This window comes from Physella acuta, unplaced genomic scaffold, assembly GCF_028476545.2.
Source record: "Physella acuta isolate Inbredline_101_S28 unplaced genomic scaffold, ASM2847654v3 ptg000662l, whole genome shotgun sequence".
Classification (NCBI taxonomy): Eukaryota; Metazoa; Mollusca; class Gastropoda; family Physidae; genus Physella; species Physella acuta.
Window position 1 is genome coordinate 52,631 of NW_026732181.1, and position 72,089 is coordinate 124,719.

The 72,089-nt window shown below is 35.2% G+C and overlaps 3 protein-coding genes across 5 annotated transcripts in view; 2 read left to right on the forward strand and 1 right to left on the reverse strand.

The window, feature by feature from the left end:
* Positions 1–4,012: 4,012 nt before the first annotated feature.
* On the forward strand, positions 4,013–26,661 carry LOC131948851 (mediator of RNA polymerase II transcription subunit 18). Of its 3 annotated transcripts, none has more exons than XM_059310545.1 (8): positions 4,013–4,120; positions 9,344–9,440; positions 11,131–11,245; positions 11,943–12,021; positions 16,752–16,874; positions 18,253–18,331; positions 24,101–24,240; positions 24,357–26,661. In XM_059310545.1, the coding sequence occupies exons 2-8, from the start codon at positions 9,375–9,377 to the stop codon at positions 24,397–24,399; spliced, it is 645 nt and encodes a 214-aa protein (XP_059166528.1). In that variant the 5' UTR covers positions 4,013–4,120; positions 9,344–9,374; the 3' UTR covers positions 24,400–26,661. The 3 variants fall into 3 exon arrangements, with proteins under 3 accessions (XP_059166528.1, XP_059166527.1, XP_059166526.1); XM_059310544.1 differs by lacking the exon at positions 4,013–4,120 and adding an exon at positions 7,728–7,837; XM_059310543.1 differs by lacking the exon at positions 4,013–4,120 and adding an exon at positions 8,727–8,801.
* Positions 26,662–26,734: 73 nt separating this feature from the next.
* LOC131948850 (zinc finger protein 385B) lies at positions 26,735–32,069 on the reverse strand. The gene is made up of 6 exons (XM_059310542.1): positions 31,932–32,069; positions 30,596–30,760; positions 29,045–29,210; positions 28,660–28,703; positions 27,895–27,973; positions 26,735–27,748 (listed from the first exon to the last, which is right to left on the reverse strand). Exons 2-6 carry the CDS (start codon positions 30,725–30,727, stop codon positions 27,081–27,083), a joined length of 1,089 nt encoding a protein of 362 aa, XP_059166525.1. The 5' UTR covers positions 30,728–30,760; positions 31,932–32,069; the 3' UTR covers positions 26,735–27,080.
* A 10,143-nt stretch (positions 32,070–42,212) lies between these two features.
* LOC131948857 (uncharacterized) overlaps positions 42,213–72,089 on the forward strand; it is a 36,312-nt gene continuing 6,435 nt past the window's right edge. The window contains exons 1-9 of the mRNA XM_059310558.1: positions 42,213–42,483; positions 43,974–44,007; positions 49,948–50,069; positions 62,260–62,401; positions 62,826–64,420; positions 66,882–67,052; positions 67,190–67,286; positions 69,329–69,417; positions 69,871–70,078. Of these exons, the coding sequence (XP_059166541.1) occupies positions 49,968–50,069; positions 62,260–62,401; positions 62,826–64,420; positions 66,882–67,052; positions 67,190–67,286; positions 69,329–69,417; positions 69,871–70,078 (2,404 nt within the window). The 5' untranslated portion in view covers positions 42,213–42,483; positions 43,974–44,007; positions 49,948–49,967. The remainder of the gene's footprint in view (positions 42,484–43,973; positions 44,008–49,947; positions 50,070–62,259; positions 62,402–62,825; positions 64,421–66,881; positions 67,053–67,189; positions 67,287–69,328; positions 69,418–69,870; positions 70,079–72,089) is intronic.

Here is a 72,089-nt window from a genome sequence, read left to right on the forward strand (position 1 = left end):
GTCTAAGACCACTCGAAGCAGCACTGGATGCGGATCATGATGTATGGGAACGCCATCCAAGGTAAGTTCTAACCCAGTGGTTCCCAACCTTTTTCGAGTGGCGACCCCCTTTTATAAAATGTAAGTGACCCGCGACCCCCATAGAATTAAAAAGCCGAAATTAGTATGGGAATTAATAAGCACTAAAAGATTTTCTAGTAGACTTTCAATATGAACTACTCTTGATAACTATTTTAATAGCATGAGTAAAATTGCATACTATTCACTAAACCTTCGTGGTTAAGTTTTTAATTTTAAAAAATTTTTGTTAACGCCAACCTATGTCATTATAATTATCTTAATTTTGCTTTTAATCGAAGAATAGTGTTGAAAATATATTCTCGAAAAGTCAATCAATTTTACGTTTGGGTATGAATGGTGAATACTACACCAAAATTGTGTCTGCAGTTTTTCATCTTACTCGGAATCATTCTGCAAATGAAAGAATTAATCTTGTAATTCATCGGGAATGCTGGCAACATCAAGGGAAGAAGAGAATGGGCAATGCGTAAATACAGATTCTTCTTTTTTCAGCTCAGAGAAATAGCGCTGCAGTTTGTTTTCAAGAGATTCAAGATGCCCAGAAATCGCTTCTTTCAAAATTTTAATTATCTCACAATCAGATTCATCTACCACACCGCAGAGTTTCTCAAATTTACAATATTTCCAAGATTTATTTTCTTTACCGATTTTGCAGCTTTGATAAAAATGTCCCGAGATTATCATGGAAAGTTGTAATATTCGTTCTTTTTCCCTGAAGCTTCAGGTTAAGCTTGTCTTGATGTTCGAACACATCTGCTAGGTATGATACTCTCTCCAACCACTCTATGTCGTTTTGAGTATACCAAAAAGTCTTGTTTCCTTTGCACTTCCAAGAACAATTTGATTTCAGATTTAAATTAAAAAACACAATTTACAACATTTCGTTTGACAGCCAGCGTACTGTAGTGTAGAAGAGCAGAACCTCGTGTTCTATATTAATGTCTTTGCTCAGTTCTTTGAAGGCTCCAGATTTTATATAATTTACGACTTATACTAGCAATGGACTCTTGATGTCGATTGGTTAGGGCAGTGGTTAGGGAGTTAAATCTTTTCTGTTTACTGAAAGCCCGATTTTGAGCTAAACATAGATGGCGCACCATCCGTACAAACGCCCACAGCCGTTCTAACCCATTTTAATCATCCAATTTCAAAAAAAAGTATTTATTTTCTCCATGCTTTCTTCACAAAAGAGCAACTCTTCTTTGCTATAATCCGCATGAATATAGACACAGACCAGCAACTGCGAACACGAACTCACGTCTGTTGATTTATCAACTTGAAAAGCAAACAATGGTGAAAGCTTGATTTCAATAAAAATGTGTTATTTAACATTTACGTACATGCAGCGTTTGATGAGATTTTCTCCCATTGTTTTTTTTTGTTTTTGCTTGGTATTGTCTATCGCGACTTCATTTGATGCTTGCACTAATGCTGGTGAAAACTTCCTGTTCGATCAAGTCTCGGGCGTTTGCAACTAGCTTCTTACCGACGAAAGAACATATATTTTTTGTGTGTTCCGAATGACTCGTCTTAAATTGGGTTTTTTTTTTTTTTAAGATTTCATAGATTCGTTACTGAGAACAACTTTCTACAGTGCGCTTTGTTTCTTCTCTATTACATTTCCAGTGATGTTAATGAAGCCGAATTTCAAAATTTCTTCTAAATATTTACGTTTTGTTTCAAATTACTAAGGTTTAGTATACCAGTTGGCGACCCCCCAGAAAGACCTTCGCGACCCCCAGGTTGGGAACCCGTGTTCTAACCCGTCTAACTGGCCAGTTAAAGACAACGAGAAAAGATAGTAAGTACTTTTCTCAGCATTCATTTTTAGTTGCCATGTCCGACAGAAATTTGAAATGATATCTAGAGTCCCTTCTGGATTTCCAGTAAAGTAGAGGGCATGTCTAGATCATCCGCATACATGGACGATGAAGACTACAGCTCAGTAAGTCATTTTAAAAAATACATGAAAGTGAGGAGCCCTGAGGGAATCCCTGGTCCACGTGAAGGAAATTCGAATAGGTCGAATTGACTTTGGTACGTACCGGTCGTCCGAGAAGAAAGTCCTTTAACCAGAAGTAGATTCTAACGGTTATGCCCAACCGCTGCATTTTCACTATTATGAGGGTGGGGTTCGCCCGGTCATAGGCTTTCTCCGCGTCGAAGAAAACGGCCCCGATGACTTACTTCCAGATGCACCCCTCGCGTGCTTACTGGAGAAACCGGACAACTAAATCCATTGCACGGTGTCCGGGACGGGATCCAAATTGATGGGCATGTAAGAGAGACCGCGTTTCCAAGTAGTATGACAGCCGGGAATAGAATCATACGCCTCACGATCTTCCCAAACCAGGAGGTTAGTGAAATAGGCCGGCAAGACCTAAGGTCAGAAGGATCCTTACCTTTCTTGGGTACAGTAGCGTAGCGAGGGGGGGGGGGCGGGGGGGGGACATATGTCCCCGGGCGCCGACCTTAGGGGGCGCCAAAATGGGTTGGAAAAATAAATTGAAAGGTTGAGGGGGGTGCAAATCGAAAAGTTTGTCCCCGGGCGCCGGGAAGGGTCGCTACGCCTCTGCTTGGGTATAAGGTTCAAAGTAGCACGCTTCCAAATTTTCGGGAGCCGGCCATCCCGCAGCGTCCGATTTCATAAGAAATACAGTCCTCGTCCGGAATCCGCCGGACACCACTTTTTGCAATGGCCGCCATCAACTCGAACAAAAGGTTGGAGACTCGGGTAAGGAAGTTTCATTAGCAACTCTTTCATGGCGAAGGTCAATATGGCATAGCAAACGCTTCACTTTCCCCAAGTCATTGTAAAAACCATTGAGGGTCTGGGCGCGAACGAATTCAGAGTAGATAAGGCCTCGTTTGGTCTTTTATGGGCAGGGCCGGCGCTACCTATAAGGTGAACTAGGCGGTCGCTTCGGGCGCTGTCCGTAGGAGGGCGCAAAAATGTGAAATCGCAATTATTACAAAGTACCTAATAATTTATAACTTTGATTAGATTACATTAACTATATACAAAGGCGTAGCGATCTATTCGGTGCCCAGGATGAACTATCAATTTTGCGCCCCGTCTTCAAATTAAACCTATATATAAGTTTTCACGTTGGTGAAAATGCGATTGTTTCTACAGTAACTAAAACACACTGACGCGTAGAGAAAAAAAACTACATAAGTTGTAGTATGAAAGATAGGCAAATCTTTAAACCGCTACCATGGCTTATTCTCTCCTTTAAATAGTCGAATCGGGGTGGCGATAAAACTAATTAAAATAGTTTTTTACCAAGCGAATTAAAACTAAAAAGTCTTCTCTTAAGAATAATTAAAATTAAGCATCCTGACGAATGACTAAGCTATAAAAAGGAATTAATTCCAAATTAATAGTATAAATCCAAAAAAAAAAAAAAAAAAAAGAAAAAAAAAAAAGAAACGCCAAAAAAGGACACGGGAAACCATTACATTCCTTGATTCATAGTCTTTGACCGACTTGCCAAATAAGAAGGAACACTATTCATAATTTTCGTTGGGCGTAAATCGTAAATAAGAAATTTTAAAACTTGATTATTCCAAGCCGAAATGAGTTCGAGCCTATCTGTGTGTGATTTGTAGTCTCATGATGAATATACTTTGCAATGGATTGATTTAATTTAGAATTTAGGGGACCCGAAAAAAAAATTGCGGGGGGAGGGGGGGGGGGGCGTTTTAATAAGTTTTGCCTAGGGCGCTAAATAACCTGGCGCCGGCACTGTTAATGGGGTATTGAGCTGTCGAGCTCCATCTATCCCGCTCATCTTCCGTAGCACAGAGTAAAAGTTATGTTATAAATTTAAGGGTCATCTAGCTATGACTTCCATAAATGAGTCGGTTGTCAGCTGTTCCAACTCAGTGTTTGGGGAGAGAGGTCTATGCTGTACATTGACAAAATTTTAAAATTGGTGGAGTTTAGCTGTTAAGGGCTCGATTTGTTTGTGAAGTGCTGTTGTTTCATGAAAAAAAATCATTCAGGCATTTAAAAGAGGTTATAATGGTAGTGGAGGTAGGATAAATGATTACTTTAATGCCAATAGTGGACACACGATTCATTTATCTGGAGCCAATATGTCAGGAGTCATTTTGTCGGGAGCCAATATGTCGTGAACCCATTAGTCGGGAGCCGATTTGTCGGGAGCCAATATGTCCGGAGCCTAAATGTCAGGAGCCCATTTGTTGGGAGCCTATATGTCGCGAGTCAATATGACAGGAGCTCATTTGACGGGAGCCAATATGTCCGGGACCTTTTGACGCGACTATTTTGACTGGGCGATTTTGTCGGGGTTCGATTTGACGGTGCCATTTTGACGGTGCCATTTTGTCCCGGGCCTGTTTGACGGTGCACCGTTTGCTGACGCAGTGCGCAATTTAAGTAATTAAAAATTGATTAAAAAACATGTCTATACCCCAAGTTTCCATTCCCAGTAGTGTTATATAAGTACTAGCTGCATACCCGTGCTCCGCCACGGTAAATCTTTTTTAAATGTACCAACTTGGGAACAGAACAAAAGAAAGAAAAACACAACAAAAATACAACCACAACACAACACAACCACAACACAACCACATCACAATCACAACACAATCACAACACAACCATAACATTAGAATCAACACCGAACAACACGCTTTCCTAGGCGCCCGCGCCCAAATAGAGCCTTTCCAATATAAAAAACAAACAAAAAACACAAACAAAACACAACCACAACACAACCACAATACAACCACAACACAACCACAACACAAACACAACACAACCACAACACAATCACAACACAACCACAACACAATCACAACACAATCACAACACAACCACAACACAACCACAACACAACCACAACACAACCACAACACAACCACAACATTAGAATCACCACCGAACAACACGCTTTCCTAGGCGCCACCGCCCAAAGAGAGCCTTTCCAGCATAAAAAACAAACAAAAACACAACACAAACACAAAAAAAACACAACCACAACACAACCACAACACAACGACAACACAACTACAACACAGCCACAGCCACAACACAACCACAACACAACCACAATACAACCAAAACCCAATCACAACACAGCCACAACCACAATACAACCACAACATTAGAATCACCACCGAAAAACACGCTTTTCCAGGCGTCCTCGCCCAGAGAGAGCCTTTCCAGCATTCTCTATATTATAATTCTAAAATTTCACCATCTGTTAACACCGAAAAACAAAAACAAAAAATAGTTATTGAGAGTGAGTTGAATATTAAAAACACGTTTTCCAAACGTCCGTCCACAGAGAGAGCATTTCCAGCATTCTCTAAAAGTCTAATTTCACCATCTGTTTTAATAACAAAAACAAAAAATTGTGATTTTGAGAAATCATAGACTAATTAGAAAATAAATATAAATAACCTTAAAATGTTTCTATTTTAATTATGAACCTTAACATATAGTAATCAATGCGGTATTAAATTTAAAAAAATAACTTCAATTATTGATGAGTTAATTTTTTTAAATTACCTCCCTTGCAAAAATTACAAAAAAAAAAAGTTGAATTAATTAGTTTTTTTCGAACTACTGTAATCAAAATGTTTCCACCTTTTCTGGGAATATAAACGAAAATGATATTTGACATTGATCCTTTTAATATGTTTCAGCAATGTGCGTGTATTTAATATTTTCTTTATGTTATGCAAAAGAGTTAAAAACAGTGGCAACTATAAAATAACTTTATGTCGTTATATAAACAAACCCTACTCTATTTTATAGAAGACGCTGCAATGCACTACTTTTATGGTGCCAACATCTATAGCGATGACAGAAGGACTGACATACTACTTGGCCGCTTATATTATAGATAATAATCAAGAAAGGTTAGGAGAGATCACTGCCGCTTTATTGCAAGCTTTTATTTAACTCACTTCCTCTGTCGTCAGTCTGTCTGTCTAGATCGAAACGCCGGAGCGAAAATTCGGACACTTCTAACTGACAGATACGGTTTGTAATTGGTACGTGGGACAATGCAGTATGACATTAAATTTGACTTAATTGGATGCCTAATTAATTTTTTATGAATTAATTAAAATTTGGACCGAATTAGTAGGCAGTTCTATCCGCGTCTTGACGGCCGTGTTGGGCGTCATGACGGTCGTGTTCTAGTCTAGTTCTTTACCACTAGACTACGCCATCCCATAATATTTTTCTGAAACTTTACAACCTGACAATGTTTTTAGTCATGTAACTATTGTATATAAAACATGTATAGTACTGAAAAAAAATTCATAAAAAAACGTTTTAATAACAAGCTTTTATGTAATAATGCACTAAAAAGTAGAAAATAAATTATACACTACTATTTAAATAACTATTTTAAAAAGCGTGGGGGGGGGGGGGTGCAGGAGTGGAGGGGAGGCGGGGCGGTGGGATAGTGTCGAATTCACAAATTATGAATTGTTAAGTAGAAAATAAAACAACTTGATAGCGGCGTATGCTACGTCGCGGGTCAGCTCGTTTGCTTTAAAACGCCATCAGTAGCTCGCGATATCTGAAAGACGATTATCTGCCCCGTGAAAGCAGCCGTCCGTGATCATAGTATACAGACGACATTAAGATCGTAATCTTGTTACCTCCCCTTAGTTTCAAATCGTTTAAAAACTTTATTATCTGATCCTAACCTTCACTAGATCAACCGGCTCTACTAGATCAACCAGGCATCTCTTCGGAGGGCACTAACCCCCCCCCCCCCCCCCCCCGAAGAAAGTCTACCGCCCCCTCCCCAAACGAAATGGAATTTATATAGAAAATATATACTTTTGACAGTGTCCCCCCCCCCCGAAAATTTCAAGTGCACTCCCGGAGAAAAAAGTCTGGAAGAAACACTGCACCAGGTTGTTAGGGTGATCGCGTCTAGCTAGTTATCTCCCCTTCTGCATTCTATAGAATGATATATTTTTATCCCCCCCCCCCCCCTTAGTTTCGGAACCGTTCATGACCAATTAAACATCTAATTAAATTTAAAACAAGTTAATAAAAAGTCTAGTGGCAATTTAAGCGCAATTTCCTTAATTATTTTTTTGTGACCGAACGAAAGGATATTTTTGAAAACTTTCTTCGGCAATATTGTTCTAAATTATGGCAGGGATCGATTGGTAAACGTTTCAAGTCGCTAAGTGGTCTGGTTGCCGAGATATGGGCCAAAAACTGCATTTTTTCGAGGTTTTTTGGCTTTTCCGGGAAATCCAGGAAGGAATTCCGGGAATTTGTTTAACACACAATCATCCTCGGAACTTGCTTAACATATTTGCTTTTGGAACTAGTCCTCGATATTGCTTCGTTGAGGAGGAGATACGACTTAAAGCTGCGGACACACATCCATCCAGAACGAATTAATAATCGCAATTGTCAGTATGGAAATTGCGCTAAAAATAGAAAATAGACTTGTATTGTCATCGAAGTGGAACATTTCGGAACATATCTGGAAAGTTTGAACAAAATCGCTGCATTAGAAGTAGGTCAAAATTGAGTTACAAAAGTTGCCACAAACCCACAAACAAGAAGCAAACAGTCAGACGTTGCGAACTAAATAAAATCTTGTAAAAGGAGCGTGTTTTTGTGTCCAGCGTAACATGTGTACATATAAGTAGGTCAAATCCTTCATACATGTCACAAGTGTAAACGAAGTGCAAGGGAAACTACTCTTACTACTTTTCTTAAAATCCATAAAACTCGAAATCTGTGAGTTGAATATCACGATATTAGAATCAAGATCTAGAATCTAGATATTCGATCTAGATCTAGACTCCTAGACTCCTAGATCTAGATCTAAATTCTACTATAAGGTTCTAGATCTAGAAAATCTATTTCTAGATCTGGAAACGATTATTATTTGTCCCTTATACTTATAGAGATGTCTAGGGTTACTACTTAAATTTGGCAATCAATCCTTTTTTTAGTGATTAACTTTTAGTATTTAACTTTTTAGTTCTAGATCTAGATCTAGATTTAGTTTTAGTACTTACTACTAACTACTAGATTCTAGATCTAGCTAGAGTAGAGATAGATCTATTTCTATTAGCCTCTTAGGCCCTAGTACTTAGTACTTACTACTTATTTAGTTTGGTAATCTATCGTTTTGGGTACGTAAAATCGCCCGCGGCTATTAATGTACGAAAACGTTACCTCATTGTCAATGTGATCTGTTTGTGTCAAATATTATAGATAAATGAATAATAAACCTAAATCAATGGCTAAATATACCGATATATAGGCCAGAAATTAACTTTATTCAGCAGTGTCTGAGAGCAAGAGAGCAACTCTACTCTACTAAGTAAACTAAGGGTAATCTATCGTTTTGGGTACGTAAAATCGCCCGCGACTAGTAATGTGAAAAACAGGTGACTCCTTAAATTTTAATAATTATTTCACATTTTGAGGAGGATTTATGTTTTTTAAAATATAAAAATGTTTCCTTGTTTCATTTATGTACCCGTTTTTAAACAATTGAATTAAAACTTTTCCGTAATAAATGAAGACTAGCGATGTTTCCAACAGATGCAACCATGCTCATTTACTATAGCAGCCATCTTGTTTAAGTTTTATTTTTATAAGCTTATAGCGCAGATTCAGGGGGAAGCCACTCTAACTTACAGATGGCGGCTTTTTATATAGCAAATCCTGCTTGCAAACACTGCTGTTTAAAGTTAATTTCTTGCCTATATTGATATATTTAGCCATTGATTTAGGTTTATTATTCATTTATCTATAATATTTGACACAAATATATCACAATATACTTCTATTAAAACCTTGACAATGAGGTAACTTTTTCGTACATTACTAGTCTTAACTTATAGACAAGAACTCTTTGCTCTTTATACTATGCTATGTATTTATACTATAAATATAAAACCTCAACCCCTGACAACCAAACGGTATAGATAGTTTTGTCAGAAAAATACAGCTAAAAGAGTCATTGATCCTATTGCACAGCTATAAAATAATAAATTGCGTCCATTTACCAGCTATAAATAGTATTAAATTTGAGCCCATTGTGCACTTGAGGGAAAAAAGTTTTTCTGAGCAGTCACTTCATAAATTATGTGCTGTGTAATTAATATTAAAATGGTTATAAAATCCTGACTGTTTGGTATCTTTTTGGATAGTTTTTATAACTTTTTAAAGTAAAAATATGAATTATTACTTAAGATTGCAGTTTTTGTGTTTATTACTTATTTTTGACAGGCAAATAAATGCTCATTATTGGATTTATGAAATGGAAACAGCCTCACTAGCACCTTCTCTAAAAAATATAGCTCCTCAACAGGAGTATTTGTTACAGGTAATTTTAATACTTTGTGCCTACTTTTATTGATTGACACAAAGCCTACAACCGAAAGGCCAGAAAATTTTATAGGGAGACACATAAGTATTTTGGCACAGCCATTTTGTCATTATTTTAAAAGAAAAATTAGAAACGGCTTAGCTAAACTGTTACTACTACTATCCATAAATGTTTTCTTGGTCATGATAATAATTTTTGAAACTGAGAAACATACATTTGTGATACATTAAAATTATTAAAGCTAAAACACTTCCTTCACAAAATCATATTTGCAAAAGTCATTGAAGCTTAAGAAAACATTCAGATGCTACTTATTAAATTATTACAGTATTTGCAAACATTATTGTGCTAGATCAGTGGTTCTTAACATTATGGAGGTACTGAACTCCCACCAGCTTCATAATGTCACCGGACCCCTCTTACTAGGTATATATTGTACTGGTGCACAAAATGAACCGTGCATCAACATCACTGTGTTAAAAGAACAAAACCATTACAGTATGATTTTCACGCAAATTAAAAAACATAACATGTTTACAGCAAATTATTGTGACTTCTTTTTTTGCCTTGCAGACACCAGTCAGGTCCATCTTGTATTCAGTGAGCGTTATGCTCTTGTATTTACCATCTGCATGCAGCTTAAGAAATGATTCTCTTAGTTTTGTTGGTCCTAACTTGAACTTCTCAACATGGCATTGCAAGTCAGTTAGGGTGCTTCTTCTTCTTCTTCTTCTTCTTCGTTCTTAATTATTAGTGTTGAAGGGGATCGAGATTTATCTGCCAGTGGGTTTGAACTCGAGACTTTGTTCGAATTTATCAACCATGAGCTTTTTGCCGACTCGACCACGCCTCCAACACAATTAAACGTTACATGTCAACTGGTTATGCGCCATTGAGGCCATTGACTCCGATTTCAGCCTGCTTTTCTTTTTGGATTTGCTTCCATAGCCTTTGTCCAACCAAGAACAAACTACAAGGCAGCAGTTGTTTAATTTTGGAGTGGTCTCTCCTAGAAGAGCGGCTGTCCCCAGCTAACGAGCCTCATCTGCCCGAGGGTTCGAACTCGAGACTTTTCGGTTTAGCAACCATGAGCTTTACCGACTCGACCACGCCGACCCCAGTTAGGGTGCTGACTCTCAAGTTCTGTTATACATGTGAATCCATTTTGAAACCACTTTCTTTGTTTGCCCGACAAGTATAAAGGGATTAAAATGTTAAGAAAGAAATCAAACTATGTACCGTCACAAAGGTCACAATTCAACTTCGCATTCATGTTATAGAAGTATAAAGTATATTCCTCACAGCTTGTATAAACTCAATTGACATGTGCCAGTCATGATGTTAAGGGTTCCACAATACCAATACTTTTTACCTCGACCAGGCTCACTCAATTACTTTTTTTAAGTAAAAACATTTAAAGTACCTTAAAATGTATGACACAATGTGATTGTATACATTTCCCCTATCCAAAAATCTTCAAACTTTAAGGGTTGGGTGTTGGACTGTTATTTGTTCTTGCAATTTTAATATTAACATTCATCACAAAACATTTGTTTATGTAAATAAGCTGAAATAAATTATTTTAATTCTAGATAGCCAAGAGCTGTCAATTTAACAGTTTGTAAACTTTTATATTTTGTATTTGCATTTATTAATGTTTTATCAAAATTTACTTCTTTAAAATCAGGGCAGTATTTTTGACAACCACAGAGATGTATTACTTCATAGATTAAGGGGACTTTGTGACAATGCTGAGAGCAATTTTGAACATTTCCATGATTATGAGGCTGTTTACATGTTGAGTAAGAACTAATGTTTATTTTTTCAAACTTTTAAGACAATAATGTTCAAATTTTTATTAACTTCTAGTTCAAATAGACAGAGGCATAGCCAAAGGAGGGCAGGTGGGGACGTTCATTTTAATCTTAGGTATTGAATTATACAAAGTCGAAGTTAAGAAAGTAAATATCTACAAAGCTTTAGGCATTGATTTAACTGTTTTCTACATCAATTGTGTGGCACCAAAAATACAAAAACAATACAGGATAGTGATAGGGAGAAACCAGCATTTTCCACCGGGAAGTGGGGGGGGGGGGGGGGGGGCTTATTCATCAGCATGAATAACTACAGTCTATATTTAAATGGGAAGGGTGGGGGGGGGGGTGTAAAATAGATAGTTTGCCCCGGGGCGCCAAAATGGGTTGCTACGCCTCTGCAAATAGAGATCACTATTTCTTGTTTTTCAACAGTGGTGTTTATTAAATTATCGAAATTACTGTTTTTAATTTTATTTCACTAGTTGTTTTAAAAAAGTTGTATGCTTTGGTTTGGCTACACATAGTTACACGTAATCAAATCAATGTAGGCATTTGTGTTTAAGTCTTATTCAAAAAAATATATTTATGTGGCCTTAAGAAACTTAAATTCTAACTTGTGCACAGTTCTAGTTTTTAGAGAAAATCATTATACCTGTGTTTACAATAAACAATCAATTTTCAGGAAATTCTACCACTACCCAACAGAATCAGTTTGTATTGTTTCGTGTGCGTCATGCACTTGATCATCCTGATGCTCCTGAGTAAGTTTTATTTGTGTTCCATTAATTAGACCAAGATTGAATATAATTATGATTAACAGTCTTTTATGTATGTTGTGGGTAGATTCTACCAGTATATTGGCATAAATATTTTACCTTTATTGGCATTGGTAGTTTTGACAATCACCATTAACTGACTATCACTCAATGCAGTAACTTTGTTCTTTGAAAAGACTCACAAAAAAAAGTGAAGAAAACGGGATGATCCTTGAATGTGGATTATGACAAATAATGTTAGCCTACACCTCACTTGGACAATTATTTTGGACTTTCCTTCATGCTCTTTTTTTTTTCGTTGTGTAACCAGGGTTTTTGGATGTAGATTATGTGAATTAATTTGTGACTAGTTTTGTATCTAATTTTTAATTCTGTTTTTACTTTCTCGTATACAAAGTATAGAGGAAGTATTGTAATTGTGCACAAAAATCACATGAAATTTTGACAGTTTTCATCATTCTACACCTCAGTACTTCATCTTATACGAAGTAAAGGGGACTAATTTTAATCAGGCAGAAATTCTAAATCCAGATTTATCAAAATTTTGGCGTTATACGCATTATTGAGTAGGAAAAACTGGGCTTTGCAATTCTGTCTGTGTGTGTGTCTGTGAACACAATAACTTGAGTACCGTTACAGCTAGGTTGATAAGATTTTCCTATATGTGTTATATCAAATTTGAAGATCTGTATCAACTTTTCAGCAATTTCTGATAACCGGAAGTAAAATTCATTCTACTTTCAATTACTTTCGAGTACTGTTTCAGATACATAAACAAAATTTCTCATAAGCAAAAGGTCTAATTATTTGCCTTCTGTAACTTAAATTTGAGTAATTTCATTTGACCGGATGTAGTAATTTACACTATTTCCGGTTTCTCATAAAACGAATATGAATTTATAAATAAAGTACTACATTCCGCACTATTTTACACAATTTGTTTGCTGTTCACTTATAGAGTCCTTGCAAACACATGACCTAAATCATGTGATATCTACAATTGCCGCCACTGCGGTGAACACCGTCAGAAAACAATCAGCTGTTCCACAGCACTGCACCCGCAGAACAGGAACAATACGTAAAAAAAATTTAAGGGAATTGAAGATTGTTATATTTGTGTTGACATAAAATGGAGGAATATTGACGATACTACCCCCACCCTTCTTTCCCCCAACCTCTACCCTACACCCCCCCCCCTGTGAAAGCAGCCTCCTCTTAGTTACCTCCCCTAAGGTAAATCATTTCAAAACTAAATTATCTGCCCCTAATAGTCATCACTAAACCTGGCTCTACGATTGTAAACATTTAGCGTGAACCATAGCTCACCAGACCATGTGGGGGTGGTAGGGTTATGCCTAGAGAGGAAGCGGCTAGGCCCGCTTACAGCTTGGTGTTTTCTAGGGTATCCAAGAAGAGAATCTAATATATAAAGCTCAGTTCTGTATGTAATGCATATGTTTGTCGTTGGAATTGTATGAATTTAAGTGTTAGAAAATTATCGTGCGCATTTGTCTAAATTTATGAGCTAAAAAATTACTATTGAAAGTGTTGGGAAATAATTTTCATTTTTCAAATTATAGTAATAATTGTCGGCATGTTCATTAAACACAAGTTTTAAAAAAATATCATCTTTTACAAAAATTCTAATTATGTCTTTATTTAGTCCTATAGCATTTACTTCCCTTTGATAAATTAGGAAAACACAATTACTTCCCTTTATAAAACCATTGCATTAGTGGAAAATTTTATTACTTTGTTTTGGTGTTGGGAAAAAAAATAATTACATAATTAGCGGGGATTGATCAAGTGCAAATGTTGTAGGTATTTTACGGATAAGCTTGGAGTATTAAAATTGTTCATTAAATTGAAACAGGTGCGTTCGTTTAAGTGAGTGCAAAAGACTGTGAATAAGTTGGGGTACGATAGTCGTTCATTAAGCTAAAACAGGTGATTCCGCCCCGGGCGTTTATGTTCGCGTTAGTGTTTTCTTTGTGTTTAGGTGGGTTTGCGTTAGTGGTTGCGTTTTGATTTGGTTCGTTTTTGTTCTTTCTTTTTTCGTTTTTGTTTGTGTTTTTTTGTTTGGGTTTGTATTTGTGTTTTTGGTTGGTTTTGCGTTTGGATTTGGTTTGTTTTCGTTTGCTTTTTCGTTGTTTTTTTGTGTTGGTATTGGTGTTTGTGGTTGGGTTTGTTGTTAGGTTTTTGTTTTCGTTTGCTTTTTTGTTTGTTTTTTCTTTGTGTTTATATTGGTGTTTGTGGTTGTGGTTGGGTTTGTTGTTAGGTTTTTGTTTTCGTTTGTATTTGTAATTGTGTTAGCGTTATGTTTGCGTTTTGTTGTTTTGGTTGGTTGTGGTTTGGGTGGGCAATGCCGGGTTTATGATGATTACTAAACACACAGGTAATGGTCTTTAACAGAAAGGTTTTTCACAGAAGCCAGAGCAGGGCCTGGCCGGGACGGCTAGTTATATATATAGATTAAATCTAAATCTAGCTAGTATTAATTCTATATTCTCTACTTAAGTACAAGCTTCAGTAGCAATAAATCTAGTAGATCTACACTACAGTAACAAACTTGAGACCACTTAACCCCTACAAAAAACCCCATAAAACTGCTAATGTACCTCATGTAATCATTCATGGACTGCTAATGTACCTCATGTAATCATTCATGGACGACCCCATGGTCTAATGCAAATTCTAAGAAATAAAGAAATAAAGCAATTAAAAGCTAAAAATTGCAATCCCAATGTAACGAGAGAATAATTTAGGCAACCAACATAGAATTTTTAAAAAGAAGACCAATGGTTGAAGAGTATCTCCTGGCCTTACTATGTCTATCAAGAACATTAACTGCCCAGATAGCATAATATCAACAAGTCAATAATAAACACATGCTAACAATTTTAAACTACATTTTATTTTATAGGTAAAACAGGAAAACATTGTAAAATTCTGACAGCTAGTTCACAGCCAAAGTTGCTGATTTATTCAAACACACTAACATGCAAATTATTAATACAAATATGTTAGCATTATTAGGCAACCCATGCAATAAGAAAAGCAGTAGCAAAAGATATATATACAGTGGCCAATAATGCATTAATAAAGTGCAAACCGCTACCCAATGGGGGAACTAACTACACATGACAGTGAGCTGTGGTCTTTTTTTTATTATTAAAGACGCTTGCCTTTACCATCCACAAATACCTATACTGCCTATTTCAAATAGTTTCATTACAAAAGTGTAACAACCACTGCTGTTCCTAGATCTTAGCCAATCTGGGTAGCATGTTGTGTAATTTATGACCCTCGTGGTCCAGCAGGGAAGTGATCAGACACATACTGATGCTTCCCCCTCAAAATTTCTTACCTACATGATGATACCTCTTTGTAGGTAAATGGATTACTGATCTTAGATCTCAGCCCAGCAGATGTTATGTAATTTATGACCACCATGGTCCACAGGGTGGAGACCAAAGAGAAATCAGTACCAGTGCCCTCACCTCCATGATAGCCAGACCCCACCTGTATCTAACCCACCATAAAACTTCATCTCCTTGTAGGTAACATGGACTGCTGCTCTTATATCTCAGCCAGCCAGAGATAGCATCTCTTATGTAATTGATTACCCTCGGGGCCCAGCTTTGAGGGGAAATCAGTACCACTGATCTGCTTCTAAACTTAACTAAACAGTCCAGTATCAGATACACATAGTAGGCAGGCCTAAGTAGTTTATTAAAGCCTTCAACAAAAATATCAACTACTTGTTAGTATAAACTTTTAAAATTTAATATAAGTACCAGATTGTAGATCTAAGTCTGTCATACAATCTATTTAATTTCATTTGCTAAATAAAATGATTAGAATCTAGAGCTTGATACTAGATTTTAGGGGCAATAACATTTTTTATTATAAGACTTTTTTTTTAAATTTATTATTGGTGTATTTTTAATCTAATATAGATCTAAATTTTGTAATTAAATTAAATAATTAGATTCTTGATTCTATGTCTACTTAACGGAGCCGGTCATTCTAAATCTAGATCTAAATTCATTTACAACATGATTAGATTTAGAGCTAAATTTTAGATCTAAATATTAAATATTCCAATTAAATTTTATTATTACTTTTGACTTTGGTCTATTGTCTATTGCTATTAGCATTTGTCAAGGCCGAGCATATTTATTTTATTAACAGATGTCTTTTGTTAATTAAAATGAAGTTTATTGTTTACTGTCCTGACCAAAAACAAAGTGTCGCTGCATCACTCACACCACTTCGATAATTATTGGCTAAAAATTGACAGCGTCTACTTCCTGTTGACTGCCGATCTCTATCACCTTGGTTTAAATTTTAATATAACCCTTGTCAGTTGAAATAAAGGAATTCCTTTAGATCTGCTACTTTCAGTATCGCAACCTTTTTGCAGCACAGATCGCCTTTTTGAATGTGGACCTGTACACCGCAATGGCGGATGTTTACACACTGAACCATCTGTGACGTTGTATGCAAGGACTCTATTGCGCAATTTTTTTTCTACGAGATTCTATTCTATTTTAAAAGTTTAAGTTATTAAAAATGGATAAAAAATCTTGTGTGTATCCCGAGTTACCATCCCCCATAGCGTTTTATAAGAATATTCGAGAAAGTTTAGGGGAGATCACTGCCGCTTTATTTTACATATATTAATTGAATCATAAAACATTTTTTATTCTAAGCCATATTAGATATCTTGGCCAAGCAGAAATGGGTGATCGTGGCCGTCCAACATTAGTTAGAGCTTGTCTTGATGTTGCTTGCTCAAGTAATGTAAGAGATTTTTTGCAAGAGATGGGTTTCAGGTGAGTGTCTATGACTATATCCTTGTGTTTCATTTACTTTAATTCTTGAACACTGTATTTTCATTTTTACCCCATAAAAGTAAACAGATAGATGTTTTAACTGGTGTATAGTCTACATAGTTATTGTGGTTAAATTGTTACTCTGAAGAATTTGAAAAAAGTGTTAGGTATGTAGGTTATTTCTTCCTGTAGTGTAAAATAAACAGCTTTTTATGTAGTTTTTCTGAAGAATGGGGTAGTTAAGGAGTATGATTAGTGGGTACATTTAGGCTGATGCATTATGTTTTATTAACAGTAGTTTTTTAATAAGTAAAACAGCTCCCATACATCATCTGGTAACTTATCAAGTGGCCCTGCATAATAAAAACACCTCATGATATTACGTTTAGCTTCCTTATTATAGTTTCTTGTTTTTTTCCTGATGATTCCTTTAGTTCACAATGTTTGTTTGTTTGTTTGAGGGTTTGTGACAAATCTTGTAACTAAATTTTAACCCACTTCTATTTTGTCCCAGATACATTATCTCCAACAACAATGCACAAATATCTAATTTTTAATCTAAACAGACATGAGATTAGTCATTAAATTATATAATGTTATATTATATAAGTTATATTTTACCAGTATAGGTAAGCAGAAACAAGGCAATTTCTTTTTCTTCACCCATATATTTATCAAGTGTTGTGTGTGTATTAAAATAAATTTCTAGCTTTCTAAAAGTAATAACCTTTTTTAAACTGCACTTGTATTTTGAGATACACACACACACACACACACACACACACACACACATATATATATATATATATGTTATATATATATATATATATATATATATATATAACAGTGCATAAAGAGGTCAGTATAACTTCTATTGAACTCCACATGTATTTTATTGAGGTATAAATTATGTATGTAACTGTGGATAAAGAAGTCAAATTTATTACCTGAATCTTCCCTTGGCAGGTATTTTGAATATATAGTAAAGTTGAGGAGGGGTGTTGAAAAAGTTAGAAAAATATTTTAATATTAGACTATGTTAGTCTGTGTGAGTTAATCACTATATTTTTTAACACTAAGTTTGGATGAGGATCAGTGTTAGTTGTTTGTGTTAGTTAGGCTAGGCTAATAAGTGTAGGTCATACCAGGTAAAGCTAGACTGATTTGAATTCAAGCTTAAATTGTTTTATTGTACTATATCATTTTATCCTTATGATGGTGTTTGTGGTTAGTGTTAAGATCATGAAAACATACTTTGAATGCTGTGTTAGCTTAAACTCTTCATTTATTTTATGAAATAATTATGTATTTAATAATTTGAGAGTTCAACTATTTACCATAATTATTCTATCTAAAAACTTTCTTGCATTTATTTTAGGATGGATCATGACTATGTGACAAAAGGTTATTTTTTTCACAAAGGTCGGATGAAAGTTACAGTGTACAAAGTTTACAGAGTAAGTGAATAAGTAAAAATTTTTTTTAGTTTGATGTAAAACACCTCATGCCCCTTTTTTACTTTCTCGTATATACGTAGTATAGAGAAAGTATTGTAATCGTGCAAAAAAAAAAAATCGAGATTTTTACAAATCTCGACGTTTTACACCTCACTGATACGGAAAAACATAATTTTGCAATCTTGTCCGTATGTCTGTGTGTCTGTGTGTCTGTCTGTCCGTGTGTAAACACGATAACTTGAGTACCGTTACAGCTAGGTTGATGAAATTTCATATATAAGTATTTTATCAAAATCGTAGATCCGTATCAACTTTTGAGCGATTTCCGATAACCGGAAGTGGTACTTTTCCTACTTTGAATTTTTCAAAAGCCTATAACTTGAGTACTATTTCAGATAGATAAATGAAATTTCACATGTAAGTAAAAGATCTAATTCTCTACCTTCTGTTAAATTTTGAGTAATTTCCGTTGACTGGAAGTAGTAATTTACGCTACTTCCGATTTCTCAAAAAACTAATGTAAATTTTAAAAGTACTAATAATATTGCGCACTATTATGCGCTTTTTTATTTGCGTTCACTTGGTGTGCAATTAATTTGTCTACGAGATTTTATTCTATTTTTAAAACTTTAAGTATTTAAAATGGATTAAAAATCATGTCTATAGCCCGAGTTTCCATCCCCTGTTATTTTATATAAGAATATTCGAGAAAGTTTAGGGGAGATCACTCCCGGTTTATTTATGAGATTCTATTCTATTTTTAAAAGTTTAAGTATTTAAAATGGATTAAAAATCATAACTATATCCCCAGTTACCATCCCCTGTTGTTTTATATAAGAATATTCGAGAAAGTTTAGGGGAGATCACTACCGGTTTATTAATATAATTCATACAAATTCTCTCCTGCAGAATTGTGCTTTGTATGTAAGCGTACTCCCTACCACCCCCACCCCTAATTGGTCTGGTGAACTGTGGTTCACGCTAAATGTTTACAATCGTAGAGCCGGTTTTAGTGACGGCTATTAGGGGCAGATAATGTAGTTTGAAACAATTTTAAATTTAGGGGAGGTAACTAATAGGAGTTTGCTTTCAAGGGGGGGTGAGGAGTTGGGGAAAAGGAGGGGGGGTATCGTTCAACATGTCCCTAGTGTAAAGACACAATAGTGCTTATTGCTAGGTCAGCGCCACAGGTGGATGCTATTCTTCTCTAATTATGATATATTAAAAAAATGAAAGTCCGTTGGGGTTTGCTACCATTTATCCAAGTGCCATAAAACTTTAGGGAGTTGATGAATACTCCCGAGGTTTCAGGGGGGATTTAATTTTGCACGGGCAGCCCCCTGCAGATTGCGATTTGGCGCCCTGGTCTTTCCCGTGAGCGCTATGACGACTACTTTCTGTCTAAACAGTGTGATAAACAATGGATAAGATGGAGTGTTGAATAAGCGTGTCTGCAAACAAAAATTTCAATATAAGCCCCCAAAGGCTCACACGAGCCACAGAGGGCCCTGTAATATGTTTTATTTTAATAATCAGAAATATTAACCAAGGTTAGTTAATTAACTGGGATGTTTCTTTTTGTCCATAAAAAAATCCAAACAGTTTCGTCACTTTGCAAATGCAATAAGCATCTATTTTTAGAAGATCCAGTAAAAAATTGAGATTAAGCAACTAATAATAGACCAATAGTAACGCTAACATATTGCATCGGTCACACTGATGTTTAAAACACGTCAAATAATTTTTTTTACGTGTTAAAGAAAATATCCTGTTCATTTGTGTCACTTTATCTGCATCATCGTTAACAGGATGCTATTTGGCACTGTGGGTTATCCTGTGAGCACTATGACACCTGTTTGTTTTAAGTAGCCAGGGGCCGTACGCGGCGCCTTTGTGGCAGTGTAATTTTGGGCTCCCGAGAGTACCCCTGTACATCCCTGCCATATTGGCGGTCACCGAAGTGTGTTCTACCTCATTATTTCGCTGAGTGATTAACGTACACTGAAGGTTTTCATGCAGTAGTGTAGGTAAACCCATGTCCCGATAATTATGATCCAAGCGCAGGCATTGTTTGCATTTAAATAACTCAGTTTTAGAAAACAAGATCACGTGTCTAAGAACATAGGATTGGTAACGCATTTATGAAACCCTTCTTATATATTTTGTCAGACTTTTTTCTATCCCGCGGCAATGCGCAGGGATGGGTACACTAATATTTTTTTTAAATGTAAGCTGAAATTAAGCATCAATATATGCTGGTTAAATATTACCTTACTACTTACTATAAAACTATTCTAAACCTATTTATCATACTCATGTCTACTTTGTATAGGGCCTAAAAAATGTCTTTTTTTGTATTTTAAGTATTTATTTTCTGCTTAGCAAAGTGGCATCTTGGTGTATGTTCTTCTTTTTTAGTGTGACTGTTCCTACTTTTGGTCGCCATGGGTAGGCATGTCTATGAAGCCTATGCTTGTTTTAAAGAGCTCTATTCACTATGGTTATGGTGGGCTACCATAACTGTTGAACATGTGCATCCGCCAGCACCCTAGTGTTGTGTGACCCAGAGCGCCCTGGCCTCACCCCTATAAATACTTGGTACCTACATACATTTTAAATAGCCCCACCTTTAGGTGCACAGTGGGATACTAAAATGATATACTATAACAAGGGGCTTCCTCTAGCATTAGAGTACAGAGGGACGTCCTGAGTTTCCCAGTGCTATCTGAGCACATGGTGTCCGTTGATTGAGTGACCAGTACAGGGGGTCAGTGACTTAATTCAACTGCATCAAGGGACTTGTTGGGACATGCCATGACTAAACCCAGTGGTTGCACCCGTCGTCCCTGCAATAAGCACTATTGTGTCTTTACACTAGGGACATGTTGGGCTACAACATGCCATGACTAAACCCAGTGGTTGCACCCGTCGTCCCTGCAATAAGCACTATTGTGTCTTTACACTAGGGACATGTTGGGCTACAACATGCCATGACTAAACCCAGTGGTTGCACCCGTCGTCCCTGCAGTATGTAACCTGTGGCTCCTCAATTGTGCTGGCTTTGTTTATATTTCAATAACTCAGTTTTTATAAAACAAGTTCACATGTCTAAAAATACATGATTGGTAATATGTTGGTGAAACTCTTAGTAAATGTCACTCTGTTGTGTACTAATAGATCACAGCTTTTCTTTTTTAACCTGCTTTTTTGTTTCTTTTACAAAAGACTACCATTAAAACTATTTGGTTTTAAAAGTACCACAAGATTAACATTTAGTGGAAAAAATGCCAGTAAATTAAAAAGAAAAATTCAATTATTTATCACAATTCAAACCTTTTGTCTGAAAAGTTTAGGAAATGTCCAACATTAATGATATGCTTGTGTGCTATATATAGTAATAAATGCTTACATATCAAGGGTTAAAGGTTCCAGGTTAAAGGGTCATACACTGTGATAATATGACAATGCAGATATTACATTAAAGCTGGTGATATTAACTTTCTAATATTAATATGCCTACTACTTCACCATTCTATTAATAGAAAAACAGGCAAATACTAACAATCTAACAATGTGCTACTTGATTTAGATCTAGTAAGTTAGTGGTAAGAGAGTGATTTATGTGGCATATTGCATCTTAATAATCTTATATAACAATTGGCTAAGTTTGTCTGTCTGTAAGGAACATGTCATAAATTAGCTATTAAAATAGATCAACAGGTTTGAATTAAGGTTACTCAAATGTTAGTTCCTTTTTGATGCCATGTTGTTTCCATGGATGGAATTGTATCCTTTGGAACTAACCTAGACAACTGAACATCTATTAAAACATAAATTGAGGAAAAAATATGTTATGGCTGAAATCCAAAGTGCGACACTTTTTTGGCAATAGTTTAAAGAACTTACAATTGTGTACATTGGCGTTACAAGAACTTTAAAATTGACAGCATATTTCATGCATTGGCCAGCCAATACCCAGACTGGCCGGGATGCATTTTCTATGTCAGATGCAGGGTGTGATGATGTGTTTCATGGTGAATAATATATTGTGTATGTATCAGTGTGTGATGTGAGTGTATATGGATAGGTTCGATTTATTTTTGTTGCATAGTATTCTTCAAATATGCTAGGTGAGTATAACACACATTCAAATGTGAAGCAACATTTGAAATGAAATCTATGTTCTTGGATAATATGAATACATTACAGCAAGGATAACAAAACAATGGCTGTAATCTCAGCAGAGATAATTACTGCCTTTTTATAGATGATGTTTAACCGGCTAAAACTGATGTTACAGAAGTCGACAGCATAGAAAAACTAAATGTCATAAAAGTTCACCTTGTTGTGACAAAATAATTAAAATATTTCTGTCATTTACTTAATTTAAAAATACCTAATTTTATGATCATAATGATATACAATTATGGAACAGAACAAAACTAAACACACCACAAACACAAACACAAAAGAAAACAAAAACACAACACAAACAATAGAAAACACAAACACAATGTGAACACAATTGCAAAAATAAATGCAAACACAAACTAAACAACAAACTCAAACATAATGCAAATGCAAAAAAGCGCAACCGAAAAAACAAACGCTAATGCAAACGCAAACTTAAACACAAACCTAAATGCATTGCATAAACCCAAACTCATGTGCAAACATAAATGCTTAGTGCTCACAGTCTAGCCCGGGGCTAACCCTAATCCATAGTACTCATAGGATAGCCCATCGTGCAAAATCAAACCCTGCCGGGGTGGCGGCAGACGCGCCTGATTCAATTTAGTGAGCAACTATAAAAACCCCAGCTTGTCCGCAAATCAAAAGATAGAATTAAACATAGAGGACATTTAGGAGCCCAGTGTATATTGCACTATATCAAACCATGCTAATTATATTATTCCAACAATAATGCCGCCTTGGACGTCAGCGGAAGTTGCATTCACATTTATTTTATTAGCATGATTTTAATTTTTTTTTATATCACTTCCCCTGGCGCAATTATTAAACATTTTAAGTAATTACTTTTTTTTTACCCTTCTGTTATTAAAATGCATTCATTTTATCTAGCAATCTAAGTGATAATATTATTTGACATTGATCCATTTAATCTGTTTTAGCAATGTAACATTGTCTTCACATTATGAGAAATAGTAAAAACTGTTACAGCCCCTGGTTGGATTTAGTAGTAAAATGTAGTGGCCCAACATGTTTCTTTTGTAGGGTTCTCTTTAAAAAACTAATATAGGCGCCAGTGCCCATGGCAAGCCATATGTGCTGCAGGTTACCTGGGCACCTGTGGATGCACCTGATTAAATTTACTCAACAATTATAGTAGCCCTCTCTTTAAAACACACGGAGGTGCCAGAGTGCCCGCTGGAGAGCCTAATTGCCCCTTAAAAAATATTTTTTCACAAAAACTTCCCTCGGAGTATTTTCAACAACTTCCCAAGTTTCATTGAGATCTGATGAATGTTGTAGTAATGCTTAAAGGACAAACTTGAGTAATGCATGAAGGACATACAATCAAACACACTTTCATTCATTTATATATATACATACACATATATATGTGTGTGTGTTGCTTTTTCTACTCTGCCATATAATTTATACATTATGTATGCCCTAGGGTGCAGTAAAAATGTAGAATGTTAAAAGGTATCAGTTGTGGCTATAATTGTAATGTCATTAAGTATCCGTAGTGGCAATGATGTGAGTTTTGCTGAATGAGGAATAATTTTAAACAACTTGCTACAGCTGGTCCAGCCTGGCAAGACTGATGTCCAAAACCTTGAAGCACTTGGTCAGTCCCACCTTGTAGAGTTGAGTGTAGTTGCACCATTGGGACAAGAACAGATTGGGGAAGATATGAAAAACTTTGCAGAGCAGCTGAAACCGTATCCTTCACTCTAATAGCTGTTTTGTAAAAATATTTTTTAAAAAATCATAATCTTGTACATTTAAATTCAGGATTAATTTATTAGTACTTGTTCTAAACCTTAACTAATGGCAGATTGGTAGTGTTGGAAAAATTTGACCACAGAAGAATACAGTAAAGTCACTATATAAACAAGCTTGACTTATTGTGAATTTTTAGTTTTATACTCTTGTATATTATTTTTCACTCTTGTTTTTGGATAAAGACAAATTGTATTAAAATTTACTGATATTGATACTGTTTTGAATGGTTTAGTTTGAAGGATTTTTATAATAGCATTGTCATGGGGTTACGATTATTTCAATTATTTTGTCTTGCAACAGTTATAAAGTATGTAGTTGTACAAATATATGTTTAAATCTTTCTTTTCTTCACAAAGCTGGTGTTCTTCTCTTAACATTTACTTGGAATTTTCTTGACTTGCTTGACTTAGTCCTTGTTGCTCCTTATGGAACATAGAGCCTCCATCATGTTGACTTCAGTTTTTCGAGAAAACTCCGCCTCTAGGTCTGTCTTGGGCTGCCTCTCTTCCGCTTTCCCTGGGGGTTCCACTCAAGCACCTTTTGGTGAGCTTTTTGCCATTTCCCCCTTCTTATTTGCACCGTCATAGGCTCCTACCTTGCTTTTCTCCATAATTTTATGTTTGGCACCGTCCTGCCACATCAATTTCAAAATCTGTTTATGGCACTTGTTCATGAAAGGCTGTATCTTCTCTATGCTTGCCTTGGAGACTCTCAATGTCTCTGCTCCATATGGCAAAACTGCCTTGACATTTGAGTTAAGTATCCTCCTTTTTGTTGAAGATGGAAGAATTTTTCCATATGGGTTGCAGAACTGTGAAAGGGCAGAAAGGCTCTATTAATTTTAGCACGTATGTCCTCCTCCGTACCTCCCGATTTGCTGATCTTGCTGCTAAGATAGACTAACTCTTCCACATCATTTACATGTCTTCCAACTATTGTTACTGGGGCCTCCTGGTTATTGTTGATTCTCATTACTTCTGTCTTTTCTTTGTTGATCTTGAGTCTTACGCGCTGAGAGATGGCTCCTAATGCATCAACTTTTTCTTGCATATCTTGTAGCCGGTGCAAGAGTAAGGCAAGATCATCTGCAAACTCTAGATCCTCTAATTTCCCTGTGCCAACTGCATACCTTTTCCAAAACTGGCATAAGTCGTGCGCGTCACCCAATGGAGAACCACCAAGAAGAGAAGGGGCACAACAGACATCCTTGTCTAACACCTGTGTCGACCTGGAACTCTTTAGACAGTTTCCCAGCATGGCTAACTTGGCATGAAAATCCATTGTAAAGTTGCTGGATTATTTCCACTAACTTAGCGGGTACAGACCAGATAGCCACTCTTAGAATTATTGTAGAACAGACGATAGAATGGAAAGCCCCACTTTACATCTGCTTTGTTGACTTTGAGAAGGCCTTTGATAATGTCAATAGGCAAACAATATGGAATCTGTTGACGCACTATGGTGTACCCACTGGAAATTTCTGTTATGTATCAATTATAAAACTATTGGTTGGTATGGACAAAATGATAGCATGTCCAGACATTTCGAATAGATGAATGAATACAACATTGATCTTACAGAATATAAACCTAATAATCCATTTAAAATATGCTTACATGTCTAGTTTTCAACTTTAATCTCTTTTGTAAAAAAAAAAGTACCATAATGAGCAGTCTATTATGCCCTACACAGCTTCTGCCTATTATCTCTCCAATGAACTGAATTATACCCAAAGTGTATCAAGCAACCAAGTGAACAAACACAACTCCAAGTCACCAGCCTAACCTGAGAGGCACCAACTGTAGGCAGGCTGACCCCAAAAATTATACACAGACAACATAATACAACCACTTCAAGTGACAGGCAACATTATAATACAAACACTTAAAACATGAGACATTTTTTTACAAAATTTTCTATAGCTGCAATCTTTATTGGCTTGCTAACAATCAGAACAGTGGCATCAGATCAGATACACTATCTACATACTAGCCCTAGACACAAAACTTTTTTTTTAAAGAGAAGCATTTATAATTACCAAACTATAAGTGTTTGAAAACACCTTCAGGTTAAAAAAATACATGCAAAATAAACAACTATTATCATTCATATTATGTAGGTTCCAGGACAAAGTTCCATGACAAAGTTGAAATGTTTAATAGGTAAGTTATTTACATTATTTAAGTAACATTATTGTCATGAGATCTAATTCTTATATTACTTATAACTAATTTGAAAATACCAACTAGTGTTTTATTTCATGTGTTTTAAACATTAGTGATTTGAATTACATTGCAACATTTATTGTATTCATCTGTAACACAATTATGTTTTTCAATAAAAGCTTTCAACACCTGTGTCAATGACAGTTTTATAACAGCAAAAATTAAATGTTTTGAAGAAATAAAACACTTCTACAAAAATCATGAATTAGCTAAGTAAACAATTTGTAGTTTTAAATATTGCCTAATACAACTTATGGATTCTTTTGTTGGACTTAAGCTTAATACAAGCATTCAGCTTTAAAAGAATTCAGTGAAAAATTAGCTTTTCTAATCACAATTTTACATAAATTTATATATTTTATTTATTAAATAAATTTACAGCAATAAAATAAAGTAAAAATAAGCTTTAAAGAATATACAAACGTCGCTTTAAAAAAAATCAAAAGCATTTGCCTTGTGAGGTAAATTTATTTAGGATATGTGTATGTCAAAATATGATTTTAGATTTTATGTAATATATAATTCAAATAGGCCTTTCTTTAAATTGTTATTTATGTGGGTAAATTCAAAGCTTGAAGATTACTTTTGTGTTTTTTCCCATCTATGTGGTCTTTAGCAATCTTGGCAGAAGATAAAATTACTTGACATAGTTCACACTTACCCTTCCCATTTTTATCCAAAGCCACTGAATACATATTATCCTGGAAAGCAATATTGTCTTTGGTGGGATTTTTGGCTGCACTTTGTGAGGTGCTGGTATTTGTGGGACCTACAGGATGTGTAACGTTAAGATCTGGTGTTGGAGGATTTTTTTTTTTTTTTGGTATGTTTTTTGCTTTGGGTGCAGCACCTGCTATTGGACTAACACTTCCTGATGCCACTTGGGCATTTTCCAATGGGGTTGGATCAGGTTTCTGTCCTTTTGCAACATCTGGCAAAACTTTGAATTTGTTATAACTTTTGTTAAGCTTTTTCAAATTTTCCTCATTACCCATTTCACCTTTAGACTTGACTTGCACATCAGTTTTACTCAGCTCCTTGACTTTATTCAAGTGTTTTGTTCCAGTGAGATGATCTTTTTTCTGAGACTCTGATGATAAGACAATACCACATATCTCACAGTCTAGTTTATTTTTCTCATCAGCCTCAGAATTTCTGGGAATAGTTTCTTTTGTTCTGGCTGGTATTGTTTTGCCTGAATTTTTTTTCTGTTGATTTTCTGAAATAAAAAATAATTTAAGTTGTGGTGTTTTATACATTTTTTTCCCATTTATATATATTTAAATATATTGGTTTTTTTTCTTTTTACTATCCCCTTAAACGAACTAAATTAACCAAAGTAAAAAAAAAACTAAAATAACTCACTTAAATGAACAGAATCAGACTGTAGTAAAAGTTCCCTAGAGCACCTGGAGCTCTCTAAACTGGGGACAACATCGCGTGCCTGTAAAATGATGCCATGCAAATAAGAGGAACAAACCTGATTACTTGATAGAAAGGACATTGATAAAACTTTTCATCTGAAAATTTCTCAATTTTGAAATCTAGCAGGTTAAGCTTCATAATTGTATAACATGGTCATCCATAAATAATGTCATGTTTGTTAAAGTTCATTTTTTTACCCCTCCAAAACTAAAAACTACACACAAAGCCAGATCTCCCCCCCCCCCCCCCCCCCATCCATGAATGGCAATTTTTTTTTAAACTAGCTATTTCTTTCTAAAATATTTACTGCATTGGGTCAACATTGAGCATAATGACTGTTTTTAATCAAAATTCTTTAAAACGTTTAAACAACACATAATAGAATAGTGGCTAAAATTCTGTTTATAACATTACTTTTACAATGTTAAAGTATGTCCACACTAAAATCTGAACACACCCAACTTTCCCAGTAGTGCAGTGTTGTGCCAAGTTTATTTATAGATTTTTTAAATGTGAGCCTTTAAAATCATTATGCATTTTACTCCAAATACATTTAAATATAACAGGAAACCAGACATCAACTCACAAAAAATAAAACTACTGTATTTATGTGTCAAACTTTTATACAACTAGTATCATATTTGTTAACACTGAACCTTATATATAGGTCAAGAAAAAATGACCAGGACTTTAGTTAATACTGACCATTGCCTGACTCCCCTGGTTTGGATAGGCATCATCAACTTCCCCTAGATAACAAAACATTTTAACAAACTAGTTCTCTCTAATTATGGTCATAAAAATGAATGAATAAAATATTATATCAATCATGTCAAAATGCTTCATGTTTCCAATTAAAGCTATATTAAAAACAGGATATTTATTCTTATGACTATAATGTAATATTTTAAAGTGCAATGAAATATCTAAATATAACTTATAAGACAGTGTAAAGTGAATTCTGCCAAAAATATTTTTTTTAACATCTAACGTCTAAGAAGGAGAGTTAAAACTTGTTTAAAATGTGAATAACCTTCAAGATTGTTTCTTGAAACAACAAAAATAAATTAATAAATTACAAGTAGCTTACTTTTTATTCTCTGAAAAGCTGGGATTAAGTTAGCTTGCTTTAACTCAGGGTCAGATAAAACCTTTAACAAACAGTCAAACCAGCCCTCATAATGTGTCATGCAGTCTAAAAGGTCCAAGTTAATCTCTTTGGCAATGCTGCTTTGTAAGCGCAGACGCAGGCGACTCTGGCAAAATTTGCATCATACAATTAGTAAAATTTTATTTTCAGGATTTTTACTTAAGACTTCATACAATAGGCTTTATGTCAAAAGTTTTTTTTTTAATTATACTTTAATAATATTAATAATTAAGGGGATGATATGCTCAGTAAAAAATCAAAATCTTTATTTTTCATATAAATGGGTTTCTTGCACTTTAAGATACTTTGTCCATTTTTGTATCAAGAAAATAATAACTTTTATGAGAACATTTTTTTTAATGTCTTTAAAATAAAAATTTTATGATTCCATAAATTAAAAAATAATCTTTTTGTTTTCTAATCTTATACGCTGTCTACAAAACGTTCAATATCCATCATCATATTCTATTTGGCATCATTGGAAAGCTGGATTTCTCATGTATTTGATAATCGTATTTTCTGTCTTCTCAGAAACACCCAAAGCCTTTAACTGGCACTACAAAGTGAACAGAAATGGAATTTCATGACCTACTTACATTACTTTTTTCTGTTTTTCACATTTTGCAGTTTTAACACTAAAAAGCCTACAACTTTTTTATTAATTGTACAATCCCCACCATATTTTCAGTTTTTGTTCATCATGTTATAATAAAACTTTTAAAAACTTTTGTCATGAGGGAATTGTGATGGCTTACATAGGCAGAGGCGTAGCGAGGGGAGGGGGGACAAATGTCCCCGGTTGGAAACACACATTGAAAGTTCGAGGGGGGGGGGGGTGCAAATTTAAAGTTTGAGGGGGAAGGGGGTGCAAATTTAAAGTTTGAGGGGGAGGGGGGTGCAAATTGAAAGTTTGAGGGGGAGGGGGGTGCAAACTGAAAGTTTGTCCCAGGGCGTCGGGAAGGGTCGCTACGCCTCTGTACATAGGACAAAAGTTTAGAGTAATTAATATGCAAACTTTCGCATACTAAAAAGAGTGTAATTTTTTTGGGACCTCTAACCAGTAGCTTTATCAAACATTGTCTGGACAAAAGTTTTATTTTAATATATACTAAAAATAAAAGCAGTGTAGATTTGATTGCAATAAGTGCATAAATAAAAAAGCTTTAGCGTTTTTTGAAAGTACCAAAAAATTCACAATGGCTGAGGTTAATTCAGGTTTTCATGTCAACCAAAATTGTTTTCAAACTTTTGCTTAACATGGTATAGTATAAGTATTTAAAAGGCTTCAGAGATTGTAAAATTAGAAAAAAAAACTGAGCATACCCCCTTAAAATTTAAACAAAAAAATGTGTTATGTCTTAAAAGCCTCTCAGGCTTCAAACAACTAAGTACCCCAAACTAGTAATGTTTTGTTTTTCTAGGTTTCCAAATATACTTGTTTATTGTCTTTTCCAGATAAAGGCTTTTAAAAAGCTTAGTGAAAAAACTTACAATATCTTCATCAGTTAACACATCAGGATTGTGTCTGTGTATGAGAAGCAGAAAATTGGACGGAACTATCATGTTAATGAAGAGCTCCTGGATGGCTTTTGAAAGTCGTTTGTTGTACCTGACAATTTCCATAGCTTAATCTTGTACAACCATGGACCACAATAACTTAAACAGAAAAATACTAATTATTTTAAAATAATTTATTTAATTATCTATATATATAATTCTCTTCTGGCAGACGCTAGAAAACAAGCTGTAAGCGCGCTCCCTACCACCCCACCCCTACATGGTCTGGTGAGCTGTGGTTCATGCTAAATCTTTACATTCGTAGAGCCGGGTTTAGTGACGGCTATAAGGGGCAGATAATTTAGTTTGAAACTATTTTAAACTTAGTGGAGGTAACTAAGAGGAGGCTGCTTTCACGGGGGGGGGGGGGGGGGTGGGGTGTAGGGTAGGGGTTGGGGGAAAGGAGGGTGGGGTAGTATCGTTCTTAACGACCTACTGATAGTGTTTTAAAGCAAATATTTTCAGTGGCAGCATTGGGACTGTCGAATTCACAAATTATGAATTACTGAAAAGTAAAAATAAAACAACTAAATAGCGGCGTATGATATGCCGGGGGTCGGCTCGTTGTAAAATAATTGAAGAAGGTTATTGTACCATAAGCCCATGGACCCCTGAAAGAATTATTAAGGGAAGGGGGCTGTTGAAGAGCCCTTATAATACTACAACAGGAAATGTTTCATAAGGAAGAAGGGGCTATTCACTACATTTTTTTCTCTCCCCCACCCCCAAAAAAAAAGTTAATAAAATAATAGCATACTATTACTATATAATCAATAGTTTCAGACATAGTATCTGTAGGCCTATATATACTAGTATATACATAATATAGATACAAGAGGAACGTGGGCAATCCATTGAATATGAAATATTTGGAAAAGCTGTTGAAGTAAATAGTAATCTTTTTTTCTTAGGTACAGTAATAGGTGCTAGCTGTCTATAAATTGGTAGGCCTATATAGACTAGTATATTTTACTGGTTGCTGTTACTTCTTTAAAAAAATTAAAGGTGTAGGCCTACTGTAGAATCTTAAATAAGTTGCAAATATTGATTAATAATTATTAGATCTAGGCCTAATTAATATTTATTAATAATAATATAATATAATAATAATGTTAAAATAAAATAATAGTATAGGCTGCATAAATAAAAATTATTAAATTTTTTAATATGTCTCCTTAGGTAATTATTACTAATTATGTGATAATTAGGCTACATGCAAGGATTAATGATCTAATTCTAAACAAATAAAATTCACAAACAAACGTCTTACTTCTAGCTAGATAAATCAAGATTCTAGATCTAGATCTTGTTTGTGACTGCAATCACAAAAATCTGAAAGGTGCTAGATCTCTAGAATCTACTACTCGACTATATTATGACGTCATTAGGGAGATAAGAATCAAACTGAAACTGAAAGTATTAAAAATGGCTTAAATTTTAAATATTTTGAATTAAAATCAATGCATGCTCTTACATTGCATTGTGTTTATTTTCAATAAATATGAAAACCTCATATGATTTTAAAACTTATTTTATATTTATCAATTGCATAAATTAAAAAGTACTGGTCACTTGGGTGCAGAGTTTCTTCCAGGCATCTCTTCGGGGGGCGAAGACCCCCCGAAAATTTTTTACCGATCCCCCCCGAACGAAATGAAATTTATATAATTTATATAGAAAATATATACTTTTAACAGTGTCCGCCCCCCCCCCGAAGAAAATCTACCGCCCCCCCCCCCCGAAAATTTCAAGTGCCCCCCCCCCCCCCGGAGAAAAAAGTCTGGAAGAAACACTGCTTGGGTGCTGTACTAAACAAACTAGATTTATAGATCTAGATTAATCAGTGGCGTAGCGAGGTCGGGTATCACCCGGTGCGGCACTTAATGGTGTCACCCCCCCCCCCCAGAGGCGTAGCGACCCTTCCCGGGGACAAACTTTCAAATTTTCGATTTGCACCCCCCCCCCCTCAAGTTTTCGACTTGCAACCCCCCTCGAACTTTCGATTTGCACCCCCCCCCTCAAGTTTTTCTCTATAAATTTTGCTATTTTTTTGCCTTGGTGTCACCCCCCTAAATGGTGTCACCCGGTGCGGTCCGCACCCCCCCCCCCGCCCCCCCCTCGCTACGCCCCTGAGATTAATACTATAATCTGATCTATAGATCTAGTAGTGGCCTAGAATTCTGCAAAACAAAACATAACCCCATAGTTATCTATCATCTATAACAACCGTATCTAGGATCTTTGCATGGTTAACATTTTAAATATGAGTTAAAAAAATATAGATGGCATGCCTAAATAATCAGAAGAAAACTCTTGTCTACTAATTCTATTTTGGATGAAAAAAGTCCCAAAAAAAAAACGATTTTTACTCCACCCATCCAGTGAGGGCGGGACCGCACCGGTTGACACCATTGGGGGGGGGGTGACACCAAGGCAAAAAAATTGCATAATGTACAGAAGGAAATTGCCTTTTTTTGCAATTTCCACAGAAGCGCAGCCATGGCGGGGCGGGGGTGCGGATCGCACCGGGTGACACCATTTAGTGGGGTGACACCATGGCAAAAAATTGCATAATGTACAGAAGGAAATTGCCTTTTTTTGCAATTTCCACAGAAGCGCAGCCATGGCGGGGCGGGGGTGCGGATCGCACCGGGTGACACCATTTAGTGGGGTGACACCATGGCAAAAAAATAGCAAAATGTACAGAAAACAAGTGCTTTTTGCCACTTTCATTAATGATTAATCAAAGTCAAATAATCTTTTAAGTACAAATCGACAATTATTACAAGGGTATGAGGGTGACACATTGACGTGAACTTTGTAACTCTAGAGAAAACAAAGCTACATCGAACTGTATTATTAACGCTAAGATAAAAAAACAAATGGTAGCTGCAGTGAGGTTAATGTAATTAGTAATAAAACAGATAGTATTAGTTACCTCACAAGTTAAAGACAGTTACAAGTACTATGGACGTTTCGACCCAAGGTCTTCGTCAGCACACAACAGTGTGATTACAGATTAGACAAATAGCTGTCGAGCTAAGTCAAAAAATGTGTTACTGTTTGTCTTTATTTGTCTAATCTGTAATCACACTGTTGTGTGCTAACGAAGACCTTGGGTCGAAATGTCCATAGTACTTGTAACTGTCTTTAACTTGTGAGGTAACTACTACATTATTAACGCTACCATTATGTCGGCATTGATTAAAGCTTATGCACTAACACGTACGCGTATGCAGCATATTTTTATATCAAATGGCAATGTAGGCGGACACACACACACACACACACACACACACACATATATATATATATATATATATATATATATATATATATATATATATATATATATAAACAAACTTTGTTTCTTGGGGAGGGGGGGAGGTTGACACCACGAAGTGCCGCACCGGGTGACACCCGACCTAGCGACGCCACTGAGCCCCTCAACATCACAGAAAATCTAACCCCTTCCCCACTCTCTCTAAAAACCCATTAGCCTCTAAGCAAGGGGATGTAACTAAATTAAGCACGTTTAGTTGAAATTTCTGAAAATATTGAGTCTTCTCTCTTCGTAGGGAAACTAAAATAATATTGCTACAGTTAACTGCTAGCAAGTTCGGTATAGCCAAATACATTGCTATTCACTATTTAATACTGAAAAGTTTACCAAATAATGTCCATTATTAGATTCGTAAATAGATTGTCCGTACAATAAGCAAAAAATAATTTGAAATGTAAGTAACCACTAAATACTTCAGTTTAAAAAAATATTTTTTAAATGCGAGACGTCATCATATTTTCGGCTATAGTAACTTGAGTACTTGAGTACTGTTTCAATTAGGTAGACGATATATATATATATATATATATATATATATATATATATATATATATATATATATATATATATATATATATATAATTGGATCTTACTCTTGAATTATTTTCAATTTTTGAGTGACCTCCGATAACCGAAAGTGGCATTTTACTCTATTTCCGCTTTCTAAATTACCGACATCGTAAGTACCGTTTCATTTAGATGAACGAATTTTTATAAATAGGTATGATATCTTATTATCTTGAATCTATCACATTTTGAGTGATTTTCGGAGACCGAAAGTAGTATTTTACGGTATTTCCGATATCTAAAAAATATCACTTCTAGTTTACTGGACCGATTTTTTCAAAATTTTCATGCAGGTAAAGACTCAATGAAAATGAACTGTGCCATAAAATGTGACTTAATTAGATATTTAATTGACTTTTTAAAAATTACTAATTTTCCGCCCTATTATACACACATTGAATGTGTTCATTTTGGTGCGCAATTCTTTTTGTAGTATTTATAAAAACAAAAAAATAATAATGTCTATACCCGATTGCACTGGAAGTGCCATCTCCCCTAGTGATAGGCCTATATAAGAATATACGAGAAAGTTTAGGGGAGACTACTCCCGCACTTTTGTCAGACCCCCCCCCCCCCCTAAAATGACGACACAGCTCAGCCTACAACCCCCTCAAAATTTATGTTAAATTTTTCTTAAAACATCGATATTTTTCCAAAATCTTGTCAGAACTCTGCCAACATAGAGTATTTTGATCAATTCCTATTACAATTTATTAAAACAGTTTTCTAAAACGCGAAATAACGGCTAAAACATGTTTTTAAACTCTGCTTTTCTATAATGCAAAAAACTGACGTCACGTGATCTGACCCCCCCCCCCCTCCCCCTCGTCACACACCGTCACACACAAATGTACGGACCCCCCTACGAATGTGACGTCATTTATGGACGGCCCCTTATACAAGTAATTCCGCCACAAATAAAACGAGTCCAGTCATCTTTATAGCAGGTTATATTATAATATTTAGGCATATATATATATATATGAAGTATGGAGTTCCAGATAGATTTATTTCACTTATCCAATAACTATTGAATAGTGGTCCATTTGTCGCTGGCCCTTTTTACGGGGTAGATTTAAGGCGGCCGTTTTGTCATTGACCGTTTTGACGCCGCACGTATTTTCTTGCCAGAGGCGTAGCTAGGGGAGGGCGGGGAGGGCGGCCGCCCCGGGCGCCGACCCTAGGGGGCGCCAAAAGGGGTAGAAACTTTTTTAACAAAGTTCATTTTAAGCTGCAGTTTTGAATTATAAACAGTCAAAGTAAAGAAATTTAACGGCTGAGAGCCCTTGCATACTGATTTAACTGTTTTCTACCTTGATTGTGTAACTGTAAAACGTATATCCTTAAGAAATAGTGACCGGAACAACCGCTATCCAGCTTTCCTAGAGGGGGGGGGGGGCGCTTTTTCGAAGACTAAAATCGGAAAAATTCACACCGGATTAAGGAATAAATAACCGATATCACTCAGAAAAGAAAAACACATTGAACTAAAGCATATTTTACGATTGTGTAACATAAAAAAAAAGAGTTAGTGACGTTTAAAATCCACTCTACAATTTTTGTGCAAGATGGTGGGGCACTTATCACCAAATAAAATCGCAAGGATTTGTAATGGATCGCTTACTATATAAATATTTTAACACTTAGAAAAGAAATCAATTGTATTAACACTTAATGTACGATTTCACTACCAAGTTTTGATAAGTAATAACGCGACTAGTTCTTTGTACGATTCTTACGCTTCTCTCAACTGCACCGTGAGAGATCAGATACTTTTACTTGATTGCATTACATCTTGTCTGGATCACTGCATAAAAGAGAAATAAATATCACGGATTCTTGTATCGCTATCCTATCAGTAAAATAGCAGACTGTCGGATCGAGTGGGTGGGAAGCGACACTCTTTGCCAATATTTTAAGAGAGAAGAAAATTAGTATATTGTACTAATTATTACTTTGTTCAACTGATAATTCAAAATTGTGATATAGGCCTACATTTAATCGAAATTATTCTAAAGATACGACCAAAAGTAGAACAAATAAGGCTTGCACCTTCTACACCTTAAGCAATGGTTCTTAACTTTTTGGAATCACCTTCTTAATAGTTGTATCATCCACACAGACCAAATCCGAACGTGAATCATAAAAAGACTGTGCTAAACGAATTAGCACCGCTACAATTTTAATTTTTTTCTGACATTACTTATCATCATTTTTAAAGGATCTTAACGGGAATTTAATTGGCGTCCAGTGAAGTTTTAGGGAACGACAATCAGCGTAATTGTTTTTTCCAGACTGTCGCACACACATACACACACGTATATATATATATATATATATATATATATATATATATATATATATATATATATATATATACTAGCCGTCCCGGCCAGGCCCTGCTCTGGCTTCTGTGAAAAACCTTTCTGTTAAAGACCATTACCTGTGTGTTTAGTAATCATCATAAACCCGGCATTGCACACCCAAACCAAAACCAAAACAACAAAACGCAAACATAACGCTAACACAATTACAAATACAAACGAAAACAAAAACCTAACAACTAACCCAACCACAACCACAAACACCAATACGAACACAAAGAAAAAAACAAACGAAAAAGCAAACGAAAACAAACCAAATCCAAATGCAAAACCAACCACAAACCCAAAGAAAAAAACACAAACGAAAAAACAAACGAAAACAAACCAAATACAAACGCAAAACCAACCACAAACACAAATACAAACACAAACAAAATAAAACACAAACGAAAACGAAAAAAGAAAGAACAAAAACGAACCAAATCAAAACGCAACCACTAACGCAAACCCAACCTAAACACAAAGAAAACACTAACGCGAACATAAACGATAAGTACTCAGAGTCTAGCCCGGGGCGGAATCGCCTGTTTCAGCTTAATAAACGACTATAGTACCCCAACTTATTCATAGTCTTTTGCACTCACTTTAATGAACGTAGGCGCGAAACCGAACACGGGAGGCCCGGGACCCCAAATAGCACCCTGTCTGGGCGCCAGAGGACGCACCATGACGTCACCGCCTGATTGAACTTAGTAAACGACTATAGTACATAACTTATTCATAGTCTTTTGAACTCACGCGAACGTAGATACCATAGCGTACACCGGAAGGCCCGGGGCACCAAATAGCACCCTGTCGGGGTGCCGGAGGACGCCCGGATTTGATTCACTTAAAGACTATAGTAACCTTTCTTATCCATAGTCTATCGCACTGTTAAAAACAAAATTATGCAGCATAGCGCTCACATGATAGCCCAGGGTGCCAAATCGAACCGTGCAAGGGCGCCGGCGGACGCGCCTGTTTCAATTTAGTGAACAAAAATGATAATACTCCAAGCTTATCCGTAAATGGAAAGAAATAAACATATAGGATTTGTAGGACCTGGCTTATTAAATGTTATTGATTTAAAAAAAAAAATATTGAACAGTATGTTCAGTGTATAGAATAAATAAAAGGCAGTGTTAAAAATACCTAACGACATTGCACTTAATCAATCCCCGCTAATTATGTAATTATTTTTTTTTCTTAACACCAAAAACAAAGTAATAAAATGTAAATTCTTTCTTCTTAAGAATTTTTTTTATTAAAGGGAAGTAACTGTGCAGTCAATACATTTCCGACACAATTTTAGAAATTTTATAAACGTCGATACACTTTTAAAAAATTTTATGTCGCGTTCATAATTGAAAATTATTCTTCTAAGTAAATAGAATGAAAATTGTTTTTAAAGACTTTCAATGGTAATTTTTTGACTCGTAAATTTAGACTATGAGCACGATAAAAAATCTAACACTTAAATCCATAGAACTGTCATTGACAAACTTTTTTTTTGCCACACGTTACAGAACTGAGCTTTATATATTAGATATATATATATATATATATATCTATAATATAAGCGGGCTGAGCGTGTCCTTCCTTCCTTCCTTCCGTCCGTCATCGCTATAGATTTTGGGACTATAAAAGTAAACTACGCACCATGCTGTGCTTTTCAGTGCACCGCAGTGTCTTATTATAAGTAATTGAGTAGGGTTTGTTTATATAGCGGCATAGAGCTATTTTATAATTTCCACTGTTTGTACAATTTTGCATAACGTAAAGAGAATATTAAATACACGCACATTGCTAAAACATATTAAAAGGATCAATGTCAAATATCGTTTTCGTTAATATTCCCAGAAAGAGTGGATACATATTAATAACATAATAACAGTACGGTAGAAAAATCTAATTAAACTGCTTAGTAATTTTGCTAATGGAGGTAATTCAAAGATAAATTGAACTCACGCTAAAAATGTGAATGCAAAATCTGCAAGACGGAATAATTGTTGGAATAATATAATTAGCAAAATGTGAATGCAAATTATGCAGACGTGTAAGAGTAGATTATTGTTGGAATATTATTATTAGCATTGATTGATAAAAGGCTATCTTTTATTTATTTTATTCACTGAATGTACTGTTTACTAATTATAATTTTTAATCAACTATTCTCCATTACTATCACGTTCATTAGGTGCGCAATGGTTTTAGTCATGAAACTTTATTGTAAATTTTTAAAAGTACTGAAAAAAATGCATGATTTTATAAAGTGCAATATGGTCGGTAAAACACGGATATTCTAAATATTGCCTTTAATTTATTTGCGGAAAAGCTAGGGGTTTTATAACAGAGGCGTAGCAAGAGGGGGGGGAGGTTGGAAATCGAAAGTTTGAGGGAGGTGGGAGGGTGTAAATCGAAATTTTCCGCCGGCGCTCGGAAAGGGCGCGATTTGGCGCTACGGGATACTGTGAGCAATATACCTTTATGATTACATTTAAATTGAGTTTATGTTGAGTGTTGTGTTTGTTTTTTCGTTTTTGTTTTTTTCTTTGCGTTCGTTTGTGTTGTATTTAGTTTTGTTCTGTTCCCAACTTGGTACATTTAAAAAAGATTTACCGTGTGTTGTGGTTGTGGTTGTGTTGTGGTTGTGGTTGTGTTGTGGTTGTGGTTGTGTTGTGGTTGTGGTTGTGTTGTGGTTGTTTTGTGGTTGTGTTGTGGTTGTGGTTGTGTTGTGATTGTGTTGTGGTTGTAATGTGGTTGTGTTGTGGTTGTGGTTGTGTTTTGTTTGTGTTTTTGTTTGTGTTGTGTTTTTGTTTGTTTTGTTCTGTTCCAAAGTTGGTATATTTTAAAAAGATTTACCGTGGCGGAGCACGGGATGCAGCTAGTATATCTATAATATAATCGGGCTGAGCGTGTCCTTCCGTCCGTCATCGCTATAGATTTTGGGACTATAAAAGTAAACTACGCACCATGCTGTGCTTTTCAGTGCACCGCAGTGTCTTATTATAAGTATTAGAGTAGGGTTTGTTTATATAGCGGCATAGAGCTATTTTATAATTGCCACTGTGTTTACTCTTTCGCATAACTTAAAGAAAATATTAAATACACGCACATTGCTAAAACATATTAAAAGAATCAATGTCAAATATCGTTTTCGTTTATATTCCTAGAAAAAGTGGATACATTTTAATAACATAATAACAGTACGGTAGAAAAATCAAATTAATTTAACTCTTTTCTAATTTTGACAAAGGAGGTAATTTAAAAATACATTAAACTCACGCTAATAAAAAATGTGAATGCAAATATACGTTCGTTATAGAAGGAATTAGTGTTGCAATAATATAATTAGCAAAATGTGAATGCAAATTATTCGGATGTGTAAGAGGAAATTATTGTTAGAAAATTATAATTAGCATGGATTGATAAAAGGCAATCTTTTATTTATTTTATTCACTGAATGTAGGCCCTACTGTTTATTACTTATAATTTTTAATCAACTATTCAGCACTATTATAGGCGCGTCATCACGTTCATTAGGTGCGCAATGGTTTTAGTTATGAAACTCAATTGTAAATTTTTAAAATTTAAAGTACTGGAAAAAAAATGCGTGAATGGATAAAGTGAAATATTGTAGGTAAAACACGGATATTTTAAATACTGCCTATTATTTATACTGTTTTCTAATTATTATTCTGTCGGTTTGCGGACAAGCTAGGGGTTTTATAGGAGAGGCGTTGCGATGGGGGGGGGGGGGGGGGGCATATGTCTCCGGGTGCCGACCTTAGGGGGCGCCAAAGTGGGTTGGAAAAAATTTGTGAGGGGGGTGGAAATCGAAAGTTTTAGGGCGGGGGGGGGGGAAGGGGTGCAAATCGAAAGTTTGAGGGGGGTGCAAATCACCGGAAAGGGCGCGATTTGGCGCTACGGGTTAGACTGTGAGCAATATGCCTTTATGATTGCATTTAAATTGTGTTTATGTTATGAGTGTTGTATTTGTTTTTTCGTTTTTTTTTTGTTTTTTTTTGCGTTCGTTTATGTTGTGTTTAGTTTTGTTCTGTTCCCAAGTTCGTACATTTAAAAAAGATTTACCGTGGCGGAGCACGGGATGCAGCTAGTATATATATATATATATATATATATATATATATATATATATATATATATATATATATATATATATATATATATATATATATATGGGGGCGCCAAACTGAAAGTTCGCCCCAGGCGCCGGGAGGGGTCGCTACGCCTCTGTTTCTTGCTACACATCAGTAGCGTCAACGGGTGGTTTGGATGGTACGTTCCGCACCGGTTGATTTTATTTAAGGGGTTGCCCCAAATCGAAAAATCGTAAAATTTTCTTTCACAATGTTTTATCCGGTCAGTGCACGGGGGGGGGGGGGCAGTGTTTCTTCCAGACTTTTTTCTCCGGGGGGGCACTTGAAATTTTCGGGGGGGCGGTAGACTTTCTTCGGGGGGGCGGACACTGTTAAAAGTATATATTTTCTATATAACTTATAAAATTTTTATTTTCTTCGGGGGGGCGGTAAAAATTTTTCGGGGGGGCCAAGCCCCCCCGAAGAGATGCCTGGAAGAAACTCTGGGGGGGGGGGGGGAATCCAGCCAAGGCCACTATAATTGAGGGAATGTTTTCTTATATCCAGCATTAGCCACTATAATTGAGGGAATGTTTTCTTATATCCAGCATTAGCCACTATAATTGAGGGAATGTTTTCTTATATCCAGCATTAGCCACTATAATTGAGGGAATGTTTTCTTATATCCAGCATTAGCCACTATAATTGAGGGAAAGTTATCTTATGTGTATAATTATCGATCATTTACAAAATTGCTTTCATTGTGTTTTTGAACAGCGGCAAAAATTCATATTGAACAACAATCCTTTTTACTATCTGTTTACTTATGAGTTCGGTTTCTTTATTTGCGATATATTTGAAATCGATACGTCAGTTAAGGAATTGTCTCTTATACATATTACTGAAGATACAGCCATGTATGACAAAAAGCTCTCTAGCTTTCAATATGGCGTGTTCTAAATAATAATAAAAATACATGTACGCATTATTAGCTTAATTTAAGTGCATTTAACGTAACACAATTCATCTAGAAGCAGACTGAAATAAAACAAATGTATCTTAATAAGTCGTCTACAGCTCAAACGAGGACAAGCGAGAGAGATGCGTACCACAAGTACGGCTCGCGTGTGACGTTAGAGGCGAACTGGGACAAGAGACGTGAAGTAACGCAGTGTAAAGAGAAAAAAACTGTTGGATTACACAGGCATCGCTCGACATTTCTAAAACTGTGTTAAAAAGGTAGCAGCGGTCCTGTGATATGGGTCAGCAAGTTCACTTAGGTAACCGGTGACCCAAGCAGCTGAATAATTTATACGCTGGTGTGTAGTTCAGGGATATAACAGCTTAACACAGGAGTGCTTAATTCTTGAGGATTACCAATCGTTCACGTGGACACACCGAACACCTATAAACATAGTGTCGGGAAATGAAGAATTACAATAAGAAAAGGTAAACGTTATTTTTATTTACCGCTAGATCGAGATCTAATCTAGTAGAACTATAATCTAGATCAAGAGGTCTAGTCTAGAACCTCCGTTACACTGAGCCAATCACAACATTCCACCCAAAACAAATCAACACTGACCTAGAACATCTAGATCTAGTGATCTATTTTTGTGTGTTAAGGCTACAGCTTGGCTCGTTATGCACAAGGCCTATTATTGTGTTTAGATTAAATTAGCATAGCCACAGATGTTGCATTGTCCTAAAAATCGATTTAAACAACAAAAAAAAAAAAGTAGTGAACTATTATTTTATCAGTCTTAGTTTTCTTTAAATTAGCAGTGTAACTTACGCAGACTGTAGTGATAGAATCAGATTAAAAAAGAAAACACTAATTAAAATTAATCATCATTGCGTGTTGTAACAAATTAAATAATACTAATTTACTAATTTTTTTGTTTTAAATAGCAAAGTAAATGTCAATGTACACACACATAGGCCTATAACTATATATATATATATATATATATATATATATATATATATATATATATATATATATATAAAATTTGCAGTGCGTAGTAGTAGTAGTAATTGCAATTGCATTTTAGAACTGTTTAATAGAATGCACAACAGTCCTCTTTTACACAACAATCCCTTCCCCACCCACACACCCCTCCCCACCCTCTTCCCCCACCCACACAATAGCCCCTTTCTCCACTCACACGACAACCCTTTCTCCCTCTCACACATTACCCCAACCTCCCCCAACTACCCCTTCTCTCCCCCTCTCCGAGACACTAAGTACAGTCGGCGATGTCCTTGCTGGTACATTCAGACCTGTGATATCCGAAAGTTGAAGAGGAATTAGATCTAGTTTTAAACGGTGCTTGTACAATGCAATGAACAATGAAGATTATGTTAAGCCGTCATTAAATAAACGGATTCATTGATGGCACACTCGGTTACCCTCCCCTCCCTCACACACACACCTCCCGCCCTCCCTCAGATACCCCCCTCCCGCCCTCACACACCCACACCCCTTCTCCAAGGTGCGTGATGCAAGCCCAAATTTAAAAAAAAAAAAACTTACATGATACTCTTATGTTGAGACAATGCATTTTTAGTTATGTAAAATAGGGGCGATTCTACACTTGGTAAGTTAAACAAACTAGTATATAGATATATATTTATGTATATAATTTAATATTTAATGTACAATGTAATAGTAATAAACAGAGTTTCTTCCATGCATCTCTTCGCCCCCCCCCCGAAAATGTTGACCGCCCCCCCCCACCCCCCCCCCCCCGAAAATTTCAAGTGCCCCCCCCCCCCCCCCCCCCCCGGAGAAAAAAGTCTGGAGGAAACACTGGTAGTAAATGGAGCTTTGGAATACGACCATCGATTTTTTATGTAAAAAAATTACTGTAAAAAGAATTTATTTTCATTTATAGTGCATTATTGTTTTGTACTTGCTATTTTGTTCTACTTTTCAGTGATTAGATGTTCTAAGGATATAAACCTCTACGAGTAAGTTGATAATTTTCAAAAACAATTATTATATTTATAATTTTTATGGCATCCGACAATTATTGTTGAGATGAAAAAAAACCTGTGTTTCTGTAAATTTTGCCTTCATAGTAGTCGTAAAAAACAACCTAACTTGTGCCGAAAATACTTTTTGTGTTAAAGGCTACATTTCTATTTATCTACACGGAACGTAAATGTTAACCTGAAGATTCACTTTGATTTGCCGTGGCTGCACAGACACAACGTATTCTGTAAACCCCGATTTGTACATAAAACGTTGCCGGTAAATATTTTTAATAAGGGGTCGACCATAAATGACACCACACGTAATCTTGTGACGGGGTGTGATGGGGGGAAGGGGGGGGGGGTCAAAAGGTGTGACGCATTTTAAAAAACAATGTTAGTAAACGAATTTTAGGGGTCATCCATAAATGACGTCACGCTTTTTTTGACGATTTTTACCTCCCCCCCCCCCTCCCCTCCGTCACACTTCGTCACAAAAAGCCAGACCCCCCCCCTAAAATGACGTCACACCTCAACCTACAACCCCCCTCAAAATTGCAATTGAATTTTTTTAAAACATTGATATTTTTCCAAAATCTTGTCTAAACTATTACAATTTATTAAAGCAGTTATCTAAAACGCGAAATAACGTCTAAAATTCGTTTTCTAACATTGCTTTTTTATAATGCAAAAATGTGACGTCGCAACATCTGACCCCCCCTCCCCCTCATCACACATCGTCACAAAATTACGGACCCCCCTCCCCCCTACGAGTGTCAATTTAAATTGACCCCACTCCCTCCCTTGCACCCTAAACGTGGTGACGTCTTAAATAGACGACCTCTTATTAATCCATGGTCGGTTTCCATATCCGTGAAAATATCCGTCAGTGCTCATCTGACTGATTGAGTATCGCCACTACCTAATGTAATAATCTCCCCTTGTGTTACTAATTATATTAATTAATTTTTTTTTAAACGGGAGTGATCTCGCATAAGCTTTATAGAATTTATCTATCCTAATATATAAATCCCCACGTTCGCACTCCTCTCTCTCTGTCCGCAAAATATTTTCGCCGGACATCACGTCAGAATCGGCAGCAATATAATATATATGGATACCTTTATACGGACTTTTGTTTAAATAATATTTTAGATGTTTTAAATGTATAGCCACAATTTTATTTAAAGAAGAAAAATAAAAAAAATAAAGGCGTATTCGAATGTAGAGAAACAGTATTATTTATGCAACCGGAAAAGTGTATAAACTTGGGACAAGAACGCATTTAACAATGACGTCGCTTATTGTTTAGACTAAATAAAAAAAGAGCACAAAACTGATGACGTCATCTTCCGAGTTTAGAATTTTAAAAAATGAACTATTTCATTCAAATATGATTTAGAGCTATGTACGCTATGAAATGTAGACTACACAATACGATATTCTCGGCCTAAACTTAAAAAAAGTATTTTATCTATTTGGATTCTAGATCTAGAGATTCTAGATATTGATCTAGATCTAGAGATTCTATATCATCTAGATCTAGAGATTCTAGATCATATAGATCTAGAGATTCTAGATCTAGATCTAGATGATCTATAAAGCTAAGTTGTCGGGTGCCCGATAGGGCACTTCCCGGCGCCGCAGGCGCTTCAAATTTGGCAGGATCTTGCCTTGGGGCGACAGAACACGGGGGTCGGTTGGCCGAAAAGTCTACGATGAGGGGGTCAAAACTGACCTCGACTGACCGGCGCCTTATATGGGCGAATTAATTAAGCATTCAAATTCTCAATGTTTTCGAAAGCCTAAGCGAAGCTTGGCAGCATGCCTAGTCTAATATATAAAGTTCAATTCTGTATGTGATCGCGGGCAAACCGAGGATTTCAAAGAAATATAAGAAAAAATAATAAAGTGCTCATCGTCTAAATTCATGTTTTAAAAAAATAATATTGAAGGTGTTCTAAAACAATTTTCATTTTTCAAACTTTAAGTAATAATTGTAGGCATGTCCGTCAAACAAAATTAAAGAAAATGTATCATCCTTCACAAAAATTGCAATTGTGTCTTAAAATTATTTACATTTAGTCCTTTAGCACTCATTACGCCCCTTGACAAATTAGGAAAACACAATTACTTCTCTTTAAAAAACCAATCCATGGGGGGGGGGGGGGGGAATAATTTACCTTTTATTACTTTGTTTTGGTGTTGGGAAAAATTTTATATAAATCTTTGTTTGTTTAGCTATGGAATTGGCTAATTTAAGATAAAATTTAATTTGAAAGTTACTAGACTTAGATATAGATCTACATTGGGCCTATGCGCGTAAATCAATTTGCATAAGGAGACTCAAAGTATTAAACTATACACTTAAAAACAATCGTGACGTCACGAGTCTAAATAGCTAAGTTGTTAGTGTTATAAGCTTTCATGCGGGTGGCACGGGTTCTAGACACATCACGTCAATGTTAAAAAAAAATTCAAGTATTTTTATTTTTTAGATGTGAATGATAAAGGTTCCTATCTGAACTTGACGGGATACAGGGCAGGTGAAGTAGAGTACATCTGTTTCTTTGTCCTAAGCACATGAAGGGATAGTGTGGTCAGAGACATGCTCGACCGGAATAGTTTTTTTAAACGATAAAAACATGTTGTCTGAGACTTTGCGGGACACTGGGCAGGTGAAGTAGAGTTGAGTATGTAACCTGTGATGTCAGTATATGAAAGGATAATGTGGTCAGACCAATGCTCAGCCGAAATCGCCGTTTTTAAAAGATAAAAAAAAAACTTTTTTGAATGTGGGGTCTGGTTTTTTTGTGACGATAAGTGATAGACGTGATGTTTTTTATGGATGACCCCCGAAACCAACAGTTACCCAATGGATGACGGGTAGTCTAGTCTACGTTAAAGGCAGGAGAGGGTTAAAATTGAATTTAAAAAATTGTCACAAACCTATATACAGACATTGCGACCTAAATAGATCTAGAATTGTTTACTATAGCCTAAGCGTAGGATTCTCTGACGGCTGGAACATTCGATCTATAAAAGTAGTGCTAGATAACTCATCCTAATAATTGTACTTTTGAGCCTTTGATTAACGGTGTCAGATGACTAGCCGTGTCAAATGCCGCATTTAAATATTGAACATCTGTAGCTTCACCAAGCACTCCATTGACAGGAGATCGTGTTAGATACAGTAAAGCCTGGTTTCATTTTTTTTTAATTACCATAAAACATCGTTTAGCGCTGATGATACTGAAATCCGTAAAGCTTATTTAACAAACTATTTACTCATTTTTACATTTTCGTTTAGAGAAATTATTTCAGTTAGGTAAACAAAATTTCATACTTAGGTATTATTTTATTTTCTTGATTCCTTCAAATTCTCAGAGATTTCCTGTTACCGAAATTAGTAGTTTACGTATTTCGGAATTCTAAAAAAAATATCACTTCTATAGGTCTGACTTGTTTCAAACTTTTCAAGTATGCCAAGACTCGATGACAATCCACTGTGACACAAAATGTGGCCAAATTATATGTTTAATTCATTAATTTAAAAACAATTAAAATTTCATTTATAAAGTACTAATATTCCTCTCAATTATGCAGACACTGTTAACGTTCATTTGGTGCGCAATTCTTTTTTCTTCTCGATTCTATTCTAGTTATAAATATAAGTATTTAAAAAATTAATAAGTTTCTTTTGTCGGATTGCACTGTAAGTGCCATCCTACTTTGTTATATAAGAATATACGAGAAAGTATCAGGAAGATCACTCCAATTTTATTAGTTTCCCTTGTACAGAGTAAAGAGGAAGTTTTGTATTCGTGCACAAAAAGGCCTTACACTACGGTAAAATTAGAATGCAACCTGACGTTAAAACTGGTGATAATAACTGTCGTATAATACTAATAGGCCTACTACTCGAACAATCTATTCATTAGAAAAAACAAGTTATTTAAAAAGTCTAGTGACAATTTTAGCGCAATTTCCTTATGTTATCTAAAAATAGCTCTGTCGTAGCGTAAATCAAGAGCAGGGTTAGTAAAACCATTGGTTAGTTATTAAAACGTTTTTTATTAATTTTTTTTTCAGTATTTTACATGTTTTATTTACAATAGAGTTACATGACTAAAAACCATTGCGCGCCTAGCTACTGAACGTGATGACGCAGCCAGTGAACGTGATGGCGCAGCTATTGAACGTGATGACGCGTGTGGTGTGGTTGGAAAAAATGCCTACTAATTTGGTCCAAATTTTAATTAATTCAAAAAAATTTTTGTGACCGAACGAAAGGATATTTTTGAAAACTTTCTTCTGCAATATTGTTCTAAATTATGGCAGGAATCGATTGGTACATGTTTCAAGTCGCTAAGTGGTCTGGTTGCCGAGATATGGGCCAAAAACGGCTTTTTTCGAGGTTTTTTGGCTTTTCCGGGAAATCCATGAAAGAAACCCGGAATTTTTGTGGCCTATGTTCATCCTCGTAACTTGCTTAACATAATTGCTTTTGGAACTAGTCATCGATATTGCTTCGTTGAGGAGGAGATACGACTTAAAGCTGCGGACACACATCCATCCATCCATCCATCCATTCATACATTCATACATCCAGAAATGACGGGTTAATAAACGCATTTCTCCAGAATGGAAATTGCGCTAAAAATGCGTAAAAACGTTTTAATAACGAGCTTTAATGTAATAATGCACTAAAAAGGAGAAAATAAAATATTTTCTTTAAATATATAATAATACACTACTATTTAAATAAGGGGTCGTCCATAAATGACGTCACACTCGTAGGGGGAGGGGGCGTAATTTTGTGACGGTGAGTGATAAGGGGGAGGGGGGTTCAGATGGTGTGACGTCACACTTTTACATTATAAAAAATCAAGTTATAAATCGAGTTTTAGCCGTTTTTTTTCGCGTTTTAGAAATTTGTTTTTATAAATTGGAATTGGAGTTGATTAAAACACTCTATGTTGACTCATCATATTTTAAGAAAAAATCAACTGCAATTTTGAGGGGGTGGGGGGGGGGGAGGTTGTAGGCTGAGGTGTGACGTCATTTTAAGGGGGGGGGGGGGGCTCGGGGTAACTACTAACAAAGCATAATTGAGTTGATGAACCGCTTCGTCTACAGCTCCTATGAGCGCCCAAATGCTTTTCTGCAACTGTTGTAGTGGGAAGGAGTGGTCTAGCGGTCGAGAGCTGGACTGCTAACCCGTAAGTCTCGAGTTCTAATCCGGGTTCAAGTCAGTAGACCGTCCCTGAGTCCACCCAACTCTGATGGGTACCTAACTCACGTTAGGGAAAGTAACGGCGGCTAAACAAGACCACATAGACCGACATAGACCGTCCGGTTTGAAAGGGAAACTTTATTTTACTTAAACTGTTGTAACAGCTGGCAAGAGAGCTTTCAAATTCTCAGCAGACGGCCAGCGTCAATGTGGATATAATACATTGTCAATTATAGTTCACGTGTTTATGTATCAATGAACACTAATAGACCACATCCGGGTGTGTAACAGTGGGGGCGGGAGGGGGGGGGGGGGGGTAACTAGGCGAGTACAGTGACACCTACTTTTAGCTTTTAAAAATTCAATAAAAACTTTTTAAATAACAAGCTTTTATATACTTTTGCTCTTAAAAGGAGAAAATAAATGTATTTCTTTAAATATATGATAATAAACCACTATGTAAATAATTAAAAAGAAAAGCATGATTTATAATAAGTTATAATAGTCCTATTTCCTGTTAGTTGCAATGTGTTTGCACGTTATACGTTGACTGAATGTAAACATATTGTTTTTATCAGGACGATGTTGAGGCGACAGGCTTCTGGCTTTGTGCCGCAGTAAAAAATAATTGTAAAATATAAAGTTGTACTTTGTTGTTCGATTAATAAAACAAACTGCTATGTATTAATTTTATCTTACAGCATGTAGCAGAAACACAGATATGCCTCACGGCGCCATTCCATTTCCTTTTGGGGACTGTCGTATCTGCAACGACAAGGCCACTGGGTTCCACTATGGAGTGGCTACATGTGAAGGATGCAAAGTAAGTAAAAGTTGTAAATATTGAGGTCCTCATAATGTAAAGTTAGTCATATAAGTTGTAAATATCGAGGTCCTCACAATGTAAAGTTGGTCATATAAGTTGTAAATATTGAGGTCCTCATAATGTAAAGTTAGTCATATAAGTTGTAAATATTGAGGTCCTCATAATGTAAAGTCGGTCATATAAAAGTTGTAAATATGGAGGTCCTCACAATGTAAAGTTAGTTATATAAGTTGTAAATATGGAGATCCTCACAATGTAAAGTTATTCATATAAGTTGTAAATATGGAGGTCCTCATAATTTAAAGTTGGTCATATAAAAGTTGCAAATATGGAGGTCCTCATAATGTAAAGTTGATCATATAAGTTGTAAATATCGAGGTCCTCATAATGTAAAGTTGATCATATAAGTTGTAAATATCGAGGTCCTCATAATGTAAAGTTGATCATATAAGTTGTAAATATCGAGGTCCTCATAATGTAAAGTTGATCATATAAGTTGTAAATATCGAGGTCCTCATAATGTAAAGTTGATCATATAAGTTGTAAATATCGAGGTCCTCATAATGTAAAGTTGATCATATAAGTTGTAAATATCGAGGTCCCCATAATGTAAAGTTGATCATATAAGTTGTAAATATCGAGGTCCCCATAATGTAAAGTTGATCATATAAGTTGTAAATATCGAGGTCCTCATAATGTAAAGTAGTCCGAAGTATTTTGAGTACCAGTGGGTCATCTTGTGTGGACAATGGAGATAATTTTAAAACTGTGTTTCTCCCCCTTCTAATCTATGGAATAAACAAATACGTGGTCTGTATTTGGAATACATCGTTGTCTTGTGAACTGATTTCTTTTTTTTTAAAGGCAGTTCTCGTTCGATGATTACAGTCTGTAGAAATTTAACATGCATAAAGCCTACTTCTTTATGCAGAATTACTGTATGCCTACTAATTTAGATACACACAAAAAAGTGTAATCAATAAGGAAATCGATGAATAACTTTTGACTAGTAGGACTTGTACACTTTTAACTGATGAGTTAAAAATTAACTCATCAAGATCTATTGATTTTTTATAGCAACTGTAAAGCCGCTACACATATAAAACTTAAATCCTCTTCTGTTGGTGAATATTGATTATAGGCTCAAATTTTTCTTTATAATGCATAGGCACAGGGGCGTAGCGAGGGGGGGGGGGGCGGGGGGTGCGGACCGCACCGGGTGACACCATTTAGGGGGGTGACACCAAGGCAAAAAATAGCAAAATATAAAGAGAAAAACTCGAGGGGGGGGGGGTGCAAATCGAAAGTTTGAGGGGGGGGGTGCAAATCGAAAACTCGAGGGGGGGGGGTGCAAATCGAAAATTTGAAAGTTTGTCCCTGGGAAGGGTCTCTATGCCTCTGGGGGGGTGACACCATTAAGTGCCGCACCGGGTGACACCCGACCTCGCTACGCCACTGCATAGGCATAACTTTAGTGATAACACCACTTTTATATTAGACGCGTCTTTATTGAGAAGATTACTTATTTTATATATATATATATATATATATGTGTGTGTGTGTGTGTGTGTATGTGTATCCTAATATATAAAAGGCCATGTGCGCTCTTCTCTCTCTCTTTCCGCAAAATATTTTCGCCGGACATCACGTCAGAATCGGCAGCGATATATGGATACCTTTATACGGACTTTTGTTGAAAATAATATGTTAGATGTTTTAAATGCATAACCACAATTTTATTTAAAGAAGAAAAATAAAAATTAAAGGCGTATTCGAATGTAGAGAAACAGTATTATTTATGCAACCGGAAAAGCATTTATAGATGTGAAAAAGAACGCATAAAACTGTGACATCACTAATGTTTATACATTAACTAATGACGTCATCTGCCGTGTTTACAATAAAAAGAAATGAACTATTTCATTCAAATTTGATTTAGATCTACGTACGCTATGAAATGTATACAATACAATTTTTCCGGCCTAAACTCATAAAATTTATTTTATTTATTTGGATTCTAGATCTAGAGATTCTAGATCTAGAATAAATCTAAATCTACGCAATAACTAGACGTAGACGCTAAGATCTAGATTTAGACTCTAACTTTTCTAAAAATCTATTCCAAAAATAAATTTCTATATTAGGACTAAACTATTTCAAGACTTATTTATTTTATACAAAATCTTTGTTTGGAACTGGCTAATTTGAGATAAAAAAAATTAATTTGAAAGAATAGGCATATTTGCGTAAGTTAAGATTTTAAAATACGTGTTTCATTCTCCGTATAGTATAAGGTACCTAAATAGCGGAGATGTTAGTGTACTAAAAACCACGCAGGTGGTGCGGGTTCGAGACACCAAGTCAACTTGGTTAATGTATTTTTTTTATTATGCTCGGGCTAAACTTTAAAAAAAAATTCTATCAGGATTCTAGATCTAGATCTAGATTGTCGGGTGTCCGATAGGGCACTTCCCGGCGCCGCAGGCGCTTCAAATTTGGCAGGATCTTGCCTTGGGGCGACAGAACACGGGGGCCGGTGGCCGAAAAGTCTACGATGAGGGGGTCAAAACTGACCTCGAGTGACCGGTGCCTTATATGAGCTATAAATCGAAAAAAAATGTCCACGGAGGAACCTCTTCATAACTCTTGAGGTCGTAGACCGACCCTCGGGCGAATTAATTAAGCATTCAAATTCTCAATGTTTTCGAAAGCCTAAGCGAAGCTGGGCAGCATGCCTAGTGTAAATGTAAGGGGTAGATGGGTTGATTACCCATACAGAGAGCTGAGAGAGTGGTGATGGTTTTTTTCTCTTAATACAAGGCGGCTTACCAGACCTGAGCAAACTAATTATTCACACTAACACAACCTTGATATTAAACTAAAAATAAAACTTATTAACACATAGTTCAATACATTTATTTACATTCATTAGACCTCACAAAGGTTTATGTATTAAAAGAAACTATTTTACTTAAGAATAAACAATAGAGTACCAGCCAACATATATGTGTGTGTATATATATATATATATATATATATATATATATATATATATATATATATATATATATATATATATATATATATATATATATATATACATACATGTAGGTCTATCTTTAACCATTTAATGCCTGAATTATTTTTCAAGCGTGTAAAAATCATTAATGTAGCTGATTTTCTTTTATCGTACCAACACTGAATGCTGAATTTAAGGTATATCATTTTTTTACTTTCTCGTATATGCGAAGTATAGAGAAAGTCTTGTAATCGTTTTACACATCACTGATACGGAAAAACATAATTTTGCAATCTTGTCCGTATGTCTGCATGTCTGTCTGTGTGTCTGTGTGTAAACACGATAACTTGAGTACCGTTACAGCTAGGTTGATGAAATTTCATATATAAGTATTTTATCAAAATCGTAGATCCTGATCAACTTTTGAGCGATTTCCGATAACCGGAAGTGGTACTTTTTCTACTTTGAATTTTTCAAAAGCCTATAACTTTAGTACTATTTCAGATAGATAAATGAAGTTTCACATGTAAGTAAAAGATCTAATTCTCTACCTTCTTTCAAATTTTGAGTAATTTCCGTACTAAAGTACTAATTTACGCTCTTTCCGATTTCTCAAAAAACGCATGTAAATTTAAAAAGTATTAATAATATTGCGCACTATTATGCACATTTTGTTTTGGCGTTCGCTTGTTGCGCAATTCTTTTTTCTACGAGATTCTATTCTATTTTTAAAAGTTTAAGTAATTAAAAATCATGTCTATATTCCGAGTTATATAAGAATATTCGAGAAAGTTTAGGGGAGATCACTCCCGGTTTATTTAACTGAACTTATTTTCGATGCTAATTAGGTTATGACCGGTTATGTCGTTATGTAGCGACATCAAAAACTATTGGACAAAACAGCAATTTAGAAAATTAAGTCTGATTGAGTCATTCTGCTATGTTAGTGGCATGAATTACTTTAAATATTCTTACACAAACGTTACAATATCAGAAACTAAACATACGGACATATCATCATCTATATACGATCTTTAGCGAGAAGTTCACAGATTATATAACCTCTCCCTGATGGAAAAAAGTTAAACATAACAACAAAAAAAAAGCAATAGATAAATATTTAATGGGCCACATTAGCAAAAGGAAAGCGTGTTTTCTGCTCGTTAAGTAAGGGAATGTGTGATTGTCCGTTAAAAAGGGAATATGGATTGTATGTTAAAGAGAATGCGTGTTGTCCGTTAAATAAAGGGAATGCGTGGTTACTTTGGCAGAGTAAATAAATGATTGGTTAAACAAAGAAAATATGTGTATGTCGACCAAGAGACAGATGTTTCCTATAAAATTATTTAATTGATCACAATTTAGATCTTTTACCATCGCATCCTAAGAGCAGTTATTATATGCCAATATAATCCTTGATCTATTCGAGTGAGATCGGTAAATTTATGTGCATCAAACGTGTCGCCGACTTGTATACGGGACGATATTTCATATTGATTTAGGTTAACTAATTTTTTTCGTCATTTCTAAATAAATTGAACAAAGTTTGAGGAAAGGTGGAAAGTTTCAGCGTTATTTTTGGGTTCGTGCTTGCTATGTTTCAACGCATTACAAATAAAGCGGGAGTGATCTCTCTTGAACTTTCTGGTATATTAAATGTTCTAAATCGAAATAGAATCGCATAGAAAAAAGAATTGCGCACCAAATGAACGTAAACAATGTGTGTATGATAAAGCAGACAATTAGTGCTTTATAAAGGAAACACTCATTACTTTATAAAAATTAATTAAACATTTGATTCATACAAATGTTAGTTCACAGAAAGATGGAAATCGAGTAGGCCAATTGACAGACGTGAAACGTTTTGAAGAAATCCGTCCAGTAGAAATCACTCAACATTTTTGAAAATCAAGAGAATAGCATCTTTTACGTATGTTTAAAATTTCGTCCACCTAACTGAAACGTTACTGAAGATCAGAGGCGTCGCGGGGGTGCAGGGGGTGTGAGCCTAAACGGATGACACTATTGGGGGGGGGGGGGTGACACCAAGGCAAAAATTGCAAATTATATAGAAAAAAAATGCTTTTTGAAGCTCAAAAGCCTCTTTAAGTACACATCGACAGTCCCGACAAAAAGAAGACGGGATACACCATGACGTGAGCTTGCGAACTGTAGAGAAACCAATGCTACACCCAGCTGTATTAATAACCGACTATAGATAAACTTTGTTAGTTTCAAATGTGCACACTTTAGAGCTCTCACACGGGAAAGGAGGGGAGGGGTAACACCAATTGCAAAATTTACAGAGGATAAAAGGTATACGAGAAGGTAAAAAGGTGGAAAGAGAAAGAGTTGATCAAGTTCGTCTAACTTGTAATTATCTTCATGCTCAGTTTTATTGGCCAGCTTTCACACAGTGCTGTTCTGTATTGCCCCTGCTTTAAATGTAGCTTTCTGATGTAGCTACAAGCTCTGCCGGATAAATTAAGTTCGTGACCTGGGCCCTCTATGTTTTAGATTCATCTATGACTGGGTGCTCTATATGCCATAGATGGCAGTGCCCGCCCGTGAGTTGATACGCCACCGTTTCAATAGTAGTAATGTGTCATTTGTTGAATAGCGAAGCAGCAATACTTCAGAAGACGCTGTTTAGCAACTGTGTAGGCTTCGTTGTTTTTTCCTGACACACTCCGTCACCTTGCTCTCGTCACATGATTTCTGTCACCAAAATGGTTCCCTTGACGCACTGTCGTGCTGAAAGGGCGCCATTTTAAAAGACCACACATGGCGACTATGTATGTTAAAGAGAAGATGTGGCATGTTCCACACGCTATTTGGTTAAGTTTCCCGAACTGTGAAGTAGCCCTTAAAACAAATTTGACTTCTTTCTTTCTGAGTTTTTTTTTGTTTTTACTGCCGGACAAATGCTGAGTTTCGATTAAGCTACGAAGAAATGTGTTCTGCAGTATTATTCCATAATATTATAAAGTCCACTTATAAATATTACTAATATTTATCACTTAGTGTGCAAGTGGTGTATTTTTAATGTAATTATTTATGAAGTTTAACCATATATTTTTACCTTAAGAGCTATTTTTCTACCTTATGCGTGTTCAGTAATGTCTACTATCTGATGTGCAATCAGTTTTTTCACAAAGCGGATTTCACTTACAAATTGAATTTTTAATTTGTCGCGTAGAAAGGCTCGGGACGTGAATCGATGGAAAGCATCCATTGCATTGTCTGCTGTAAATAATCAATTTCCAACAACTAGTTGTGTCATACTGCAGTGTTGTGTCTGTTTTATGCGACGTCTATACAAACAAAGGGATTTATTTAGATCTAACTCGTTAGGAACAATAACAATGAATTCATTCATAGAGGATGTACGGCAACCATTTACCAGCTAAAATTTATATTATATATATATATATATATATATATATATATATATATATATATATATATATATATATATATATATATATATATATATATATATATAAGCGAAAAACAGATCCGATTCTCAAATGTGTACTTTTATGGTCAATTTTCGTCAATTTTCAAACTAACAAATATGAACATGTTAAAATATAGGCCTATCTATTTTATTGTTGAATTAAAAAAAAAAATAATTATAAGCACTAGGCATTTACATAACATTCAAAATGTCGGTTAAGAACACTCGCTCAAATGAAATTTTTTTTAGTAAAAAGAATTCTATCAACCAATTTTTACTATAGCTGCAGCATTTCCATGGCTGATTATAATAGTTTAGTACTTAAAACATAAATTAAAAGTTACGACCTGTCCCTGACCTAATTTAAATAGAGTAGATCAAGGTGAAGCAGGTGTTTGAAAAGAGTAATACAGTTACATTAGAATTGGTAATCAACGGAATGAATGTATTCTAGTATAGCTTCATACACAATGTCAAATACACCGTTTACAAATTACGCTAGATCTAGATGCAAAAGCCTAACCTACTCACGTTTTTTTACATTTTACATGTGAGTAGGGACAGATCCTAACCCAGTCCAGAGGCGTAGCGAGGGGGGGGGGGGACGACGACATATTTCAGACGCTGTGTACCTTACCTCTCGATTATAAAGGCTTTTTTACCCACTATTTCTCAGAAAGAGTAAGAGATTATTATTTTTTAAATTGTTGGTGCTGTAAGCTGTAGACCGAATATTTTAATGTGGCTGTCTAGCTATCAACGACTATATGAGTTCGCGTAAATTCGGCTAACGAACATGACGTCATTATGTTATTTCCACTCAACTTTACGTTACACGTGTTTGGGTCATCTATAAATGACGTGATGCTTTTTTGACGATTTTACCTCTCCCCCCTCAGTCACATATAGTCACAAAAAGGCAGACCCCCCTCAAAATTGCAGTTGATTTTTTTTAAAACATCGATATTTTTCCAAAATCTTGTCTGAACTCTGTCAAAATATAGTATTTTAATTAATTCCTATTACAATTTATTAAAACAGTTTTCTAAAACGCGAAATAACGTCTAAAATTCGTTTTCTAACATTGCTTTTTTTATAATGCAAAAGTGTGACGTCGCACCATCTGAACCCTCCCCCCCCCTCATCACACACCGTCACAAAATTACGGACCCCCCTCCTACGAGTGTGACGCCATTTATAGACGACCCCCTTAGGCTTTGACACAAAATAATGATGTATGTTTACTATGATTTTGTTACAATTATTTGAAATGTTTAAAAATAAACTTGAAATACCATGAATTCAGAAAATTGCCGCGGTCAGTGCCCCCCCCCCCCCCCCCCCGTTTGTAAAAAAAAATCTTCTTAGGCGGACTGAATACAGCTTACGATACATTTAACACAAGAACTGCCCATTCTATAATTATATAATCTACATTTTATGTGCAGTTTTTTAAATATTTCAAATTTAGGTCTAAGTATTTTGTTGTTAAATTATACACGTGGACGTCCACATTGACACTACCCCCCCCCCCTCCACCAACATGCGTCCACAAAAGTCGATATATGATGGTGCGTCGTTTTACTTTTTCGTATAAGGAGTTTAGAAGTATTGTAATCGTGCAAAAACTAAATCGGTATTTTAACATTATTTCGACGTATTTTGGAAAACAGTGTGTGTGTGTGTTTGCGTGCGTGTAAACACGATAACTTTATTATCGTTTCATTTAAGGGGGAAGGCTCCGGTAAAAAAAAAATTTTTAATACTCGTTAGAAAACAGTTATTTCTTTACAACTTTATTAAGATACATCCGCATATGCATTTCCACTAAAAAAAATTGGTGAAAAAATCTTGGTAACTATGACAACGGCGGCCATCTTGAAAAATTAACCCCTTCGTAGGTTTCCCACCATTCATAAAATATTACATTTTAAGCCCAATAAATAATGAATTCATAATATTCTTCCATATTTTGGGGCACTCTGCTAAAAATTTTAAGTGCATATCTTCAAACTAATTTTGTATGAATCTTCAAAATTTGTGTCCGTTCAAAACACTTAATTTTGGGGCATTAAAACTAGTGTTTTTAATGGACCCACAATTTGAAAATTCATAAAAAATTCGTTTGAATCTTAATAAAGCTATAAAGAAATAACTGTTTTCTAACGAGTATTAAAAAAGTTTTTTTACCGGAGCCTTCCCCCTTGAATGAACACAATTTCATATATAACATCTTATAGTTTTATTTTGAGCGATTTCCGTTAGTCGTTGATTACTTAATCTTTTTCCGGTTTCCCAAAATCCAATAACTTAAAGACTGTTTCAGACAAAATATCACATAATAGTATTAAATAACCTAATACGTAGGCAGTTGCGGATTATAGGGGTTATCTGGATTAGAGGGCAGCAGTCAGGGGCCCCCGATTGTAAGTTCCAGCTATTTAGGCCTTAAAATAGTAAATGTTATTTTCCCACACATTTGTTTCTATAGTCTAAAAGAATGTTTGAATGTTTATTGTTTAAATTAAAACTTATTTTATTTACCAAACAAATGTGAGGAAATATGCGTGGTTCCACGTGAAAAAAATTTCAAAATCCCCTCCCTCTCCCCTACTAGTCCGCCTATCTGCACCATGAAAAAAAAACATTACATTATTTAAAAGGTAAGAAGTATGTTTTGAACGGGTTTGAAAGGTCAAATACTAAGATAGATCTAGAAAGTTTGTTTTTATGTACCAAATCCATAAGAATTAAAACTGAGCTCAGACAACGAGAGCAACAAGGACATGGTAAGATTTATCTTAAGAGTATTGGAAAATTATGTTGTGTAAGGTATTAGCTTGTTAACAGTAGTGGATTAAAATGTAAAGTTAAAGGGGTTGGGGGCTAATTCTCAAGGGACCAATTCTCAGTTTTCAACAATAATAGAAATAATTGGCATATTTTTAAAAAAAAAGTTTTTTTAGCAATCGAAACTGATGTTTAAATGTTCAAACCATCACATTATTTTTTCCACAAAATTATGATCCCCCCACCCCCAATGAAAATATATTGATGTTGTTGTACTTTAGCCTGATGTAAACGCATTAGCTTTTCAATGCCAATTCATGTCAGACAATGTTTAATTTTAAGTTGTCTCTCCCTGAAGTAATGAAACATGTATTGTTGCTTGGAAATAACATGTTTAGATTGACCTCGCTTATAAAACACAACCAGTTAGTAAATTACATTAGACTAGGGATTGTCAGATTTGCATGTATTAAGTGGAGTGATCACACACACATATATAATACAAAAGTGACATACCGATTGTAATCCATCTATTGGATCCAGACCAGTAGCGCTGTAACTCTTATACCGCATTTACACTTACGACATGTATACTATACATTTCCAGAACACAAAGCCCGCCAAAATTTATTTTCATCTGGAACAATTTTCTCCACAGAACATGTATACTTTAGCATTCACACTTTCAGAACATGTTATAGAACATTTTATAAAACAAGCGTGACCTTGGACATGGAGCGTCTACAATTAAAATAAAATTAAAATAAAGAGTAATCAAAGTAAAAAAAAACGTAGATAGTGGGCACACAGCTTTATTTTAAAAAAAAAGGAAAATGGTGTAGCCACGGTGCTTGCGATTCAACAATGAATAATCTAAAAATTAGAGAACATGCAAGATTTTATAAATTTTATTGGAGTGCCAGCAACTGGAGCTAGACAGTTTTTATAAATATAATGCCGTGTATAATAGCACGGGTCGTAGACATTACCCACCTGTTATTACCCCTCCCTCCCATCCCGCAGTATAATCACCCCTTCCCACTTCAACCCCATGGTAGCCATTTCCCCAGCTTCTTTAATTGCTTGTCCTTCAGAAACAGCTTCCAATAAACAGAGCTAAATATTTGTTTGCTGAAAGTAAAGGCCCGATTTCTCCGAAAAATTCCATCTGCCAAGTTCATTAAACGTATTGAGATCGTATTATAACTATACTAAGTCTATTATTAAGAATTAAAGTAGATCTAGTTTTTATAGTAGGGCCTATGACACCCCCCCCCCCCCAGGCATCTCTTCCGGGGGGGGGGGGCTAAGCCCCCTACCCGGAAGAAAGTATACCCCCCCCCCCCCACCCGAACGAAATGGTAACCGCCCCCCGAAAATAATTTAAAAAATAATAAGTAATTATAAAAATGTAAATTTTAGTAGTGCCTAGAGAAGTTATTAATTATGAAATCGTATGCTCAAAAACTCAAAGTCAGTAGAATCTATATTTAATTTTACAATCAGCTGAGACCTAGGATGCGCTTATTACTTTTGACGTGTTTTCGCTCAGTGAGCGAAGACAAAAACTTGACCCAGAATATAAAAAGGGGCGTGGTTTTGTGCCCTGCGACTCAGAAGATGTTCCATATACCCGTAACATGTTTAGTATACACTTTAGTAGGTCAAGTCTAGTATACATGTCATAAGTGAAAACTGCGGTGTGACATGTTACAAAACTACTAAAGGTAACAACGTATGAGGAGAAATTTTCAAATTTCACCAAGGAAAAAATATAGACTACATGTTTTCTTTATTAAACAATAGTAGATTAGTTTATTGTATAACATTTGATAGATTATGGCAAAAGTAATACATTATAGCTTTCATCAAGTTAGTTATTTCTAAAATGCAAGTTGTTTTTACTTTCTCGTATATACGAAGTATAGAGAAAAAAAATCGAGATTTTTACAAATCTCGACGTTTTAACGTTTTACACCTCACTGATACGGAAAAAAATAATTTTGCAATCTTGTCCGTATATCTGTGTGTGTGTGTGTGTTTGTCTGTCTGTGTGTAAACACGATAACTTGAGTACCGATACAGCTAGGTTGATGAAATTTCATATATAAGTATTTTATCAAAATCGTAGATCCGTATCAACTTTTGAGCGATTTCCGATAACCGGAAGTGGTATTTTTTTCTACTTTGAATTTTTCAAAAGCCTATAACTTGAATACTATTTAGGATAGATAAATGAAATTTCACATGTAAGTAAAAGATCTAAATCTCTACCTTCTGTCAAATTTTGAGTAATTTCCGTTGACCGGAAGTACTAATTTACGCTATTTCCGATTTCTCAAAAAATGTATGTAAATTTATAAAGTACTAATAATATTGCGCACTATTATGCAGATTTTGTTTTGGCGTTCGCTTGGTGCGCAATTCTATTTTCTACGAGATTCTATTCTATTTTTAAAAGTTTAAGTAATTAAAAATCATGTCTATATTCCAAGTTATATAAGAATATTCGAGAAAGTTTAGGGGAGATCACTCCCGGTTTATTTATTTTTTGTGACAGTTGAAGCTTGTTTAAAAATGGTATTTTTAAAATTCCAGAAAATTTGCATTATCAATGGGTTGCCAACACTTATGAGCATTGCAAATTATATTTTAGACCCACCGATATAGAGGACCTACATCATAACCAGAATTAGAAATAGTTGTCAGTAATTTGTTTGTAAATGGGGGCGGGGGCGTTAAATTGACAGTTGCCTCTGATGCTGGAATGGGTTGCTATGCCTCTGGTCTCACATTGTCACACCACTCTCACCAGGAATGTAATGCCATTTACAATTTAAAGATAACTGCTTGACTAAATTTTAAGTTCTATAGAATTTTTTGTTAAGCATATCATAAGTTGAAATATTATGTTGCAGGGATTCTTTAAGAGAAGCATTCCTAAGGGAGACAAGTACACCTGTTTCTTTGGAGGCCACTGTAATATTACACCCTTCAATAGAAACAGGTGCAAAGCTTGCAGGTTCAAGCGCTGTTTGGATAATGGCATGGCCATTGATGGTAAATTTTATACTGCTGAATATTTTATGATTAGGCCTATAGATATTAATCTATACCATATTTAAAAAGTAACAACTTTTTTAAAGCCAACATTTAGGCCATTGTTTTGTTACATGCCTAATTGTTTTTATACTTTTTGTTTATTAAAAGACTGGTCAGTTTGTAAATACAAGAGCAACACCTAATTTTTTTTTATATTTTTCATGTTAAAGAAGACAGTAAAAAAAATTGAAATTTAGCATATATTAAAACTTGTATCCACTAATCTACTATAAAATGCATTGCCTAAGCAAATAATTTGAACAATTCAAAGAAGAACATTTTGAAATTTTAAAACATTTGACATATTTTTAAATAAAAATACTTATAAATTTATAACTTTTCATTATTGAACTATCAAGTTGACTTGATCTTTTTTTTTAAGCTGTTAAAATGGGAAGGATTCCGAAAGTGGAAAAAGAAAGAGCATTACTAGAAACCAGAATGCAGTCGCAAGCAAGTGGTTCAATGGATGTGGAGACAGATGACCAATCTCCTAGTGATGTGTGGATAGCTTCACATGAGAGAGATCAACCAAATCATTCTGTCAGCTCCTTTAACAAAGAAAAAATGTGTATTCCTAATCCTTCTACTTTGTTCTCCTTTGAAAAGAAAAAAAATCACTTTTCCCAAGATTCAGCTAACTACAGTGGATTAAAACAAAGTAAAAGCATGTATTCTTGGATGACAAATTCTGAAACTGGTATTTCAGGGCCAATAGACAATCAGCCTGTGCAAGCTGGATCTAATGAATGTATATCTTCTAAAAATATTGACCCAGCCTTGAATCTGACATCATATACCACATATAGAAAAAGTTCTCAACATAACACTTTGTCATCTTTTAACTCTAAAACCACTTCAAGAAGCCATTCACATGGTCATTTACTTCATCAGCCTTTACCCTTCACTCAGTTTACCAATCCAGTAGTGCAGCACACACACATGCCATCACATGCCCTACACCCTTCACACAGCACAAGTCATCAGGCACCAACAACCAATCAATCTTTACAAAACAACCTTACATATCCACTTGAGCCACCACTTTTGCTGAAGTACCCAGTAAAAACAGAACCTCCAAGCTTTCAGCATACGTTGGACAGAGAAACTGTGAGTTGTGATAATCCTTTTGCTCAGTCAACCACCAGCACAATCTGCCATTCTAGAGCATCACAAGTGATAGACTCATTTGAACAGTTCCAGAACTTAACACCAACGTGGCCAGAAAACCATAATGGATTTGTACCTGTACAAGTAAAAAATGAAATTATTCCAGATCAGAACAACATCTACAAAGTTCAAGAGAAAAAAATAAAACTGAATGTCAGTGATGTCACACCACTGACAAAGGAAATGTGTAAAAGAACTTCATACAGTCCAGATGTAATTAAGGTTTTGTTGGATCAAGTTGGAGGGGAGAAAATACGAGCTATGAAACATCAAATCATGAGCACAGTAGCTCAGTATGTAGGCAGGGAAGAATATGAAGCAGCTAAACAATTACTCAAACCCTACACAGATATTCCTGAAAAAAACAAGGAGGATCATCTGTGTATAGTTAAACAAACAGGAGGAAATGAGGCCCAGGCTTTATTTCAACCACCTTTGCCAACCAAATCTGGTTTGATTAAAAACTCCTCTCAAAAAACTTTACAGTTGCCATTAACTTCTCAGCATCCCTCATCTTCATATGATCAGTATTTAGTTCCTGATGTTTCAAATTCTAGCATAGAATTTGATGCTGAAACATACTTCAACCAGCATGTTCTAGATCAGACAAATAGCTTGGATTTCTCACTGAGCATCAACTCACATTCTCAAATTGGATCTATCTGCCAAGAAAACTCTAAACAATTTGAACTGACTAGTGATGATTTAAATAATTTAGAGTCGTTGGTTACCAACACATCTACTGAAACAGATCAGCACTTCCCACAAGAGAACAAAGCTACTGTAGATTCTAATACTTCCCAAAAGGTCTGTAAAGTCTTATGTATAGTAGTTAATTTAACCTGTTCACTTAATTAATAACAATAGGGTGGTCCTTATTTTAAAAAATAAATTTTTCAATAAGGCACCCCACTTTGGTTCCATTCTGTGAAAAAAAAATTCAGTTCAAATATTTTTCAGATCAGATTATATTTAAGAGTCACTACCTGAGCCAGAAGGTTCATCGATTTTTTTAGATCAGCATAAATTTAGACAAATATATCAATATATATATATATATATATATATATATATATATATATATATATATATATATATATATATATATATATATATATATATATTAAGCAATGACTGTGTGGGTGTCTGTCTGTCTGTCTTTTATGCATTACTACACCTTTCATCAGTGATCGCCATGAAACTTTGGGAAGTTATTGAGAATACTCTTGGGAAGGCTTATCTGTGGAGTTAGTGAGAATACTCCCAAGAAGGTTTCTGTGGAAAAATATTAAAAATTTCTTATGGGCGGCACTTGGTATCTTTTCATTGGGTGTCCTGTACAGTGGGTAAGGGGTACTACTATAATCAGCGTTAAAACTGCAACAGGCGTAGCCACCAGCGCCCGGCTATTCGTGGCCTGAAGTGCCCGGGCTCCCCTGTGACCACTGGTGCTTTCGTTCATTTAAATAAATGCTATAGGCCTACACTAAAGACATGATGGGCAACAATAACCGTTGGCTATATCAAATCAAGTGCATCCTCTGGTGTCCCTGCAGGGTGTGATTTAGCGCCCTGGGCTTTCCTATGAGCGCAATGGTGCCTAAGTTTATTCTAAACAGTGCGATAATCAATGGATAAGATGGGGCGTTTTAGTCGCTCACTAAATTGAATCAGGCGCGATTTTTTGGCATCCCTGCAGGTTCCAGCTTTGCGCTGCGTGCCATAGCATGAGCGCTATATCACCTATGTTCATTTTAAACAGTTTGATAGACTATGCATAAGATGGGGTTTTAGAGATATTCACTAAACATTATCAGGCGTGTCAGCTGGCACACCAGCGGGGTACGATTTGGCGCCCGGCGCTATCCTGTAAGCACTATGGCGCTTATGTTAGTATTAAGGAGCACCCTACAATATTAACAAGGCAGCACGCGACCTTCGATGATTAAACCGAGCCAGGGGCCACATGCGGTGCCCCTATGGTAGTGTAATCAGGGGCTCACTAGAACACCCCTCTAGGTCCCCATAGCAGCAATTTCTGCAATTTCTGTAATAGGTAATTGGTATTGTCTAAACTGGCAATTTGGCATAAAAAAAGTAAAATTTCTTTTATTGTCTAGTTTTAAACATTGAGAACCATGAGTCATTATCTTTAAAAAAAAAACTAAATTAGAGAACAAATTATAAAATCATATTTTTACCACTTCACATAAGCAAGGGATAGTTAAAAGTTTAAAAAAGTATTTACTAATTACTAAAGGAGCAACCCCTAAATATTCTGAAATTTTAATAATTAAGAAGGGTTAAGAGTGGGAGGATGGGACAAGTGTACTTAAATAGAATAGGTGGTAAATTTTATGTACTTTTATCAATGACATCGTTATCTTTGTGTATCCTTTTCGGCATTTTATTTTTTTAAACTCTATTTTATGCTTCTACAATCAATAAAATCATTCTTTTTTAATTCTTAAAAATTTTGACTTGATTTTATATTGTTTTCATTTTATGTGACGTCACACTATTGTTCCCTATTCAACTTTTTAGTTTCTTTATGTTTTCTCTAGATTGCTCTTGTCACACAAACAGATATGTGCTCAGACAGGATAGTGAAATTATATATAGGCTTAAATATACACACACACACACATGCTCATATACCAGTCACACGTTTCTGTGATCTAGTTCCACTCAACAGAGTGACACAATATTTCATAAGTTTCATCAGCGCATTAAAAATTGTGTATTTTTGACGTTTAACCTTGTTTACTAAAACTGAGTTTTTAAATGTAAATGATGCCCATACCTTATTGTGCCTGAAGCACACCAGGTCACACAACAGCTGGGGTGCCTGGCCCCCTATGCAAGACTCCCAAGCAATAGACCAGAGGTGCTAAGTTAGCCGCGGGGGAGGTCTGGGTGCCAACCATATCCTTCTGCCCTGTGAAATTATAAAATATAATTGGTAGAAAACTTCCCAGGAGTATTATCATCAACTAGTAGGCTAAAAAAATTATAAAGAAAAGATGTATGCATATTAAATTGTATATGAACACGTGATATGTATGTATATTATATATTATCACTTAGCTAAAGCATCCCACTGTAATTCAATTAAGCTCAACGAGTTTTAGTATTGATAGGTAAAGAAAATTAAAATCCATGTGTATAACAATATTCTTTGTTAATATCTGTAATTTTGGGATATAGGCTTTTGCTGGTTCTGAATTAAAGTGTGAAAATATTTGTTTTAATTAAAAAAACATTGCAGGTATCAGTGAGCTCACATCATCCAGGATCAGAAAATGACAGCCCAGACTCTAGTAATGTGGATGATCTCACCATGTCAGAAAAAGCACTTGTTTTGAGTCAGTTATTTGATAAACACTTGATAGCGCGGAAAAAGAAAATACAGAATATGAAATACTACATTGAAAATAAAGTAAGTATTTTCAATGGAGTCACTTCTTTAAACTAGTATTTATAAACATTTAAATCATCCATAAGAATTACATATTTAAAAATTATTTTTATCTTTTTAAAAATTGTAAAAAAAGCTGTTTCATTCTGTATTTTCAGATTAGTCTTCCTATTCACCCTTTGACCCCAGAAAGCAAGGACAAAGTCTACAAGCTGCTAATTGAATCTATTCCAGATATTAACAAATCTATTATAGGTGTTTTATAATTCTTTGCTTTATTAACTATAATTATAATTTTAAATACTTTTACGGACACTACTAAGCTATTTATTACATCTCCCATTTATCTGTCAACGAGCTGATATTTTAGAAGTTTTTTATATTTATTTTATTTTATATATATATATATATATATATATATCTACACACACACTCACACACACGCATAAATATATATATATAGGTGTGTGTATATCAATAACATAATCCGCCAGTGTTATTTCGCACTTCCTTCCTTCCATTATGGGTATAGCCACTTTGTCTGTGTCACCGGGGTTGGTAATTTTTGCATGGGGAGAGCTCTATCTTTGGATGTGGTTGATTGGTAAAATGTGTTCATCAACTCATGCATTGATTAGAGGGAATGAGAAATCTGGGCAGACATTCATGAGAGCATTGTGCCATTTTTTAAACCGTATCTTAATTTTCGGGAATATCCATATCCAAAAACAATGCAACTCTTACACAAGGTACAGACATCAGTGAGATTATAGCGCCATTTCTATAACCATAGCAAAGCGCGGGTATAAGCTTATATATATATATATATATATATATATATATATATATATAAAATATATATTCATTTATATTTTTATTTTATTTTATTTTTCATTTATATTTTTTTTTAAATTTATTTATTTATATGTAGTAGCTGTTATTGGCTAGTATTTGCTCCAGCATTTAAAGCCATGTACAACTGTGTGTAATTGTTAACTCATATATGTATGTTTGTTTACAAAATGTTTTAAGAAAAATTAAAGAGCATTACATAATGCTGCGCTCAAAACAGCAACAGCGCGTCATTCTAAAAATTAATGTTCACATCACCTGCCATTTCTCAATATCACGGTTCGTTACACAAATATAATAAGCATCAGAGTCAAACCAGTAAAGCCACCAGTGCATATAAAATGTTAAATAACATGTACAGAATTGCCAATAATATTATAATCTAACTTAAAATTAGCGTATAACTAACATTAAACTTTAATTTTTATCTGAAATGTGACATGCTTTACCTGAGTGTAAGACGTTAGCCGCCCCTACCCCCACTCATCATTAACTCTCAGTTAAATTTCCTCCTTTCAATTACCACCCTGTGTAATTACCCCACTACACAGTACATATTTTTACCTTTCTTTTCCCATATCCATCTCGAAATTCCTAATCCTGTTGCTATCCAAAACCATATGCCTATCCTTAATCTTCCCGTTATCCTACCATTTCCAATACCGTTACCAGTACCACCACTGCAGTCGTCGTTACCGCTATGGCCATTACAGTTACTGTTACTAAACCAATGGGTCACTGTCAGGGGCTAGGTAATGTCCTACCGCAGTTTTTGGTCAGGATAATGTCCTGGGAGGTGAGGTAATTGACAGGGGTAATGATAATGATAACTATTTTTGGATAGTCAGAAGTGGTGACACTTCAAAGCTAATTTAAAGCTCACCAAATTAGGATTGTTGATGAACCATGTTCATAAGTATCATGTTAAATTATTAAAATTACAATACAATATATTTTAGAAACAATACATTTGCAAGACTTCTTTACCTTTAAAACATTCATCAATATGTGCCACCTTTTAAATATTGATCAATAGGCCTAAAAATTAAATTGTTACAAATTTAAGAAGAGAATGTCTCAGGTCAAAAATGTGGTTAACTTTAAAGAATTTTGGCTCTTAAAATCTCACATTCAAGACTCAAGTCTGGGTCTAAAATTAAATATTTAATGCTCTATTTTTCAGAATTATGTAACATTATTACCACAGGTCTTTCTAAAGGATTTTATCCAAGACATTCTTATATTACATGTTAAAATTAGTATTTTAAACAGTTCTATGAAACAGTTCAGACTTTAGTAAAATTATAATTAAATGTGTCTCTTTTTTTACCTTATTAGCATTGTTTCTATTCCATATTTTTTAGAAGAAATAATTCACTTAAAAAAAAAATAAAAGTACATATTTCAATAAATCCAGTTTCTCAAAAGAATTTTTAATTTTGCAGGTTATTGCCAGGAAGTACCAGGCTTTTCAATGTTAGCAAAAAATGATAAAGAGTATCTAATAAAGAATGCATATTATGATTTGTGGATGGTAAGTGCTAGTCATTTTTGTTGTAAAACTCCTTAAATTATTTGTTTATATGAATATGAACAATGAGCAAAGCTTGTATTAATGTATATAAATTGCATTATGTTACCCTCTATAAGTCAACATGGGATAGTTCATCTTAATAAGGGATTATGAAACAGATAAGTCTAGCTAGATGGAATGAATCTATGTGAAATAATCCGTTTGAAATATTTTTTTTAGGTATGAATATTTATATTTGTGTAACTGTAACCTATGATAGTTTTACAAAAATTATAATTACATTAAATATATATATTCATATATATTTATTTATTTATTTATTTATTTATGTATGTATATTTATGTATATTTATGTATATAATAATAAATATATCTCAATTCAAGGGAGTATCAAAAATAACATTTATTCATTTGACTATCAAAACTTAGTAATTCGTACTTTTTTTGTTCTAGTTAACCAACAGCATCTTTTTTCAAAATGATGAATGTTACCTGGTACTAGAAGATGGCACTTTCTATACTCGAGCATGGATGGAAAGGATTCTAAACCCTAATATTGTGGACAAAATTATGACTTTTAGCAGAAACTTTAACAAAATTAATATAAATGATTCTGAGCTGGCTATACTTTGTGCTATACAGCTAACATCATCAGATCATGGTAGGTGTTATTGTTATAAGGGGTAATAGTTATAATAAAAATATCTTCTAATCTTTTCTATACCTCTTAACTTTGAGAAAAATGTATCAAGACTAGATATATATCTCAACTGTAGATTAACACTATCCATTCCGGGCTGGCTACCCAAACTTAATATAAAAATTTAGTTAAAATGACTTCCAAGTCACCATTTCATCAACATATAGCATTCTCTTGAAATTTTAAAAGAATTTGGAAATGAAAAGTTAACCCTAACCCTATTGATATAAACGTGGTCTAGCTGTGTAGAGCTGGACTGCTAATCCGTAAGTCTCGAGTTCGAATCCGGGTTCAAGTCAGTAGACCGTCGCTGAGTCCACCCAACTCTGATGGGTACCTAACTCACGTTAGGGAGAGTAAAGGCCGCTGGGCATAGTGCTGACCACACTATCTCTTCATATGCCGAGGTCACAGAAAGAAGTGAACTCTACTTCACTTGCCCATAGACCGTCAGGTTTAAAAGGGAAACTTTACTTTTACTTTATTGTTATAAACAGCTTTTGTTATGCAAATCCAGTTCATAATCAAATAATACTGAAATAAAATGCAACCATTATACTTATTCCCATATATATATATATATATATATATATATATATATATGTGTGTGTGTGTGTGTGTGTGTGTGTGTATGAATATATAAATATGTGTATATGAAAATATATATATATAAATACATACTATACATAATACATTCTTTCATTTATATACATATAGATATAAAATTACCACATTTTAATTGTTTTTAAAAAAAATTAAATTAAATTATGTTCCCATTCAGTTTACATGATAGAATTCTTAAATATGAAACTTTGTCCACTTAACCAAAATAGTACTCAAGTTATCAGTATTTTAGAAACTGGAAATATAGTACAACTTCAGGATATTGGTGGACATTCAAAATTAAAACTAACTAGTCGACATATGGCATAGCATACACCGCTATTTAGTGACCGAAGACTTCCTGATAGACACAGTTGTCCAAAAAAGGTGGGTTTGGGCAAACTACTGTGAGTGAATGAAAAAAAGTAACTCTGGAGAGAGCAGCACACAATTGTCCATGAGTGAAAACATGTTTTGGAAGATACATGCATATACAGGGAATTGTCTGCGGGTACATGTGAAAGGCAAATTTGAATCTGATGGAGTCAGGGATATCTGGGGAATAAGGACATTTTGCGATTGTTTTACACTCCAGTACGTTGCAGTGAATGCTGGTAACAGTCAGTCTAGTGCCATTACAGAGACCTCTTGCTGGCATGAGATTTCTAAGAAGCATGACACCTGATCCAATTTTTATTTTGAGTTTATCCGGAAAGCATGCCAGTAGGAGTAAGACTGTTAAGAAATTCTACGGGGAATGAAAGTTCATCTGCGCGATCGTCTGTGATGATGAAGTCAACGCTGGTGAAAGTTACTTCGTCGGTTGGGATAATTTTCAATACTTGTTCATTCAGGTGCAGGAAGTCTTCGTTCGTGACACTTAATATAGCTCGCGTACTGAGTTGTTCCGAAGTGACAGTTGAGAAGTCGAGGTCGCAATATAGTTGTTGAATGGGATCAGAATGAAGAGGAAAAGAATGTGAAGGTAATGTTACAGGTGATCCAATTGTCCCATCTCCAACATAGAGAAGCCATTTTGCAAAATGCTGTCGTCAGGAAGAGCTCTCATATTTGTCGTCAGTGTAAGTACATGCATGTGACGACACAAAGGTTGTTTTTAATGCAACTGGCGACAGTGAGTGCTCGGGAGCCACCCAGAATGACGGGGAGTAGTTGTTGGAAATCTCCACCCAATAGTATTGTTTTCCCTTCATATGGGTGCGTCTCCCTGTGAGATTACGTAACAACCTGTCGACTACCTGGAATACGTATGCATGTGTCATTGGCACCTCATCCCATATAGTTAATTTGGATTGCAGAATATGTTGCGTATGTTGCGAGACAGGTTTGATATTGCATGTGGAAGTTG

Excerpts from the sequence above, each read along its gene's own strand:
- LOC131948851 (XM_059310543.1), top strand. The coding sequence starts at position 8,752 with ATGGCGGCTTTTTATATAGCAAATCCTGCTTGCAAACACTGCTGTTTA. Across the intron at positions 12,022-16,751 it reads GATCATCCTGATGCTCCTGA|CCATATTAGATATCTTGGCC; the intron begins GTAAGTTTTATT and ends TTTTATTCTAAG. Across the intron at positions 18,332-24,100 it reads CAGTGTACAAAGTTTACAGA|CTGGTCCAGCCTGGCAAGAC; the intron begins GTAAGTGAATAA and ends AACTTGCTACAG.
- LOC131948850 (XM_059310542.1), bottom strand. The coding sequence starts at position 30,727 with ATGGAAATTGTCAGGTACAACAAACGACTTTCAAAAGCCATCCAGGAG. Across the intron at positions 27,974-28,659 it reads ACCAGGGGAGTCAGGCAATG|GCACGCGATGTTGTCCCCAG; the intron begins GTCAGTATTAAC and ends ATCATTTTACAG. Across the intron at positions 27,749-27,894 it reads GTCTGATTCTGTTCATTTAA|AAAATCAACAGAAAAAAAAT; the intron begins GTGAGTTATTTT and ends TTTTTATTTCAG.